The following is a 60,948-nucleotide window of genomic DNA, read 5'->3' as shown; positions in this document are numbered from 1 at the left end:
TGCTTGTTTGAGGTCCAGAGTTCTAACCCCATAAATAAACAATAATTTTTCTTTCCTCATTTCCAGAACATCCCATCTAGAGTATTTCCTGGATTATACCAGAAAACATACTAACAGGGAAGAAATGTTTTCTTTTCAGAAAATTGTGGACTAGTCAAGTAAAACAATGTGGCTCGAAGTCTGACTCCACTACATGCTAGCCTTTGTTAAGTCTACAAGCACCTACCAGAAAGATGTGATGAATGTGACACCATAGAAGTTCTGCCCCTTTCTTTCTTCCTCTACTAGATTTGTCCTTTCCAACTCCAATATATTCTGAGCATCTTTCCCCAAGTCAAAACTAAAGAGTCAGAAAAATTCAGTTGCACTCTATATATCCCTGTGTGACTGAAGGGTACTACTTGGTTATAAAATAACCCTATTGTCCCTATTGATCTTATGCTTTGTTTTATTCAGATCTATGGTCTCCCAATGTTTTGCTATTTTTTAATCAATGACTGTACTTATAGGGTCTTTTCTCTTCCATGAAGTAGAAAAGTGACCAAAAATATCTATCTATTCTATCATACAAGTATTTCTGGCTTTATCTATTTAATTATTCTTAAACCAATTCCCTGATACTTTATATTCACATAATTTAGTGCCTGGAAGTGAAGGGAATCTCTTCTACTGGACCTCTTATAAGCAAGTAAAGCTCTTTTCCAGAAGTCCTCAGAAAAAGTCTCCTACAGTCTCTTTAGCCTAAGTACCATAAACTTCCTAGTCTTAACAATCTTGCCCTGATTGATTCAAAGAGTTCCTTAAAGGAATATGGATTAGTGGTTAAGTAACCCTGGTTGAATTCCTGGTACCTTTAAAAAAAAAAAAAAATCAGGATAGATGATCTCTGTGTCACACTACCCTTATCCTTGGGGTCAGGGAATTATAACATTACTGGAAAAGTGCTCACAATTATTCACATTTCTTTCTTCATCTATTAAACACACTTGACATGTTCAAAAAAAGACTTTTTAATATTAAAACAAGAAACAATCTAAATGTCTTTCAGAAGAGTGACAAAGGCATTTTACCACTACCAGCTTTCAAAATCAAACAACAAAAGGCAATTCCAAAGCTAGAACTCTGGTATCCTTAAGAAATAGTTAATGTACTTTCCTGAACCACACTGCACAGAGTTAACATAAATCTATAGGCTTTATTTTTGAGATAGGAAAAATAAGTTTACTCATTTTAAATGCAAAGAAAAATATTCTAAATGCTGATATGAATATGAAGGCAGTAAAATTAGAGCTTTATATATTACAGAAAGCTCCTATGTTCTCCTTTTCAGACCAATAAATACAGATTAAATGTAAAGCTGCATTATCATCTTGTGGCACAGACTCTAAATGTTTAAAAACCAGAACAAAGTAGTCAAATATTCAAATAGCCCTTACATTTAGATAATTCAACTTTATACAGGAAAAAATTTCATATGTAACTCAAGAAATTGAAATGCAAAATATTCTTCAATAAACTGTTAGCTTATGTTGATCTATTTCTATTATAGCTTATTACCAGTGGGAGGGACTGGCAGTTAATATATGGAAATAACTAGGAGGGCTAAATTTTACGTCAATTTAGGAAGTAAAATAGAAAATTCTACAAAGTACCTCACTTATAGAGGACACAAACAGATTGAAAATCTGAAATAAATAAGAGAACAAATCAGAGATCAAGGTAGACCCAAAAATGTTATCAGATGTATAAATACTTAACCAAAATACCAACATAATTCTACCTCATCGCATAAATTCTTAGAGAAAGTATTCTTTTATGTCCACTAATGCATAATAAGAAACTGGCAATCAGACAAGAAAAAAGTAACAACAGGTAAGTGTCAATCTTTACCAATTTATTTTATACAAAACAGTAGCAATGTAGAATATGGGAATTATCTTCTGCTGCCACACACGCCAAGTTGTGAACATTCCAAGCCAATGTATACAGTTTAGAGGGAAAGGCTAAACAATAGCATCAATCATGCTACTGAACATAGGAATCTTTTCTTTAAAAAGATTAAAAATTAGATAGCAATGTCTTCTTAATATTGCTCTCATCATTGAAGACTAAAAAATAAAAAGTGACTTTATAAGTTTTTTAAAAAAAGAGGGGAAAGGAGAAACCAAGAGGCTGCTACAACACTGCCATATAGTCAAACCATCATACTTCAATATTTGCATACTTGATAGCAGCATTATTTTTACTGAACCATGTGCAACTACATGTAGAAACACATCAAAGCAAAATACCATGGCAGTTATCAAGATCTGAAAGAAAACAAACAAAAAATATAACTCTAGATGAATAAGCTATAAGATGAACATTTTTGGAGAATGAATCAATATCTACATTCTTGGACTGTTCCATTCTGCCCCAATAAAAGTGTCAACTTAACTGTCAACTGTGCATTTTTGGAGGATTTGAGATTTTCCAGTTCTTATTATACTGCATGCTTGAAACGAAGGGGGTAATAATAAATCCTTCTACACAATGGACTTTAAGTAGACAGCTGAAAATAAATTTACTACTTGTAAACACACACCAAAAAAACAAAACAAAAAAAAAACAACAAAAAAAAATTTTTTTTTTTTGTATCTTCAATCAGAGCTTCCAAAAGCACATTATCTTCGATATCGACCTCTCTCCCCTCGGTCTCTGTCCCGATCACATAATCGCTCTCTTTCTCTTTCTCGATCACGTCCTCTATCTCGCTCTCTGTCTCTTCTGTTATCTCTAGGGCGATCTCGTTCTCGCTCCCGGTCTCTTTCACGGGGTCTACTTCTCCGACCACTGACAACAGCTTGTGTGCGACGAAGGAAATCATCCACTCTCATATCATAATCATGCTAAAAAGGGAAGAAAAGAAAGAAATGGGATAAACATCCCAAAATGTCTGAACAACACTTATTAAGTCTGGTAGAGAGGAAGATTTCAGAAAATTATAATAATTAATTCACAGAAGATATATTTTGACTGTTCAGAGAAAAAGAATTTTGATGGTTCACTAATTAAGACATTTACCATAGATAACTCAAGCCTCATCATTCAATTTTCTTGTATTCAAGTTTAATGATTCTTCCATCTAATCCCTTTAACGAGATTTAGACCAAAGTAAACACCTGGTCATGACAATCAACCATCATATTTTCCCATTATGCTAAACACTGTCAATGTTTTTGATGCAAGACTAATACTTTTTACCTTCCTTCAACTCCACAAAATACAGCAAACTCTGCCCTCTTGAGGTGAAACTAAGAAGTCTTATGCTCCAGATTTTTGTTAAAGTCTATTGTTAATGAAAATTTACAGATAGAATTTTTAACAAATAATTTATGGAATTTAATGAACTGTTAAGAAAATAAGCACTCAGTAAGACTCAAGTCTTGTCTCACACAGAGCTAAAAATGTACTTAAGGATGAAATAAATAAGGAAGGATAAGGTGAGCAACTAAGTGAAAGGGAAAGCTGTGGTTACTTTTTAAAAGCTTAAGCCTTGCTCTAGTTTTAGCTTTCTACTTTCATTTCTCAGCTCACCTTTACTTACTGAATATTTTTTGTTTTAAAAACAGCTTAAATATATAGAACATAAGATTCAAAACACAATCCAACAGCATATGTATTCTAAGCTTACAACATCATATATTCCTTTCATACATAAGGAATATGTGATGTTATAAGCATAGAATATACACACACATAAATTAGAAAACCTACTACAATAAAATTCCATGAAACAGAACTTGTTAAAAAGGACAATTGTATTTCAGTAAAAGAACCAGAAAGACTTCTTGTTTTAAAAATTAGGCTATCACTTTAAAAAGGCACTTTTTTTAAACACCACAACCCAACTAGTAAACTAAAATTTCATCCGACACAAGCTATATTTTTTTGTGTGTGACTAACTAAAAAAAGTCTACCAGTTTCAAGTCCATTTATTAGAATTCTCAAATTGATTTATATCATTTTATATCATGTTAAAGATACTAGTTAAGACTTTATTTTGAATGATTACTATTCTTAAGAGAATAAGAAATAACAATACATGTCAAAAGATTGCCCAGGAATCTATTATCCTGGCCAACTAGAATTCTTAGTGGGAAGATAAGAGATACTTGGCCCCTGTACAAACTCCTCATCCTAACAAGACTTTTTATTGGGGGGAGGGAGATTTTGAGGAAGACACTGTTTTTGTTCTTTGTAAATATAAGTATCAAATTTACAAGTATATGAATTACACTTCTAGCAAGTACTAGAAGACAATTTCCACTTTTAAAAAAATAAAGAACTGGGATCCTAATTAGAATCAGATGTATTCCATGTCTCTATAAATATGTCAAAATGTACTCTACTGTCATATGTAACTAAAAAGAAAAAAATTTAAAAATTTTTTTTAAAAATCTAATTCTAAAAAACAGAAAAATTTAAAAATAAAATAAAGTAAGAAATATAATAAAAATAAGCCTGCTATACAATAAAAACCTGGAAACCTCAAAAGTAGAAATTATCTTTCATTTATTCTGAAGTGATTAAAAAAATACCTTTTATATATCAAGTACATTGAATACTTATATAATTATTAGAACCAATTACTAAAGGGAGTTATTCTCTATTTATTAGCATCTCATTGCTGTTTCCAAATATCATAAGAACCAGATGCAAAGGAGATTAAACATACCTGGTTATTAATCCAAATAAAATTTGTTAAAAATTTATATAACAGATAATGAGATTATCTGTTAACATAAACCATCAATACTATAAAAATTGAGACAGAACATACAAAAAACTTAGAAATACCTAGTAGTAATATTAATTACATAGTTACAGTGAACATTTTAGTACAGAAAGAAAATATCCTAGGTATTATTTATCTTTGATAGATTATCTAATTTGAGCAGTCTTTAATTTGATTAACAAAAAGAAATATCTGTCTAAATAATCCAAAGGCTTGATCAGCCATTTTTAAAGTTCATATATATATAAACACAATATGGTATCCCCATATTTAAATTACCTACAGAATTCTAAGTAGTTCCCTCACACCTTTGCATTCTCATGCACTTACTACTCGTTTATCTCTGTATCTTGCTTCATGTGGTACTGGATGATGTCCTGAGTAAGGGGGATGGGCTTGAGGAGGTGGAGCATGGTGCTGATAGTAAGGATGGTGTGGAGGCTGTTCCATTCCCGGATAGGGGGGCTAAAAAAGGAAAACCGCTTCCATAAGATTCTGCCAAGTACCCTTGAATATAAGCCATTGTTAGGATTATCCTACCCAAACCACCAACCCCAAATAATTTAATCTTCTGTACTAGCCATTAAGGTTCTTCAAAATCTCCATTTGTTGAAAACAAAGTATTTGTGATAGTCTCTCTAATCACACATTTTTAAAGATCCAACATATTTATACTTTTTAACTTATATCATTTACATTCTAATAGAAATAGCAAACATGGTATTTACTGAGAGCCAGGTAGTATCTTAAAGCACTTTAAATATCATTCATTTAATTGTCACAGAAAAACCTAGAGGCACAAATTCTTAGTTTATAAGATGGGGAAAAAAATGAGGCACCAAGTAACCTGCCTACAGTCACAGTGCTAGTAGTTAAGGGGCACAGCAGGTATACAACATCAAGCATTCTGGTACTAAAATCACTGATCATCACTTGGTAATATTGTTCATCATAGTATTTTTGGTGTCTCCAGTCCTGTTTGAGTCACTCAATTTTCAAAAGAATTTCAAATGTTAACTGTTTTTCTTTGTGAGCAGAGTAATGAGTAGACTCTCCATCTGAACACTTGCTTTCTGAGCATTCTCCAGACCATCATTAAGAGGCCCATCCATCATCACCTGCTTAAGTACTATGCACACATTTATTCTCAAGAAATAAAATAAATCCAGAAAATAATGAACCTTTGAATGCCATTACAAAATGAATAAAGTACAGAAGTTACTTTCATAGTATCAAGCTCATATATTAAATATTTTAATTTTACATTTTCATAGACCCCAAAAGGAAAGAAATCTCATAATTATCATGATCCACATATCTGTATATGTATGTAGTAAAAAATTCTGTATCTTAAGTGGAACAAAAATCTGATGAAGAGGTCACATAATATAACATTTAAAATAAAATAAGAAACAAAAGCCACTTAAACTACCAGTTTTCCTTTCTTGGAAATTAACATTTCAGTTAACCCTTATATCTTACAATAAACTCTAAGAAGAATATCCAGTTTTCCTAAAGAAGGGAAATGATTAAAAATCAGTAATTATCAGGATTTAATCAATCTTACTTTAAACAGAAAACTAAATTTATATCAGACACTATACTAAATTTTAGATATCTCTGGCAAATTTTTCTTAACAATCCTATGAGACTGATACTATTCAGTAAATGTTAAGCTATAAATGAACAGGCATAATGTCCATTTCATTCACCACTGTATACCTAAAGAAAGCTCTGCCATGTACAGAGTATTAAATGTTTGATGAGCCAAAGAATTTTTTTAATTTTAGAGATGAGAAAGAGATACATTATGAAATTTGTTCAAGGTCAGAGTTAGAGAAAAGAATATATCTGAATGTAGGCAGAATTTACACTAACCATAATACCCTATTATTATACATCTCAATTATGCTTAGACTGTTAACACAAATCAATGTACTCATTAATGCCTATAGCTTTACAAACAGCATGCAATTTACTTATTAGCAAAAATTTGTATTAAGTCTCTTAATAGATAACTATAAGCATCATGTTACAAGTAAACACTCAAAGCATTAGGAACTGTAAATTAAATTCATTGAAAAAAAAAAAAGAATACAAACCATTCCTTGCCATGGTGGTGGTGGTCCCATGTTATGAAATTCCCTCACATAATCATTGTAGGACTAAAATAAAACATGATAATGTCAATAATGAATAAAAATCATCCCAGGACTACAAAACAAACCAGACCCTGGTTTTATCTACATTAAATATATAAAAGGTAATGCTTACCCCATTTAAAAACACATCTCGGCGAACTCCTGAAAATCGTCTGTTGGGAATAAGATTTGTGAAACTAAATTCAGGTAATTCATAAGCTAGTTCCAAGAATGTAATTCAAAGCTAAGCAAGAGTGAACCCAACTTACCTGTCTACTTCCTGGTATCGTGGATCCTTTAAATACCCTGTTCAAACATCAAGCATTTTAGTAAATCAAATTTATATATTTTTATTATGGCACTATAATTAAGCCTTCCTTACCACTTGTTTTAATTCTTTCCATAAAATATGTACTTTAAGTGATACTATTATTATTTATTCCATTTTCAAAATTTCTTCTTAGATAACATGATAATCTAGGCAGTATCTAACTTAATGATATCACAGAATTGTAAACTACTGGAGGGGTTTTCATGTATATCTTCTACATTCATGGCCCAAATCCTGCTATAGAGAAAATTTCTTCATTGTGTACCACAGGAAAGGTAAAGAGAAGAGAAATTATCTTGAGAAAACTGTAACAGGATTTTTCTTAAAGCAAATGTTTATCTTTCACATTGAATACATACAGGTCTTGCTAAGTAAACCACAGATATGTTTTAAAAAATGGGAACTCAAAAGGGGAGGGAAACAAATTGCAAAAGTTGCAAAAATGTATATATTTTAAATGAAAAAACCATGGTAGTAAGAGAAAGAAACAGCCTTTTTCCCAGCTTCTTTTAGTAAGAAGCCAGCAAACTGAAGCATAAAATGTTGGAGTGGCCATGTTAATGGGAAAAAACTACTTGCACTACTGCAACACAAGACCCCATTTTAGGAAAGAATAAGGCTTGTATCAAAAGCCACTTGTTATAGAAGAGTACTATATTGCTAACACCAAGTCCCAAATTGCTAGTTTTAAAAGTGTATCACTATTTTCTAAATATGATATCCTTTGTTGAATAAAAATTCTTTTATAAAAATTCCAGTGAATAGACTAACTAAAAGCTGCATTTAGATTACAGACCAAGTATTTTCCATTATTCTGCAAAAATCGTTAAGTTTTTTTATTTAAAAAAAAATAAAGTATAACTTCAGTTTTCGATTAAAGCTATATAATACATAAAACACTAAGTATCACAGAAACAAAAAACATAATAAAGTATACAGTCACTATTTACCCTAACTACATTTAAATCTTGAACTTGTGTGCAGATATATTTCCATTTTTGCAAAATTAGCAATTTCGGATAATTAAGAGATTATGATGACTCACAATGGAATAGATTAAACCATCTTATCAGAGCAGGGGAAGAATTACTAATGAGAAATATTAATAATTTCCTAATGTTTAAGTAGTCATGTCTTAAATTTTCTTCATTTTTAAAACTACAGGATTATGACAGAAATTTTTTGTTTTGTTTTGTTTAATAATTTAAGTCAAATATCTGCAGGATTATAAAATATTAACCTGGTCTCTGGTGAAACTCAGGGGGATAGTCAATCCTTGGTTTCTTTCTGCTGTTATGAATATCATAATCTTCTGGTCGACGCCTACACAAATTAGACACATTAGAAATTAAACCAAAAACTGCTGGGAGAACAAACAGCAAAGCAAGAGTTTTTGATAGAGATAAGTACAAAGAATAGCCCATTACTTCCTTTAAATAACATTAATTTTTGGCAATCAGATTATCTTAAAAATTCTTAATTTTAATTTCAAATTATGTCCTATAAACCAAACCTTGAAAGTACCACTGGAAGTAGGCATTCTCTGCAATATCATGCTATGATGAGACAGCCACAGAGTAATCTGATCAAAACATGTAAATCATATTTTAGATGTCTAATCAAATATATCCAGAATAACAATAAAAACACTTTCCCAAATAAAGCCACCATTCACGTGAAAAAGAAAGGTGGGTGGGTGGGAGAAGCATACCATCATTATACAACAGGTAATTCTAAAATCTATATATTTAAGTTATTAATGTCACGTTAGTTTAAGTCTAAACAAAATTAAAAACTGCATAAATATTTTCCCTCTGCCTTGCACAAAATTACACTTTTCATATGATCATACAGAAAGTTTGATATTTAGAAAGAGCTACTGGTACAGGAAAGTTTTAAATAAAATTTAGTATTTTAAAAACTAATTTCTTAATATTTCTTAATAGCATTTATTCTATATTTAATAACATTAAGAAATTAAGGAAATTTTTTTCCAGAAACAATATAAATTCGCAAGTAATGCTCATGAGCTTTAACAGAATTCATAAAACTAGTTCAAAGTATATTCTTTATAAGGTGAAATTGTACTGTTTGCAGAGGGCTGCTTTTTATTGTCTTTCATAAATCTTAATGGCTAATGTAACATAATAAAATACACTGCAATTTATTTGGCATTAATAAAGAGCTAAACAAAATTTTTTAAAATCCAAAATATTTAGTAAATTTGTCTTTTTAACATTAATGTCAAATAAAAATTGTAGTAACCTAGCATCACTAGTTTTTCAGCTATTTCTCTGAACACTGACTGCTTTTATTAACGTTTGCAACACAAGTTCACTCAAACTTCAGTTAAGTGCAATAACCCCAACCCCCCCCCCAACAGAATAAAAACAGTTGAATCTACAATAAATACTATGAAAATTAAAAGCTGGTTTAAAAAATAAACATACCGCTTTCTTGTAGTTTGGGGAGTGCATTTACGACCGGTATAAAACATGATAGTAACAGTTCATATAGTAGTCCAACTACTGACTTTAAGCTGTAAGCCACATACATAAATGGAGGCCCTGGCAGGCTTGAGAGAAGGTGTAGTGGTGTAATAAGTATAGTTTGCAGTCCATTGCAAAACTGAGGTAAAAACTTCACTTGTATAAATTGTATTGCACAGGAAACCTCTTAGCTTAAACTTCAAAAGACATCTTGGTGCTCAGTCCTTTTAGGCCAAAAGTAAGGGGCTCTGCCAGGTTTCCTCCTACCTACTCGACAGTGTCCTTTTTAAGCTCAAAGAAATGGGACTCTTGTTGTATTATCTGTACCTACCGCAGGATGTTTCCACCAAAAGGAAACTTAACCAAAGGTTTCATCCCATCAACCACATATCCAATAGTCTTTAGCAGAATATTTTAGATTTAGCTGTATGCAAATCTATACAGGGGAAGGTGTTGGGTAGAAGGGCTTAAATCAGTCCTTTGCAAAGACTTCTCTCCAATTCTGTAACAAGTTAAACCCCCTTTTCCTGGAAAATGCTGTTAAGTTCATAAAGTAGTGATCAATAACCATGGCGATCCTCTAAAAAACACTTTAAGTCCACCGGTACTGCCAGCATCTGGAAAAGTTGTAAACAGACACAGCAACAGCCCTTCGTTTTGGTTTGTTGCCGGGTCTCCCAGGGCCACTTGATTCCCTTTGGAAAGAACCTATTGTTTTCAGAAGCTCAGCAAGATGTATGATTTCACTGGGTACATGTTAGAGAATATTTGGCAATGGGGTTAACACATCACGGTGACAAAATTTCAAACAGTCCCAATAATGCTCTTCTTGAATATCAAAATAACTTAAAAATATTTTATCCTCTAAATGAGGCGTCATCTTCTGAAAAAATATTAGTGATCCTTTATAAAAGTCCCATATCTGATAAGGATTATCCAGAGACACACCTGAAAGAAAAGGCTTTTTACAAAATATTAACAATTTTTGCAAATAAAGACTTCCGCCTCTTCCTCCTTTCTAGCCTGTTCTTAGCAACAAATGCCTACCTCATTTCACTGGTGTACTGTGTTATCAGAGTACTAACTAATCTAAACTGGTTATCACTCTTTAGCAAATAATTTTTTTCTGCATAAGGTAAGATCCCCATTTTCCTCTTGAAAAATGACTGAGACCAAGGTGACCATGTGAAATCCTCAATGAAGCCACAAACTAGTCCATGCAGCTTGATTTGAGGATTTTCTCTTTCTTCTTTACCGCAGGAAAAACTTTTGACGAATCATATTCCTCCATCATGTTATCCTGATACATGTGCCTATTATCAGTCCAAAGAACGTTTCTAACCTTCCCACATCCCGGACTGGTTCTCGACGGGATGGACGTCCTCTTGATCTGGGCTGAGAATGCATTCTTCTCTTGTGACGCATTTTATGAATGACCTGATACAAGTCAATACTTTCATCGGGGGGAAATAGAAGACAAAGCTGGGTTCCACATTCAAGTTCAATTTCCTGGAATAGGAAAGTAGCAATTTTTAAGACAAAAACAGGAGAACCCTTTTTAAGACTTGCATTTTCCTGATGTATAAGAACAAAACTTGACTTGGAGGATTCCTTCCCAAGGCTGATGATAATGAGATTCCAGTAAAATTTCAAAAAGTATTACACAAAAGATTCAGAAAACCTTCTCAAGGTATTTCATGAAGGGTAAATTAAAAGTATAGAATCTTCACAGTAAAATACACAAATGCTACTGCTTAACTCTAAGAATCATCCTCTAAAATTAAAGGAATATTTCTTTGTGTAAAATACAAATACATCAGGACAAAGCCATCAATCTTAATACAGTAAAGAAAAAATACATGTTAGTGTGTGTGTGTGCCAACAACTTTGATAATTATGCACTGAAATACATCAGAATAATTATAAAGGCAGACAAACTTGCAGGCTTTTAAAAAGTCAATGCTATTTTCAATTAATATACTGAAAGAGACTAACCATAAAGCAGATTTAATCATAACTTCAAAACTTTAGTCTTAGTTTCAATTACCAACATTTTCATTTCTGAGGATGAAACATTCAGTATTATCTGTGAAAGCTATGAGGATGTCAAAAGTTTGTTTAGAAATCACTATTTAAATCACTACATACTCTTTTAGACTTTAACATCTGAGTGTGTGTGTCTTTGCAGAAGCCTATTCTCCATTCAAAAAACATCAGCAAAGATGTTAAATGGCCGTTCTAAAACGTGTTATACAAGTGTGGAATTTGAAAAATGACATTATGAAAAAAATTAAAAACATGCCACAATCATTTTCCTTTTAATTTTATCAATGAAAGTACTACATAAAGCAACCTGTATTTCAACATAGATGTCTTCTTAAAAATCATCATAAACTCCAAATAAGATTTCCCCTTAATTTTTTATAGTTCATTTCTTTCAGAAATGGTTTTAAAATATCTTTCAATCAAGATTTCTAAAGCAGTTGGTTAAATTTATGTTTTTAAAGAATTAATCAAAACAAACCTGTCCATCGCGTCCTATCTTTACTGGCTTATGTTCATTCCAAGGATTGGTGAGATGAGCCGACTTAGTAAAGGGTAATTCACGCCTAAATACAAAATAATATCAATTACTTTCTTTTGTGTAATCTAGTAAGGACCTTACACTACTACAGTAGTGAATCCCTATTTTAACTGTGACTTAAATGTGACTGAAATTTTTAAAAATCACAGCAGTTCTGCATATCCCCTACAAAGAGCCCCAGGGATAGCCCCTTCTTCTACATTCTCCAGTTTCCTCAAAAAACAAAAACAAAAAAACAAATAGATGTTCCTTGCCTTTCTTTTTTTTTTTGTACTGGGGATTAAACTCAAGGTGCTTTGCCACTGAACTACAACTCCAGCACGCCCCCACTCTTTTTAAATTTTCAGAGAGGGTCTTATTAAGTTTCTAAGGCTGGTCTCAAACTCATGATCCTTCTGCTTCAGAAACCTCAGTCACTGGGATTACAAGTGTGTGCCCACTATGTCCTGCTACTCCTTTACCTAAATGAGATTAAAGCCTAGTAACCCTGGTAAACTGAAAATATCTCAAATCAAAAATACATTTAATACTCCCGGTCTACCAAATATAGCTTAGCAATGTATATGATGTAGAGTATTGGTTGTTTACCCTTACAATGGCACCACTGGCTCGAAGCTCACCAACCTATCTAACATAACAAAAGAGTACTGAATATCATTAGACTGGGAAGAGATCAAAATCAAACTTGAAGTATGGTTCCCACTGAATGATTATCATTTTACAGAACTGTATCAAAAAATTCAAACTACCATAAGTCAAGGACTATTTGTACAGTGTTTAAGAGCATGGGCTTAATTAAGAACCAAGACAATTTAGAGTTTAAATCCCAGCTCTCTTTCAACAGCCTGAGCTTCTTCGTTTTACAAATAAGAATATAACTATTTATATTATTGTTGCTTATGTAGTTTGCAAATGAAATGACATATAAAACAGTTAATATATCCCTTGTGTATTCAAACACTTGTACTTAATAACTAACATGAAATTGAACTTTAACCTGGCTTTAATATCAAATGAAATACAAATTTCCCTCTCCTTAGTTCAGGGTTGCAGGACTAAGATGTCCTCCCTCATTAATAAGGCAGTATTCACAACTCAGAGAATGGTTTTTGAGTTGTACAACAAATTATTTATGAAGTTTCATATGCTACATTTGTACTTATTATGTTGTTGACTTAAAACTAAATGGCATTACCTATTTAAACACTAATAAGTTGGGGATCTAAGCTCTCTCCATCACAGGAAGGTCCAAGGCTAAATAAAATAAGCCAATCCCAAAAAACCAAAGGATGAATGTTCTCTCTGAGATGTGAATACTGACACAAAATAAGGGGAGTGGAAGGGGGAAATAGAAGTTCACTTGGATAAGAAAAAGGGGAAGAAAGAGAAGGAAATGGTAATGGAAATGGGAAAGACAGTAGAATGAGTCAAACACAATTTTCCTATGTTAATATATGAGTACATGATCAGTGAATCGCCACATCATGTATAACCTCAAGAATGGAACCCTAATTAGAATAAGTTATAGTCCATGTATGTATTTGTTAAATTACACTCTGTCATGTATATCTAAAAGAACAAAATTTTTAAAAGTATAATTTAGTATTTTCATAGCTCTTTTTCAACCTAGCACAATGCTAAACACAAAGATGACACATAATAAGCACTTGTTATTTGCCAATTAAAAAAATCAGTTGATAAAGGTTTTACTTGTGCATAAACAAACATCAAATTAATGAACTTTTCACTCTACCTACAATACAAACAAAACTGCTCAACAAAAAAGCATACAAAGATGAATAAGATAAATAGCATATAATTCTCCCCAACCTTTATTCCAGGTAGAAAGACTATCTTTAATAACACATCAAAAGATTAAAACATCCAGAGGCAGAGCTCCATATTTATTTGTATTTTGTCCTACTATTTTTTTTTTTTAGATTTTTTCTTCTAAACTACCTACCAATTTAAAACAATTACAAGAAAAAAATAAATGAAAACCTACAGTTAACAAAATATAGGAAGGTTACAGATTACTACTCAATAAAATTCTCAATTATTAGCAACAAAATGCCCAAGATCCAAAGTAAAAGCATATGTCAACCCAGATGCACCATTTGGGGTCGAAATTCTTTGGTGGCATTGGCTCTAACTAGATTCATTTTACTCACTGTTTGGACAAATTAGTTTAAATCTCAGCCAGTTTATCAATGAAAATGGCAAAGCCTTATTTTGAGCTAAATCCAGGCAGCAACTTGAAGTCGGTCATTATTTATGCCTTTCTTATCTGGTCTGAAATTTATTCTGTGACTAGTACCTAAGCCATTAGGAATTTAATACATATCGGAGGTAGTGGTCCTCAGGACTACATTTTATAATCAGAGACTACTGATGCAAGTAGTCCCTGAACTACACCCCCAAAAAACTTGAGTTATTACTAAATCCACAAGGCACTTAAATAAAAGACTAATGATTATCATAACTGAAAAAAAAGAATATTACTAGCAATCACTGTTATTAAAGCAAAGCACTGAGCATTCATACTCATGAAAGTTTAATTCTTTTATTTCTGGGATAATCAAATGTAATTCTCATTTTATATAGAAAACTTAACTTGGAACATTCAAGGTACTTATACGAAGGAAATCAAGTGCCATCCAAAACTGTTAAGTATTCAAATTATACTTAACAGAACTTAAGATTAAAAAATTAAAATCAAAGTCTTATTTACAATGTCATTTCTTGACAAACCTATAATTTATTATTAAACAGTTAAGAACCCAAAGCTTTTCTACCCAAAATTTTACATACAATATTAATGCAATGAACTATTTGGGTCTATCTTTGTTTTTGCTGCCCTATGTGTTTCAAACTAGTAAAATAGCCAATAAGTTAAGGAAGAGGAATAAGAAAGGTTAATTATTTAATAAATGAAAAGCATCTTCAAAAATTAAGAAACAAATATTTCCTCAGCAATGAGAAAATAAAGGTTAATACAAGTAATATTCAAACAAAATCTGCTCCAAACTATCTAAAAATGAATAATCATTTTTGACTCTTTCCCCAAGAAAGTACCATCTCCAAATATTTTACAACATCACCAACGTTTCCTTTGGCTTTATAATTTCTCTCACATACATACAAAAATAATAATAATAAAATGTTTCTCTGCTAAAGAATCATCACTACCTCATTTCCCCTGAAAATTGTCACATACTTTAGGATTACAAATCTAATTTCTAACAAATTATATATATATAAAAACCCAGGGAGGCAGTAGAGTACAGGGATATTGGCAAGTCTCATTTTTTTATTTGTTTTATCTTTCTATGTTGGTAAATGAACAGTTTTTTCTATAATAATATTATATTTAAGAAACAAATCACAAACTTAACCAATTTCCTATTTATGAAAATTTAGATGACTTTAATATTTTTATATAGAAAATAAGATGGGATAAGTATTCTTTTGCATATAGCTTTTGACTATTCAACAATCACCCTCACACTATTTCTATTCTATCATTACCCATGTATCTTCATCATTCTTCACTATACAGAGCTGAGGATGGTCCATACTACTTTTCATCTCTATCTTTTGTTCTTCCTGTCTACCTCCCATACACATAAAAGGTCCCTATCCAACCTCTACATTTCCCCCACTATTGTTTCCATGCTCATGCTGCTTTCCTGATATAAATAGCAATTTTTCCTCTTATTTCTTAATCAATTATTCCACTGTTTTTAATATCCAGGACCCTAGGTCAACTTATAACAAAGAATTCATATAGTGCTTTGTAGATATTTAAAACCAATTTTACAGGTAATAAGATTTGTGCATGCCATGAAAAGTTGGATTACATAATTAGCTGTTTATACGCAAAATAATGGTAAATAACTCAGTGTTCAAATAAGCCTGACTTTTTCTCATAAATAGTTAAGCCTTACTTAATCCTGTTTCAAAAATATTTATTTTAGTTATTAAAGACTAAACAAGACATGGAAAGTTCTACTCACAAAAACCACCAACTGATCATAACTAAATCAGTCATCTCCAAAATTATTAGCTAAGTCAGAGTAATTATTTTTCCCATTCCACAATGACATGTGCATTAAATTTACAAAAACATGCCAACAAACTAAGCAACTGAAAAAACACAAAACTCTTCAATAAATAAATCTTTGCATTCGATATTAGACAATAAAGGCAGTGAGGTAGTCAAGCAAGTTGTTTTTAATTTTTTAACACTTCTAAAATTCATGGATTCTTATCAATCTAGGAAAGACACACACAAAAAAGGGATGGAAGAAGAATGAAAGATTAAATGAAATTACTATTGAATTAACATTCCCAACTGGTAACCCATTCAAAACAATGGCAACTCTAATTATGTACACATGGATAAAATTTACCTGCAAATCCAGTCAATTTTAAAGACACCTCCCAGCATCTTAGCACTCATTCCTGCTGGAAGTACCCAGTGTATAGGAGATCCTCCATGATGTGATTCTGAAGAAAGTCTTGCAAACCCTAAGGGAATTATATCACAAAATAATATGAAGATGCTAATACAATTAATGTTTCTTTATGTCCAAATTATTTTTATTCTTACCTTGAAACTTTCCACTTTCTCTGACAGAAAATATTAAAATAACACTCCTCGCAGATCTGAATGCAAGATTTAATTTTTTTTCATTTACAGGGAGCGTAGACCATACACCCTATAAAACAATGTAAAGACCACAAATTAACAGTAAATCCAGTTAGTTACAAAAGAGCAAGGTTACTGATTTCCATATGTTTTAAACTCAACACTATATTAAAAAAGAATTACTCACTAGCTGTCAAAATAATGTAGGAATAGATCATGAGAAACTCAGAAAAAATATGGATAAAACTACCAACTTTACAAAATCATTAAAGGAACTAGTAGATTTGGGGGGCAAATTTTATAGGCTGGGATTCTATATAATAAAACGTCACACAAAATTACTTTAAAATCATAACCATTTACTATAGTAAAATACATGATACTTCAAGGTTAATCACAACTTGTATGTTTGTCTTTCTGAAATTATGTACCTAAACTAAATAATTTCAAATTATTATCAATAAAACCATATGATGAAATTCTGTCAAAATTTTCTTATTTTTCAAGTTTTTCTACCTAAGTTCAAATTTTTATGTATCAAAAGACTGAAGCCTATGTCTTTACATAAACCTAAAACAAACTGAATTCTGAAATATTTTAACCAATACTTCTTCATAAAAAATAAAAAGAGATAAAGTAAGGCAAGAGCTAATTCAGCTCACACAAACTACATTTTCTAACTCACACTAAGTGCTTAATTTACTTTACCTTAATTCCACTTACACTGAATAACAGAATACATTATTGCTAGATGGAATATCTGGTGTACTCGCATGTGCTTGCTGTTTTACAGGTAACCCTGGACTTCTTTTAGAAACAGAATATTAATACTAATAGAAATTCGGTTAGAAAAATGTTTATAATGTTTTGATGATTAGCTGAACATCTTGTTACTCAATTTAAACCTTGAACTGCAAAACATTACAATAGCTGGTGTAACACAAAAATATATTTTTGATTTCTTTAAAAAGAAGATTAGGTTCACAATATCCTATAGGAACCAGGCGTATCTGTTTGTGTAAAGTCTTGGGTGGGACTTTAAAGCTAACCCTTTTCTTCTAAATGCAAGTAATTAACTTCTAAGAAATAAAACAAATCTCCATAAAGGAATGTTTTCTTTATAAAGAGCTTCTTTATAAAGCTCAAGGTATATAACAAAAACATCAACAGAAAACAAAAACTATTAACTGAAAAAACTTTTACAAGTATTAGTACAATATATTAGCAACTGGATATAGAAATAAAAATAGACCTTTAAGAGTATGAATTATACAGTCCTTCAACCTTGAACACTGTGCCTCCTCAAATCATTACCATTAGTTGCCTAACTAGCAATAAACCAGACCCCAGAGGCAAATGGGCTGTAAATCTTTAAAGTTTTAATGAAAATCACAGTATCTTATTACACTGGAGATAAGTCAAGTCTACCTTTCAATTTAAAAATTTCAAGATTAGGACAGTTTAAGCAAAACTGATGACAATACCTTAGCTTTCGCAAGAGACACATTCTCATGGTTGTTACTCTTTATGAGGAAAAATCTTGCATCCTGAAGTACATATTTGAGTTTACTGGTTTGATCTGGGGGGAGGGGAGGGAGAAAAAAGAAATCCAAATTGATTACCCATAGATGATTATCATACAAAGTGATTTAAACTACTAAAATCAGACCTCCAGAACCCAGCTAAACTTTTAAAACTCAACAATCACCCATTCAATCTGAAAAGCTCAGCCACAATACATAATACAGCAAAGCTAAGAAAAGACAACCAGCACTGTGCAAGAAGGTAAATCTAATCTAGTGATGTTCCGATATATCAGATCAGTGATTATAGTATAAAAATAGTTATTAAGTTATGATGAAGTTTTTATAAACTTTTTTTATCAAAGACTGATACTAATCCATTAAAGTTGTTAAATGTACATAGAAATAAAAAAAAAAATACACACACCCACACACACACCCCCACACCATCTCACCATGTGTGTCCAAAACTAAAATACCCTTAGTTGTTTGGTAATATGCAGGAACATGGAGCTTTCTATGGACATGAAACATGGGCCATACTAGGTAAGATACTTTTTTCCTTAACTCAATATATCGGAACATTACTACATTAAAAACAACTATTAATGGAGAACCAATAAGGCAAAATAATGACTTTATGAAGCATGCAATGAAAACAATTTCAAATTTAAATGATACCTTTTCGGACAGCACGAACGGAAGATGATAATTTCTCATGCTTCTTTTCTGAACCTGTATTTAGCCAAAGTACATTTGTTCAGATTGAGCTTTAATAGAGATAAGACAAAATTTCTACAGTCTTTGTCACATAAAATTCTCATTCAAGACAAATTATTCTTCCTGGCGCACCCACACACACAAAAAAAGTATTTCTCAATGTGTACGAGTGTTTTGTTTTTTTGGGTTGCTTGAAATTTTTTAAAAGTATATTTGAACAGTTTCCCACTCAGAAAACTAGTCACTGAATCATCATCTTCCAAGGGAAAAAAAAAAGTGAAAATTCCACTTAAGCAGTAACATAACAGGATTAAAATAAGAAAAAGCTTAATTTCCTCTAGAATTATTACACTGAACATGCCAAAAATCAATACTAATAGACATCAACAAGTTCACACTAAACTACAGCCTCCACACACTTTCTAAAGCAGATTACATTAGAATGGTCAGATATATTCACAGAAGTAAAATAATATTACCTGCATATGACTCTGATGCAGAGCTTCCACTTCTATCAAAAACAATTGGTGATATGCCTCTAGCTCTCTTTCTTTCCTTCTTTTTCTCATCTAAAAAAAAAAAAAAAAAAAAATCCAAACAATAGTTTTTAAAATGTCACAATATAAAATGAAAACTAACACAGGTATTCAAACAAGAATGTTATCCTTACATATCTGGTTTTCACAAAGGTCTTACATACTCCCTTCTGTTGCCAATGCTCATTACATTTGTTTCTTCAATGCCATTCCTTCTAACAATTTCCTCCCTGGATTCCTTATTTTCTAATTTAATTTAAAATCATGCTTAAAATCTGTGAGGTTTAGGGTAGTGGGGACAGAACTCAGAGGCATTCATTCCACCACTGAACTACATACAAGCCCCGCCCTCTTTTTTTGAGACAAAGTCTTGCTAAATTCTCCAGGATGGACTTAAACTTGAGATCCTCTTTTCTTGGCCTCCCCAAGTTGCTGGGACTACAGGATTATACCACTGCTGTTGGCTATACCTAAAAATCTTAATGGAAGTAATACAATCTATGTATTACTACAGGAAAGGCAGGAATCTTCAGAGGACAAAAAAAGTATGCATAACCCATCCTGTAAGAACAATTTCAAGCTTAATTTGGAACTTTATAAGAAGACTTAAAATAGAAAGCTCTTATGTTTCTTGCCATTTTAACTATATAATAATAAGCTCCTTCATTCTTCAGTTGGGAGATAAGGGGTATGAACAACGAAAATGTACAAACTACTTTTATAAAAACAATGGGAAGCTGAAAAATAATTGTTGATCATCCATACAATATCCTACTATATAGTACCCCACAGCTAACTACTTCAAGCTTTAAATATATATTATCTCCTTTAATCCTCAGGGCAATCTCATGAGTTTCTCTCATTTATACATGAGGAAATCTCTGCTTACTCGACCAGGGTCCAATAGTTCCTGAGCAGCTAAACATTCAGACTCATGGTCTTTTGACTTGGGATTATAAACCCTAAACTCTATTCTTACTGAGCAAAAGCAAAAGATACCTTACTACCATAGTCATAGGTTTAGCTAGCTTAGGGACTTCTTAAAACGATTATATTTTCTCCTTGAATATTTCCTTCCAAGATTCTAAGCATTAGGAATTAGTAAGTTTAAGGGTAGTATTTCTTATTGACTTTTTAAAAAGAATGCCTTGTGGTCCCAAGTAAAAGAATTTCTTATTGATAATGAAGAGCAAATATTAGAAACAGAAAATCCTGCCCAACTGTTTTTATACAATGTTAAATGTGGTAACAAATAAGAAATCTCCAAAGAACTTTCATCTTTTTTGCATCAGTAACTTAAGTTTATAGTCCTGTGCCTCAATTATTACTCTCAGATCAAAAGAACATTCATCTAACAATGCATTATCAACTACTGTGTAGTTTGTAAATTACTAATAATTCTGAGGAAATACAGATAAACTAACTGGTGTCTAGAAATGTTACAGTAATTACAAGTAAACTATGATCCCTTGTATTTCATTAAAATCTGACATCTCCTAATCAAGGAGTTCCAAATCTATCCTTTTTTTTGTTATAAAGAAAAACTATAAGAAAAATAACGGCCTGCATATTTATGTAGTATCTAAAACAGGTTCAGCATAAGGGATTTTCTAATTAGAATTTTCTAATAATAAGGAAAACAAGAATTCCAGGGTTGCTAGGAATTGAGTACGGGGAGCTTTATGAGTGAGGTACATTTCCAGTCCTTTTTATTTTGAGACAGGGTCTCACTAAGTTACTGAAGATCTTGCTATGTTCTTGAGGCCAGCCTCAAAATTGTAAGCCTACTGCCTCAGCCACTCAAATTGCTAAGTAACAGGTATACCATGTTCAAGCCAGGTATCTTTTTTAACCAAATTTTAATAGCAATTCATTATAAAAATTATAGACTACCATTCAATTTGAAAAGTATTATCAAACACCTGATATACAACTGGCTTATCTTGAAACTTATTTAAAATTCAAATTATTTCAGATCCTACCCATTTAAATAAGTTCACATTATTTGACTTAACCAGAATTCAAGACTAAGAAATAAATATTCCTAACAGAGATGGCAAAAAGAAATTTAGAAAATATTCTCAGCTATGCGAAGTGGTGCATGTCAATGACTCCAAAAACTAAGGAAGTAGGATCCAAAGTTAGAGGCCACCCTTAGTAACTTAGGCAGAATCTGTCTCAAAATAAAAATAAAAATGGCTGGTGATATATTTCAGTGGGAGATCCCCTAGGTTCAATCACTAGTACAAGTATATGAGCAAGCAACAAGCAAGAAAAGGAAGAAAGAAAAATATTCTCTACTTCTGTGGGTGATGGAGAACACACACTTGCCACAATAATAGGCCATTCATTTATATTACTGATATATTATTTTATTCCCTATCCATTATAAAATATAAAATATGCATATTCCATTAGTTTGCAAATGAATAATAGGAAGAAAAGAGTCTGGAAATTTTTACATCAAATCCAATTATTCATCTATTTGGTTAAACTAATTTTTAACCCTTTAAAAATTAAGTCTAAACTCTAAAACCTAAAACTCAAATGAATAAAAGCTGAAAACACTTTTAGCTGTCTATCAGCTCTAATATTTGTACATATCAAGAGCATAACTTACTTACAATGTACTATCAATGGCAAAATTCTACTATAATGAAACTAAATACATTTCAAAAAAGAATTTCTATTATATTCTAATTGTTAGTACGTTTTGCTTATGTAGCAAATCTGATTACACCTGGCATAAGACAACCATTAGGCCAAAACTATACAGTGCCCAGGGGTCTACAAGTACTCTGACCTTTCTTTCTAACTGTGCCCTCTAAATTTCCCTCAAAGAAAGGGTCCCCTCAGCTTAGTGACTGCAACTACCAACCAGACAACATTTCTGTCTCATGGATCAATTAGAAGTAGAGGAAGGATGATACAAAACAGCTTACCCAATCTTTACACAAAAATTTTATATTCTTTTTTTTCCTCCATCATAAACCTTGACACCTCAGCCCTCTATAAACCTGTCTCTGTCAACTCAGAGGTACAGAAATGGAAGATGAAGTTTGTGATCCCAAGGAAAAAAGAGGAAGAAATTGTTTGGTTTTGCTGCCGAATAATGGAAATCTAGGATCAATCTACCATGCAAATGTTGTAACACCTTGTGGGAGGCTTTCATGTAAATATACCTCAAGTACATCAATATTAAAACAAGTTGTTGTCAACTGTATTATTAATCCTAAGAACACTATATTGAAAGCTGAAATAATTCTTCCACATAAACAACTGGATTTGTGCTAATTTATAATAAAACCAGTTTGTAGCTGAGAAATACCTTTACTGATGATTCAAATCTTATTCAAAATTATTCGCAGATATTGCTAATACCCAATAATATACAATTAGCAACAATACAACAAAATCACAAAGCTATCCTATTCATGTTCCCTATAACCTCAAAAACGCATACTTTAATTTCAACACATTCAAGAACAAAACCAATCAGTTCCTTAAATTTTTTTTTTTTAATTTTACATATAAAACAGTGTACCTGATCCATCTGTGCCTGAGCCAGATCTGACAGAACCATCTGTAAAGGAAACAGATTCAGAACCAGAGTCACTGGCCTCACTTCGAGTATCGTAATCATTTCCCTCTTCCTTCTGGTCTCTCTCATCCTGTTCATATTCTTCCTCTTCCTCCTCTTCTTCCTCCTCTTCCTCTTCTTCTTCTTCCTCCTCCTCCTCCTCTCCATCTTCATCCACCTCCTCATCTTCCTCCGCATCTTCTTCTACCTCTTCATCTTCCTCTACATCTTCCTCCACTCCTTCCTCTTCATTTTCAGTGTTATTGCCTTGCCCATCAGAAGAACCACTGCTGCCGGTCTCATGGTCAGAGCCATATTCTTCAGAGTTCACTTCTTCCTTAGAAGATTGGCTGGATCGGCTTGGACGTCTATCAACTTCAAGCCCAATTCTCTGATGTTTAAAGAAAAAGGGAATCAGCAGTCACATAACAGACAAAGTCAAGATGAATAAACAGTTCTAAAGCCTCAAAAAGAACTGCTTTCTGTCTTATAATTGCAATAATATTTACTACCTCAGAACCATCCGGTGTAGGAGATTTGCCTCTCCTTTCAGGATCTCTTTTCCGTAGACAAGTTTTTTCAGGTTGACTCTTATAAGGTTCTCTGGAGGTACTGCTTGATAGACGAATTTTCCGGTCAGCATCTAGACGCTTGTTTCTTTCAGATCTTTGATATTCCTCATTTTTATACTCTGTGACTGACTTTCCTTTAGTACTAACTATTCTTTTGTTATTGCTAACAGATGAGCTTAGGGGTTTAGAAACCAATTGTCTTGAATGGACAGAAGGCTTTTGTCGTTTTGTGTCAGTAGATTCCATCCGGTCACTTTTTCTTTTTGATCCTTTAAAATACAATTTTAAAAGACATATAAAAGCATTCCATTAATTTCACCAAAGATTTACAGACTCAAAATGTCTTCTGAAATATTTTTACTCTAGAAATAATCTAAAAGAAAACTAATTATTGAACTAAATTTGTACACTTAAAAAATATAAATTACTTATATGGAATAGGTTCTGTTATGTGGGACATACTTTATGTGCTTTTATGAACTGCAAAAAGTTATAAAAGCATCTTCAGCACCTTCATTTTCTTAAGAAGTTTTATTTCCTCTACTTACACTGTTGCTTTGACAATAATAATAGAAATATCACATACCCTTTTTTTCATTTTTATCTTGTTCACTCTCTGGATTATAAAGTTCATCATCCTGTTCTGGTACTTCAGTTAAAATATCATCTAGAACATTAAGTTCTCCATCTGCAAATAAATTTTAAAATTAGGGAAAAATAACATTATCATTAAGCATTTGAGTACTTAAGAACATAACCCTTAAAAGGAAATTTTATTTCAGATCAAGACACAAAATAAATTTCTATAGAAAGCAAAGTATATGTACTTAGTACAGAGCTCTAGTCTACAAAGTTAGGAATATACATATCTCATAAGGCATGAAAAAATGGTAAATACCAACTTGTTTAAGTAATCAAACTTGGCACTACTAGTAATGGGACAAATCAACATCATAAACCTTCTGGTATAATGCACTAAGAATAAGAAAAACTTCTATGACATTCCTATACAAAATACAATATCTTAACTATGGGAGGAAGCATCAAAATAAAAGGGCATCTAGGGTTGGGGGTGTAGCTCAGTGGTACAGTACTTGCCTAGCACACGTAAGGCACTGGGTTTGATACTCAGTACCACATAATAAATAAATAAAGGTATAGTGACCATCTACAACTAAAAATTTTTTTTAAAAGGACATTCAAATACATTTACAGAGATTAAGAGACATATTGAACACAGTCCATAATCTGAAAGTAACTGGAAAATCTCATGAAATCTAAACAGTTTGTAGATTAGATAATCAATGTTAATTTTGTAATTTTGATAATACTATAATTAATTAATTAAGAAAATCCTTTATTTCAGGAAATATACTCAAGGAAAAAATTGTGCCTGTGTGCATATATTCACAAATATACACAGAGAAAATGAGAGAGATGGAGGAAGACAGAAAGAATGAGATAAACACAAATAAGATAAAATGCTGACCTTTACAGAATGTGATTGAAGCTTAAAAAAATTTCTTTGTCATATTCTTATAGCTATTCTATTTATCTGAAATTATATCCAATTAAAAAGTTAAAAAAAAAAAACTTACCAATACACTAAGCAATCAAATAAGTTTAGATCCTGCTGGTATAGACTATAAAAGTACCATTTGTTCAGAAAAAGCAACTGTAACTACATTGACACAGTCAATGATCACAAAAACTTGGAACTCAGTTGTCTCCCTACCCCATAATGCAGGACTAAAATCAATATTAAAAATACATATAAGTGCCACCTTCAATTGATTTTTTAAATATAATGCACTAAAGATAATGGTAAATGTTTTAACATTAAGCAGTGGCAAAAGGATGTATAAAGTTATGAAACTCATAAGACAAAATAAGTATATTTATGGCTATAGCCAAAAAGCAAAGCCCATTCAAAGTCAAGTTTATTAGCTTGGACTCTATAGTCAAGTTAAATGGTTTTCAAATTTCCCCAAAGGGGAAATAAACAGTGACTGAAGATACCTCAAAAAGTTAACACAGGCAATAAGAAGAGAAACAAGGTTACACAGAAAATGCAAATGGTAAGTTTCTATTTAAGAAAGATATTTGAAAATTACTATGTTTAGAATGGCATAATACATAATTTTGGGGGAGGTATAAATATTGATCTGTACTTCACCGTTTTCTTAAAATGTATATTTTATGAGTTGTATTTCTGTTCAATTATTTTTTAAATTCAATTGAAAATCAAGATAAGCCCAACAAAAAGGCTTTTCTCATCTAGATTTGTATTATACTAAAGAAAAATTCAAGATCTGAATGGTAGCAAGTACCATTTTTAAGCTTTATCTGGTAAAAATAAAATAAAAACACATTAAATAGTTTGATAGCAGCAAAACAAATTTTGCAAATGTTTAATAATTATTGGTTCACAGTTCTCCTATCAGTAAAGAAAGTGGAATCAACAAGTCTTGACAGAATCAAATACATTTATAAAAGACAAAAAGAAAAACTAAAAAACTATCAAAAACAAATAATACAGTGATACACACATCTTTTCATGGAGTCATTGATTTCAATTAGAAATATCAACCCAAAAGCCTGAACATTCACATGAAATTATATATTATGTGCTAAATAAAGAAAAATTATGTCAAATTTCAGCAGCATGCCTAAATCATTGTTATCCTTTAAAAAAGAGTATATTGCTCAAAAAAGTTTAAACATTCAAATTCAGATACTGGTTATAGCTGTAGAAAGCAACTACAGACTTTTTCAATGTAACGAATATAAACCAATGTTTACTTAATAAAATATCTTGTCACTTGAACATTTTAGCACTTTCACACATATCACATAGACATCATATGAAGCAATTAAGAACTGTTTATCATTCATTACTTTGCAGATAAAGAAAGAGCTCAGAGGTTCAAGTTGACCAAATACAGTTGTTTAATACAGATGGATGCAAGTTCAGGCTTCCAAAACCTATAGTCATTTATGAAGGAACATTAAAAACACTTTTAAGCAACATATAAAAGGCACCACACAAATGCAAACATCAAAAGGTAGTATGCACTAAATTAATTTCAAATTAGAACATCAGAATGTTCTAACATCAGTATTTCCTACATTGTAACAGTTATGTTTTAATTTACTTAATACTAAAAAATCATCAGTAGCATCCACACTCAATGGTGTACATAGTTTTATCCATGTTATTCTTAGATTAATAAACCTGTGTGGTTTTATCACAAATTAGCAAACTAAATCTTGAACAAATTTGGTCCATGACTTGTGTTTATGTATGTCCTGCAAGTAGAAAGCGTGTATTTAAGGTGTCTTTTTTAATTTCCTGAGCCATTTTTTCAACCAGATTCTAACAAACCCTGTCCCTCTTGATTATATAATGATCAGGCTACATGATACATAAATCCTGGTCCAGAAGGCAAAACCAAATCCTCTTTCTTTGATAAAAATAAGTGCATGCATGCCCTAATTATCTACGGCTGCATAAGATATCACCCCAAAACTTGGTGGGTGAAAACAATAACAATCACTTTTCATTACTTGTGGTTTTGGGGATTAACTAGGGTTTTCGCATGTGGTTATGTCAGATGACTGGGGATAGAAGACTTGCTCATTCACATGTCTGGCTAGGGTCTAGGCTGGCATGACTAAAAATAGATAGAGCATCTTAGACGTTTCTCTCCAATGACAACTCTCTATTATGGCAGTTTTAGGGTAGGGGTATTTCTTACATGGTGATTTAGGGATCTAAATATCTATGTTCTAACACAGAAAAGACCAGGCAGATCCCAACACTCAGAATAGTATTTTATTCACAGAGGTAATTATAAAAAAGCCTATTAGGTTCAAAGATAGGGGGTTTACACATGCTTTATTGTTGGCAGGAGTGTCCATCTTCATAGACTAAGGTACAACATCACTGATAGAATATTATGGAACCATCATCACATATGTGGTCCACTGTTATTTTAGGGCCAATGACTGTACTTTGTAAAAGTGGAAGAAGGCTAAAGCAGACAATTCTATTCCAGTGGATTTGCTGCACTAACAGAATGCAAACACTATTGTCACATTTCCAAATTTTTCAGTTGAAGCACCCAGTTCAGATTTTATTTGGAATTACCTGACTTTTAAATATTGCCTCAGCCAGGTGAGGTGGTATAGGCCACCTCATAGTCTCAGCAACTTAGGAAGCTGAAACAGAGCACCTAAAGTTTGAGAGCAGTCTAAGCCCTACCTTGAAAATAAGACTGGGGTTGTAGCTCAGAGGTAAAGTTCCTTTTGGGTCAATCCCCAGTAGCGCAATAAATAAAGTAACTAAATTAAAATGTTGTTTCAATTTTTTTAAAAAGTAGACTGCTAGCTTTAGTCTTTACTTTCACAGTATTTTATGCTTATGAGCTGCATTATGTTTACTGATAACAAGTTAGCAGAATCTTGGTTAATTTCACCAACTATTGGCAAACAGTTTGAGATGAAGATACTGATTTCCAAGTATAGGAGGTAAAACGAGGAAATAAAAAGAACAAAATCCATTATTTTTAGAGTTTATTAAGACTAAAAAGATGCTAAAAGGCTTTTCTGTTGCTTAATTGTGGGGTTTTTGTTTTAGGTAAACATGTGAACTGCTTTTCAAAGTAGTGTAGCCTTTAAGGCTACAAAATCTCGTTAACTTTGAATTCATATTTAATTCATTCTCCATTATACCAGAAATTTAGTTTAATTTTGAAATTCCTGGCCCAAGAAAGTCACAAATCTTAACTTCAAGTGTAGAAAATTAACCTTTATCTGGAACAAAGTCATTTTTCTAATCACTGAAGCTTGTGGGTCTCACAAGATACGGGGGGGGGGGGGGGGGGGGGACTATTTCAAGGTCTAGCATTAGACCAAGATTTAATACTCAAAGAAATAAAAGAGGTTAAACATATTACACAAACCAAAGTACATTTTTTTTTTTTTTTAATTTCAATTCACTTACTTAGTTGCAGGGTCTGGCAATGGGGCAAGATTTCCTGGAACATTCCCTTGTATTATCTTGCAAAGTACACTTTACATTGGTTTCTCAGCTACGTTTTTTGGGGTACTAGGGATTGAACTCAGGGGGTACTTGACCATTGAGCCACATCCCCAGCCCTATTTTGTATTTTATTTAGAGAGAGGGTCTCAGTAGAGTTGCTTAGCACCTCATAAGTGCTGAGGCTTGCTTTGAACTCAAGATCCTCCTGTCTCAGCCTCCCAAGCGGCTGGAATTACAGGCACGGCTGAGAATGAAGTCCAAACTTGGATCTCCATCCCAATTCAAATTTCTAACTTCCAAAAAGGGTCAACTGAAGTTACTGGATAGACAATTGTATTTTAAGGATTTAAACAGTGAGGGCCAGGTATGTATATATGTGTGTGTAACAACATACTTTCATGTGCTTTCCTGTTTTTGTCTGTAACAAACCTCAACTTCGGGCTTTATATTTCATACATCATGTAACTAGTCATTTCTTTTTCCTTTGTGATACTGAGGATTGAACCCATGGGTGCTCTAACACTCACCCACATCCTTAGCCCTCCCCATTTTTTTTTTTAAGTTTTAGTTTGAGATTGGGTCTGCCTCTAAGTTGCCCAGGCTGGCCTTGAACTTGAAATCCTCCTGCCTCAGCTTCAAGGCACAATTACTGCATCAAAGATTCAGGGTAAACATGAGAAACATACTTCACGCCCTCATGAAGCTTCCACTCTAGTAATGTGGAATGCAAGTTACTTTAGAAACTGGACGGACATATACATTTTGGATTAATTTTTTTAAAATGTTCTCTATAGAGAACTCTAAAAGTATATGCAATAAAATTTATACAGATGTTTATGGTGACAGAAAAGATGTGTATTTCCTCATTAAAGAAAAATATATTTACTGTTAATTAACACCAACATGGCAACATCTTTCAAATCCACTTTTTTTTTTTTTAAAGAGAGAGAGAGAGAGAGAGAGAGAGAAAGAGAATTTTTTAATATTTTTTTTTTTTAGTTTTTGGCGGACACACATCTTTGTTGGTATGTGGTGCTGAGGATTGAACCCGGGCCGCACGCATGCCAGGCAAGCGCGCTATCGCTTGAGCCCTCAAATCCACTTTTTTAACAAATAATCACCACAGGAATCACAGGGAGCTGACAATTTGTCCGGTTATATAGGATTCAGCTTCTAGGTATGAGTATCATAGAAGCACTATAGAAATTAATGTGTTTATTACATAGCTCATACACAAAGCTCAATAATTCAAGAACTCCATGACAGTCTAACTGTTCTGTAAATAAAATATAGTTACTGCAAATTTCTGCAACTTACACTCATTTTTTTTTAATCAAATTTTAAACCATTTGAGGAATCATTTAAGAAGGGACTTAAGGTTTGCAATGTTACTACGAATCTTAGGGAGTTAATCTTTTACAAATTTTCTAATGTTTTGTATAACTCATGACACTAAAGTACTTATGTTCCCACTTTTCATTGTTTAGGAGACAGATAAGTCAAATACTGATCCTTTATCTATAATCATGGGTGTGACAATGATCAAGTGATGCATGTTGTAGATCAGAACTCTTTAGAAATTAAATAAATGTCACTTCCAGTAGGTATGTGCTATTTTCTGTGTTGCCCAGAAATAATATTTGTTATAAACTAAAAAATATAAGCACTTATATCAGAATTTTAAAGAATTCAGTTATGGAAATTAAGTTAAAAAAAAAAAAAAGAAACTTGATAACTAAGACAAGGCAAAACCCTTTCCAAAAGGTGTAAAGTCATCATAGGTAGCACTGATAGGTTTCATTACTCTCTCTCAGTAATAAACTTCATGTATTTACACTGCACCATCATCACTAAATCTATTTGTAAAATAAATCCTTTAAGCCAGTATCATTTTTCTTCTTCAATGTGCATTATTGTTTGCACTATGACTTTAAGCATCTTCATTTACTCATTTTTGTGTTTGGTTAATCTGGTCTACCACAACCACCAAACCTTCCATACATATAGTTCATAAATTCCACCTAGTCATCCAATGTTGAATCAATTCTTGTTGCTTAAGATCTTCTCACTTTACTATTAAAAAGAGGTTTCCTTTACTCAGTAACACCCCATACCCTCCCCCCCATGTTTACATTACTCTGAATTTCTCAAGAAAGTGGGAACTTTGGAAAGTTTCAAGGTGGGGAGGGGGGTCAAAACTGCTATAATCTAATCAATGAAATTATTTAGGACAAGGGCATTATCTTAAACACAATCCATTCCCCAAGCTTACTCTTCTTATCCAAGAACAATTCACTGAAAACAAAGACTCTCCTGAGCCAGCAACCAGAAACTTTTAGGATCATAGGCTTAATGCAAACTGATTCTAGAATCCACTTAAAAAATACCCAGCCCAAATGAGCTAGCCATATAGAAAAGACCTGAGAGATACAGTGCAGATACTCTGCAGTGTTTTCATCAACTAGAACTATTGCAAGGCTATCATGATAATCTATGGGTTGAAAATGATCTTCAGGCAGTATCCAATCCAGACCACTCTGAAGACGACACTCACTGGTTCTTCCCTCCAACTCTCCATAACTTGCAAATAATTTGTTCCCGGTTGTACCCTCCCTGTGGGAGCTACGCACGTTTCTAGCAGAATGGTTGCCAGGGTGCCTTTTTTTGGGGGGGAGGGGAGGGGAGGGAAGGCTTACGAAGTCGCATAGTTATATTTTCAAGCACCATGCTTTCAAAAATAATAACTCTAGGAACAAAATGGGATTATCCTTGCCACTTCTCCTATTTAACAGTAACGGTCTGAAGTTATTTGTAGCTATTTCTCGAGAATAATACACCTGTACACCTTAAACACATTCATTTAACTAGCCTACCAGCGTTGATTGTGGCATTAAGGGTTTTTGAAATTTGGCCTAACAAAAAGGTTGTTCGGCAAATACGCATTACATCCGCATAACCCTACCAGGAAATAAGCCCAGGGGCCTGCAACTCTGAACAAGCCCTTGCTCAGCCACTCCCAACACAGCTAAAAGGAAAGTCAGGAGTGGAATCTGGATCAAAGAAAAATCCTGTGCGAAAAGAAGTGTTAGGCCATATGGAAACGGAGGACGAAAGGACAGGCCTGGTTCTCCGCCAATGAGTCCAAGTGTCTCGGTGGGGGGAGCCGGGGTGACCAGCTCTGCGCCAGACAGGCTAAACTCCCCACCCCCGCCAGGCAACCACGACCACCGCTCCAGCACCGCACTCCCGACCCCGCCTCCGCCCGTCACCTTTCCCGCACTAACCTTTCTCCTCCCGGCTGTCGGCCGCCATTGCTCCCCTCCGGCTTCCGCTGCTGCCGCCGCCGCTACCGCCACCGCCGCCGGGACGCGACTCACGCGGGCGCCGCAGCCGCGGCAGCAGTCGCACGCGCCCGTCCGTCAGTCCGTCCAACGAGCTGCGTGCTTCGCACTTGGCCGCTACCACTCACCCTCCTCGACTCACCCTTTCTTCCCCTTCTTTCCGTTCTCCCTTATCCCCTTCCCTTTTTCCAGCCTCCGACGGCCTAGGCCCAGCTTTCCCGTTGAGGCTCAGATACGGGCGGGGTAAGGGGGAGGGAAGAGAAACAGATGGCGACGGCGGGCGGCGCTAAAATGGAGCCTGCTTCCTGCGTGAAACAATCCCGCTCCCGAAATGCCCTGCGCTGTTTACGCTCCGTTCCTCTTTGGAAACGTCACAGTGCGGACGGGGCGAAGAGGCAGGACGGTAAGGGAGCGTGGCGTAGCGTCAGCACGTCGCCCCGCCCACCACAGCCCGGATGTCCCCGAATCAGTCTTATTTCTAGTAATTTTAGACGCAGATTTTATACGAGCAGGGTTTTGTGCTGTGTACCCCGTAGTGTTGCAGATTTCCCACCCGAAACTCTTAGTGGAGGCCCTGGTAGGCTTTGAAAGATTAGGTGAGAAGAGACTGAATCAAAAACAATGTATGATGCTCTCATTCAGTTAACTATTTAGTTTTTATTTACTCCCAAATATTGATCTCACGCGGGTGCCGTGAGAATATATATATACTTCGTTTTTGTTTCAATAATCTGTTCCTTGCCCTTAAGGAAACCTAGTTTACAATCTAGTTAGAGACAAGGTATAAGTAAACAAATTTAAAATCGTGAATTCTATGACAGAAACAGATTAATATAGTAAGAGTAGAACCATATTTCAGGGTTATCGAGCAAGTCCTTGATGAAGAGAAGTGTCTATTGAAGCATTACAACTAATACACGGTCAGAGCAATGCATTAACAACTAGGACATCACCATTTACAAACATTAATGAAATAAACTGATTAATGCGTTTTGGGGGAGGTACTAGGAATTTATCACTGGGGCACTCTAATACTGAGTTTCATCCCTACTCCTTTTTATTTTTTTTTATTTTGGGCAGGGTCTCTCACTAAGATGCTGAGACTGGTCTACTACCTGGGATTCACCTGCCTCAAACTCCTGAGTCCCTGGGATTAAAGACATATTCACTGTGCCAGCTGCTAATTAATAGAACAAAATCAGTCAGATGCTATGTTCCTCCTGATAGAAGTACATATACTATCTACAAAGTAATCTTTCCAAAAAAGTAAACTTGGATGTCATAAAGTCTGTGGATTCAGTTTGACATGATTGCAGCCATCATGAGCCGTAACAACTGTATTTTCAACCACTGAGTAACCCTAGTTGGTTTCCTCTGTTTAGTTTCCCAGCACACTATAAATAGACAAAACCATTGAAGTAGAATGTAGAGCTTTTGTGACCATACCCTAGCCCCAGGAATGTACCTGATACTAGCTTGAGACAAACTGATTATATTCTGGCTTGAATGAATTCACTTTTGTCCTGAACACTTCATAAGCCCCAAGTATACTGATTCAAATCATGAGAATCTGGTCTTGCTATTGCCCACAAGCATGATTCTGTCAGTGAGTTCCTAATAACGCTCTACAATTTTGAATCTATCTGCCTCTTTTCTTTGGTCTCATTACACTTTGGGGCCAGTTCTCAGATACTGGGACCGGGTTGTTCAGAACAAAGACTTTAGGTTAGTGGGTCTAGAAGTTGTAGGATAGTGTGAGTGTGAGAAGAGATGGAGGTTATCCTACCCCCAGGGGATATTTTACAATGTTTGGAGAAATTTGTGGTTGCCATAACAGGGGAGTGCTACTGGCATATGGATGGTAGGAACCAAGGATGCTGTTATACATCCTATAATACATCAGAAAAATCCCCATAAGCAATAATTATTTCACCACAAAATGACAAGTACCAGTGTATATGTTAAGCAATTCCACAGAAACACCATTAGCAAAATCCAGACAACAGAAAACTCTGTGGGACAAATGAACAAGTGTCTTCAAAAATAAAATGCCACATAAAAAGATGGAAGAAGATGGGTGCTGTGGCACACACTGTAATCACAGCTATTTGGGAGGCTGAGGTAGAAGAATTGCATATTTGAGGTCAGCCTGGGCAACACAGTAAGACCCTGTCTCAAAAAGGGCTAGGAAGGCCAGGTACAGTGTGCATGCCCGTAACCCAGTATTTTGGGAGGCTGAGACAGGAGGATCTCAAGTTCAAAGCTAGTCTTTCAGCAACTGTGAGGCGCTGAGCAACTCAGCGAGACCCTATCTCTAAATAAAATACAGAACAAGGCTGGGGATGTGGCTCAGTGGATAAAAAGAGCAAGGAAGAAGGTAAAGCACCCATGAGTTCAATCCCCAGTATTGAAAAGAATGTAAGGATAACCTATAGATTAAAATTAATTTACTAGAAGATAAAAGTTATACACCAGTTGTAGTGCATGGATGTCATGTGTTGCCTTGTTCTCCCAAAATAATATGTTGAAGTACTGACCTGCACTACCTCAAAATTAAACCTTATTTTGAAATAGGTTTTTTTCAGATATACTTACTTCAGATGAAGTCATACGAAATAGGGTGGACTCTTACTCTAACAAGACTGGAATCCTTACAGGAGAAGAGACAGGCACAGAGGGAGAAGACTGCCATGTGACAACAGCATTAGATATTGGAGTGATACATCAAAGAAACACCAAAGGTTGTAAGCAAAAACCGGAAACTGAAAGAGGCAAGTAATGATTCTCTTCCTTAGTAGATTCTGAGGGAACATAACACTGTGGACAACTTGATTTCAAACTTCTGGCCTATAGAAATATCAGACAATACATTCTTGTTGTTTTAAGGCACCCTGTTTCTGGTACTGTTACATCAGGAAACTAGGGCATTGTTTGGATACTGATTGGAATATACGACCGCACATTAATAAAAACATATATATTAAATGCTGAGTAAATACCTGATGGTTTTGAGGAATTATTTTTAGATATTTTTAATAGTAACATTAGTTTTTTGAAAGTTCTTATAATTTCAAGATACACACTGAAATATTTGCAGATGAAATTATATGATAACTGAGATTTGTTATAAAAAAAATTGGTAGAAGTCAGAAGGCTTTGGCTGGAACAGTGGCATATTCCTGTAATACCAATTACTCTGGAGGCTGAGGCAGGATTGCAAGCTCACAGCCTCAGCAACTTAGCCAGACTTTGTCTCAAAATAAAAAATTGAAAGAAAAACAGAGGCTGGTGATGTAGCTCAGTGGTAGAGTGCCCTTGGGTTCAATCTCCAAGTCCCAAGGCAAAATAAAAACTAAAAAAGGAAAGAAGAAAGAAAGGGAGAGCATTCCTTTCCATACTTTTAAGGAAGGCACCTTATCATGTCCACAAAACAGGTTAGAAGACTAAGTCTTGTGTGTTTGACCCAGAGACCATAAGCCAGCCACATCAGCTTCAGTTTCTAGAGTACTTGAACTAAAAAACCTGGTTAGAGCTGTTGAAAGAAATATCAACAGTACTTAGGGGTTTTTGTTTTTGTTATTGTTTTTATTAATAGAGAATGAAAATAGTAAATATCTATAGACAGGTCTCTGATTGTCCTGAAACTATGGTACCCTTCAATTAAAAATCAAAGTCTATAGATGGAAATCACCTTAATATTGACAGGTTTTAAAGTCTTTCCAAACCAGAGTTATCTGGTACTCTTGTTAATCCATCTTTTTTTTTCTCTGAAATAGAATCAATTGCTAGGTCTTTATTTGCCCTTTTTATTTCCATTGTTACCACTCAAGTTGATTGCCTAACTGGTTGTTCTGCTTCCTGTTTGCCCCATACTATCATGCCTAAGACCACCAGACCAATCTTTTTGAAATATTGCAATCATGCTACTTTTCTATTCAATATATAGATAGCTCTTTTCTTCCAAATAAATTATTAAACCATAAACAGACTTTCCACCTAATCTTTTACTCTTGTCTCTTACTCAAGTCTAATCAAGTGATGTAGTCAAAGTAACTTTTCTCTGTGCTGTCTTTTAAGTACACCACATCATTATTTTGCACATGTACAAAATTTCTCATTGACTTCTACCTAGACCCTCATGTCTCCTATTTTTTTTTTTTTTGCCTGGGGTAGTTCCTGGGGATTGAACAAACTCAAGGGTACAAGGTGCTTTACCACTGAGCTACATCCCCGATCTTTTTTATTTAGAGGTAGGGTCTTGCTAAGTTGTTGAGTCTCACTAAATTGCTAAGTGTGTCCTCCATCTTGTGATCCTCCAGTCTCAGCCCCCCAAGGAGCTGGGATTACCAGCCTGCACCATAGCGTCTGGTTTGGGAGGTATTTTCTAGGATTGATATGAAGTCAGCAAAACTCTTGTGAGATAATCAAAAAATTCTGTATTGTAAATTATCCTCCTGTTTATTTTTTTGTGGCACTTGGCTAAAAGGCTATGAAGTAGGTATCTCACTTTTCCTTGTAAAGGAGCCCAATCTGCTTCCTGATATTTAATTTTAATCAATTTTCTATAATAAATATGTATACCTCGCACAAAACTTTTTTTGAAGATGTCATTCAGACCCGTAAGTGAACAGTGCCTCCTCTATATTCTCAAGACATTTGCTTTCTGGTCCTCTCAGACTGTTCTTATGGCTGCTTGTATACTGGATATCCAGACTGATATCTGTCTTGACAAACTTGAGTTTATCTTCTGGTGGACAGTATCCTCTCCTAAAACTGCCATTCTGCTTTCTGACCAAAATTGGGATACACGTAATCTGAGTCTCAAATGGTACAATTTCTACAAAGTATTTATAAGAAAAAATGGTCAATAATTTTGAAAGTCTTTAGGAAAATAACAAATATGTGAGCCTTATACTAATGTTGTTTTATTCTTTTCAGTGCTAAACAAGGCAATAGCTGCTCAATAAATATTTGTAGAATGCAAACATGAGAACTCCATTAAAGTGCATTTTTTGGTAAATAAATGCATGAGATTCTAACCCTGAAATCTTAATTAGAGTACTGGCCTATTAAATTGAGGCTATAGGTTAAGTGAAGGGTATACATTTATATACATACCCACAAACACATGTGTGGGGAGAATTAAGTAAACTAGAGATGAAAGAAACACACAGAGACAATTACATGTTAAAGTAACTAGTTAATATTTACTGAGTCTTCCATATTACTTTTTTGGGGGGTGGGGGGATCCCAGGTATTGAACTCTCGGGCAATCAACCACTGAATCACATGCCCAGCCCTATTTTGTATTTTACTTAGAGACAGGGTCTCACTGAGTTGCTTTGTGCCTCACAGTTGCTAGACTGGGGTTTGGGGTTTGGTGTTTTTGTTTGTTGTTTTTTTGTTTTGTTTTGTTTTGTTTTGATACTAAGTTTCACTATGTTTTCCAGGCTGAGCTCAGTGATTCTCCCACCTCAGTCTCCAAAGTAGCTGGGATTAGGGTGTTTTGGTCCACTTTTTTGTGGCTGTGACTAAAAGACCTAACAGGAACAATTTTAGAGGAGGAAAGTTTATTCAGGAGCTCACAGTTTTGGTGGCCTTAACCCATAGACCACTAACTCCATTCTTCGGGACTTGAGGCGAGGCAGGACAACTTGCAGAGCAAAGTGGCTTCTGATAGGGCCATCATGAAGCACAGAGAGAGAGACTAAGCTCCTCAATGACCCATTTCCTCCAGGCACACTCTACCTGCCTTTAGTTACCACTCTGTTAATCCCTATCAGGGGATAAATTCACAGATTGGGTTAAGGTTCTCAACTCAATCATTCACCTCTAAATCTTCTTACATTGTCTTATACATGAACTTTTGTGGAATAATTCACATCAAACCATAATATTCCACCTCTGGTCCCCAAGTTTCATGACCTTTCTCACAATGCAAAACACACAGTCCATTTCTAAGAGTCTCCATAGTCTCAGCAATCTAAGAGTGTTCAAAAGTTCAAGTCCAAATTCTCCTCTGAGACTCAAGGCAAACTCACATTGTGAGCTCCTGTAAAAATCAAAAGCAATTTACAAGTACCTATATAAAGGTACAGAGCAAATATTTCTATTAAGAAAAATAGGGGCATAGAAAGAAGGGATGGGACCAAAGCAAGACCAAAATCCAGCTGGGCAAACAATTCCTGTAGTTCCAGGTTCTCTGCAAAGGGCTTATGTGCTGTGTACCTCCTGGGTTTGCTGGTTGCAGTCCACAAGAACTCTCTCTTGGCTTGTCTGTGCTCAATTCCTGCAGCTTTCCTCCAGAGACATTCCATGGTACTGCATTTCTTAATCTTGGGAGTTTCTACTACAACTTTGGCTTCCTCCTCACATCTTCACACATTTCGTGCTCAGGGGAAGCCAGCAGGGACTTAGACCTTGCTGCACTTTACCTGGCCTCCCAGTTCTTCCTTTTTACCTCCTAACTCAAGCACCCTGCATTCCTGCAGAACCAGCACCACTTGGTTCACGTGGTTTACGCCAAAGTCTGTCACTAATTCCAGCTGCAGCCAATCCTCCAGAACCCTGGCTGTAGAAGCCTTTGAGTGCCTAGGTGGCTGAGAATGTTTAGAAAACTTCTGAGGCTCTCTTCTAGGCAAGCAGGGTTCCTCACTCATCTCTTCTCAAAGGAAGTTTTACTTTTACTTCCTTGAGCCTGAGATAAGTGTGATCTCACCAAATTCCTTAGATGCCTTGGAGCCATTATTCTTGCTGTCTCTGAGCAAAGTCTTTAGCATTTCTTTAGTGTTGTGAATGTCTTTTTTAACAACTGCAACTTTCTTAGCCTCAATTTTACTCCCACTTTCTTGCATTGTTTCATACATGAGATTTTAGAGGATACCTCACATCAACCATAATAAATGGGTATGAACCGTGATGCTGTATTGAGTCTTTATTAACTACTAAACCCTATGAAAAGTGTTTTCTCTATTGTCTCATTTAACTTTTGTTTTATTTTATTTTGTTTTATTATGTTTTAAATTTATTTAATACTAGGGCATGAACTCAGGAACAAGTAACCACTGAGCCATATTCCTAGCCCTTTTTTTTTATTTTGAGACGGGATTGCTAAATTGCTTGGGGCCTTGCTAAATTACTGAGGCTACGGTGCCGGACTTAAACTCCCAACTTTAAAGTAAATGAACTATTCTAGATTTACCCATGTTTTCACCAAAAATAAATAAATAAATAAATTACTGAGGCTAGCTTTGAACCTGTCTGTGATCCTCCTGCCTCAGCTTCCTGAGCCACTGGGATTGCAGGCATGCACTACCACACCTGGCTAACCTTCATTTTAAAGATAGATCCATTGAATGTCTCATGAGCCATTTCAAGAAGGAATGCTACCGTAAGAAATACATTTGTATGTGAGTGTATCTTAGTTTTTTCAGACTGCTAAAACAACATACCATTGACTACATAACTTATAAACAATAGACACTTATTTCTATCAGTCTTGGAGATTGGGAAGTTCAAAATGAAGATACTACCATATTTTATCTGATAAAGGCCCACTTTCTCATAGAAAAAATCTTCCAGCTATATGTTAACATGTCGGAAGGGGCAAACAAGCTGCCTAGAGCCTCTTTTATAAGTCACTAATTATATTCTTGGGGTCTCTACCCTATCATCTAATCACCTCTGAAAGGCCCTACCTTTTAATATCATTGTCTTGAGGGTTGGAATTTCTACATATGAATATTGGAAGAATATAAGCATTCAAATTATAGCAGAATTTCAAGAATGATATAATTAAATATCATGAAGAAATAAATTTTCATGAATAATTCAATTCTACTTAGGTCAGCCTGGGAAACTTAGCGAAACCCAGTCTCAAAATAAAAACTAAAAGGGCTGTGAATTGTCATGAGCGAGCTATGTCATTAACATATACCAAAACATGTTTGTGTCTTTCCACAGTGTCAGAATTTATTGAATAACAATAAATTCACAGACTACACCACTTTAATCAGTGGCAGTTCACTGATGAAAGTCAAAAGCCAGGCAAACACATATCCTTTTATTAATTACTAACATCTATAATACTCAAGTAACACATCACACTTCACACAATTCTATATATATAAGTTAAAGAAAGGCTAAGAAAAGGTTTAGGCAGCCATAGGGGTTCAGGAGGCTGAACTGAGAGCAAAGGCAAAAAACAGATAAAAATGCAAAGAATCACTGTAGGTAATCAAGTAAGATTATGAACCAGCCCAAGAACTTGTTTGGCATACAAAATTGTCAAAGCACAGGAACTTATTCTAGGCCAAAGTCCAGAAGGATAACAGTTTCACACTCTCAGCTTGAGATGTCAACTTAGAGAAGGCTGTATGTGTTCCTCACAGGCAGGAGAAATAGCACTCTGCTAAGACCCAAGGACAGCGATTTGGAGGTTAGTCACTGTTGCAATATTCCTGGGCAAGGTTCATGATGAGGGACCAGGTGATGCAGTCAGGGCACCACCATGAACAGTCTGGTGTGTGTGTGGGGGGGTCCTTCTTTTATGGGCTCTGAGTCAAGGGTTTGCTTCATTCAGTAGTCTGGTGTGTTGGATAAGCTCATGGGCCTAGCTTTTCTGAACATGAGTTTAATATGCCCATACATCCATGTATTTCTGATTAATTTGATAACTTCACAGGTGGTCATTTTTGTTTGGTTTGGTTTTATTCATTTATTTATTCTAATTATGTATATATGACAGCAGAGTGCATTTTAATTCATTGTATATAATTACAGCACAACTTTTTTTATTCTGTTGTGTCATAGCTTTCCTTTTATTGCATATGTTCAAGGGGTACAGTATTATGTACGCATATCTTTCCTTTTTTCTTCGTTTTAATTAGTTATACGTGACAGTAGAATGCATTTATATACTTTGATATATGTGATGTAATTTCTCATTTTTCTGAGTGCACTTATTGCAGAATCATATTGGTCATGCAGTCACATATATACATAGAGTAATAATGTTCGTTTTATTCTACTATCTTTCCTATCCCCACATCCCATCCCTTTCCCCCTTCCCATCACTTCCCTCTACCCTAGTGCCCCTGGCCTTATTGTGAATTAGCATCTGCATATTAGAGAAAACATTCAGTCTTTGGTGTTATGGGATTGGATTATTTCGTTTAGCATGATATTCTCCAATTCCAACCATTTGCTGGCAAATGCCATAATTTTACTCTTCTTTAAAGCTGAGTAATATTCCATTGAGTATATATACCACATTTTCTTTATCCATTCATCTATTGAGGGATACCTAGGTTGGTTCCATAGTCTAGCTATTGTGAATTGAGCTTCTATAAACATTGATGTGGCTGCATCACTATAGTATGATGATTTTAAGTCCTTTGGGTAGAAACCAAGGAGTGGGATAGCTGGGATAAAAGAAAAAGGGAGAGAAGAAGAAGGAGGGAGAAGGGGAGGAGAAGGAGAAGGAGGGAAGAGAAGGGAAGGGAAGGGAAGGGAAGGGAAGGGAAGCAAAGGGAAGGGAAGGGAAGGGAAGGGAAGAAAACACACACACACACACACACACACACACACAGAGACACATATATTTGTACCTGTGACTCTACATGCCTCTAAAGGACTTCACTGCAAGTGTGTTCCTGCAAGTTAACGCTCCTATCTAAACTGACTCATTTGACCAGAACAACCAGTTCACATGCCAGTGCAAGTGAAGAAAGAGGCAATAAAAAGAGGGAAAGAGGAAAAGGCATTTAAAAGCTGACTAGTTACATTTACATTTAGTTAATGATTGCTTTTGTTTTCCAAGGGCTACCTAACTTTTTGGAGAAAGAAAAACAGAGTCGACTGAAGTATGAAATTAATATTTCTGTAGAAGATCTAGTCTGCCCTCCTTGCCTTCTTCTTAAGACTTAATTTCATCCGCAATTTTAGTAGCATAACTAACCATCTTCACTTCCTTCCCTTCCTGCCCCCTCATTTTTCCCCCACTAGGAGCATTTGTTGAACATTTGTTACATGGCAGGCACTGAACAAGGCCTTGTTGTTTTTATGCCAAAATAAGTTAGTTTATAATTGATCCTCTTGATCAAAAGTTCTCAAACTATAATGTTTAAAGATTCATGAAGAAACTGTTTTGAAAATGCCCATTCCTGGAGATCGGATTCAGATGTTCTGGGTCTGGGAATCAGTCATTTTAACAAGCATCTTAAATGATTCAAGGGAATAACTTAATTGGATTTGCATTTTGAGTGATACTTCTATCAATCTCTGTAAAATTATTAGAACAACTTGTTATTAGGTTTGTGGACAGCTCAACTCTGAAAGATTTTTCTCTCCTTAAGAACTTTGAAATTAGGCTTTCTGTTCAAAGACTCTGCCACTTAAAAGCTGTTTAGTTGGCTGAATCAATGAGTTAACCTCTTTCTACCTGTGTCCTCATCTGTAAGGGTGCGTGGGAATCAGAGCCTCTTCCTTGGGATTACTATGCAGATTTAGCAAATAAAGCATATGTGTTATCAAGACAGAGCAGTAAGTTCTCAAAAAATGATAGCTGTATTAATACTAATTATTATTTTTACACTTAGCATTATAATATAGCTCCATTTATTATTATTTTATTATTATTATTGTTATTATTATTATTATCATTGTATTGGAGATCGGATGTAGAGGCACTTTACCACTGAGCTTCAATCCCAATCCCTTTTATTTTATATTTCAAGACAGGACTTCACTATTTTGCTGAGGCTGGCCACAAACTTGTGATCCTCCTGCCTCAGCCTCCTGAAACTGTCCCATTTTTAGATCGAAAATGGGGGGAATAAAAAGTGATCAGATTCTTGAAACATGACGAACTGCTTCAAAACGAAGAAGCATTCTGAATGCTAAATTATCTTCTTTGAGGCCAAAATTTTTATTTTATCATTAATATTTTATTTTATTTTTTATTCCATTAAAATTTTATTATATAATTAATAATTAATTATATCATTAATAATCATTTCATTTTTTAATTTCCATAGGTCTACTTATTGAATTCCTGAATAGTAAGTACTACTATTAATGCTGTTCTGAAATTTTCTCCTCATTGCTTATTTTAAAAGAACCAAGTTTATCTAGTCCAGAGAAAGGAAATAATTTCTGCTCTCATCAAGAATCTAAAAGATGTCATTAACAGAGATAAGGAATATAGAAGGAAAGTCAGGATTAGAAGGAGGTTCAATTTCTTCACCACCTACATACAGCTAGGGTCTTATACTTTTATATACCAGAATTTAAATGTATTATTTCTACTGCATCTTCATAATCACCCAGGAGAAAGTACAATTATAATTCCCATTTTTAAAGAAGTCTTCATCTTTAAAAATGAAAGTTTTCAGTCAGGAACCCAGAACTATTTGATCTCAAATCCCACCTTAGTTTCCATACCAAACTGCCCCCCAGACACTTCAAAGGACTCAAGTAAAGGTGGTTTCCTGAGAGGACTAAAAAGGACTTCAGATTAGCATTTCCACTTCTCCTGAGCACAAAACACACTTATCTAATATTCCAAAATCTTGAAGAAAAAAAAAAATTAGAAAATGTTTTCCAATCCTTCCTCTGAATGACTGACCTTACCTTTGATACACATTCCATATTCTTTACACCAAAGGTTCCACAAATACACGAAGAAAATACTGAAATATTCTCTGGCTTACAAAAGTGTTTTCAAATGAAAAGTGGCAGTTTTGGGTAATGGAAAACTGAAATCATTTGCAACTGAAATCAATCAATTGTGCTGCTTCTACCTGCTAAGGAAAGTGGTATATTTTGGAGCAGAGGGGAAAGAAACCTCTACTCTTCCTTTTCTCTTTTGTAAAGTATAAGGACAGCAAGCAGATGACTCAGATTAATGATCTACTCACATGTGTTTGTTTGCTCTAAAAGATGCAGAGGTCCTTTAAGAAAATAGTGATTGACAAATTTTAAGTTCGTAAATAAATCTGAGTCAGTAAAAAGTTGCAGAATTTACTCCTGTACCATTTAGTGTTATTTGATAGTGTGATTTTCAAATGGATGTGCCATATTCTATCATATAGATACTCTATTGGATATGATTCTTTTGCATACCACCCTAGAGGAGACATAAACAGGAATCTGTTACTGGGTATTAGATGTCTTACAAACTCTATGAAATTGTACTTAAGTGAGCTTTTGGGAAGAATTTCCACAGCCAGAATCACACTGCCAGTTTTTTGATTCCAAGTCATCAAACTTGAAAGACAGTGGCAAGCAGAACAAAGCAGCAGATTGCCACCTTGAGTTTGCTGCATTGAAAAGGTTCACTGTTGAAGGTCCCGTGAACACAGATCCCCTGTGTCTGATTAGTGGAAACCCAAACCATCTGCAACCCTGTGAAGGCACCTGGGAAATGTAATTTTTTACTTCTCCAACATCCAAGACACAGAAACAATAAGTCGATTGTAATTAAAACAGCATAATGTATTATAATTTATTTAGATATACTTTGAATTTTAGATTTTTAGGTTCCTTGTACATTTTTTCTCTACCCTAAATAAGTACAATAAATTCCTTAGTCAAATAATATGAATACTTTTCAAGTTCTTGATGATTGCATAATTTTCCTCTTGAAAACTTAATATGATTTTATGCTCCTCCCAGTCAATCTTGTTCCATATGGTCAGTCATGATTAATATATTTGTTAGTACTTTTAAACTATAAACTGATGCATTTTGCTAGTAAGTTTGAAATTGTAATTGTCACAACAGGTGAATTATAATTAAGTCTTTAGCCTACTGTTTTTCCTAATATTTCTCAGCAATACTGTTCTAGTCAGCTTTTTCACTGCTGTGAATAAAAGTCCTGACCAGAACAATCGTAGAGGAGGAAAGTTTATTTGAGAGCTCACAGTTTCAGAGGTCTCAGTCCATGGAAGACCAGCTCCATTCCTCAGGGTGTGAGGTGACACAGAATGTTATAGCAGAAGAGCAGTGGTAGAGAAAAGCGGTAGAGAGAGACTCCACCGTCCAGATAGAAAATATATACCCCAAAGGTAAGCCCACAGTGACTTGTCTTCTCCAGCCACACCCTACCAGCCTTCAATTGCCACTCAGTTAATCCCATCAGGACATTAATTCACTGATTGGGTTAAGTCTCTAATAACCTAATCACTTCTCCTCTAAATCTTATTGTGTTGTCTCACACTTCAGCTTTTGGGGGACGCCTCACATTCAAACCATAACAAATACATTTATAAATAATCTCATAGGGTGGGAAATTAACATAGTTGTTTTGTTGGGACATGTGTAATTGTTACAAGTGAAATAGATAACTCTAAGATCTAGTGACACCGGTGTTTGTAGCCCTGAAACAATCCTCTTTAGCTCTTTCATGTACATATCAAGGAAGTTTTCTTCTCTTTATGGATTCCATAATTAAACTTGGTTGAATTCTGTAGGTCTTAATTTAAAAGCAAGATTATATAACGCAATTATGATACAGTCAGTTAGATTTAGATGGAAATTGTAGACTTGCAAATAAGTATTTGAATATCTATCAGTATAATTTATGCATTTGGATTTACTTGTGCTGAGACCCAGGCTATAAATGTCTAGATATTCATAGAAAGACGGTAGGAAGAAGGAAGTTCTGTAAGGAAGAGCTCTATGACTCCGGGAAGTCCAAAAGGTCTAAACATTCAGAGTTACCATGGATTAACTATTCTTCCCTGATTTAATGAGACCAGATGAACTCTCTGGAAAACTTCACACTGTGAGTATAACACCTCCAAGATCCATTTCTTCTAGCAGGTACAATATACAGCACCCTGTCAGAAATGGTGAGATGACGATGATAATTTCTGGGATTAATCATCTTGCATCTCCTTCCCAAAAAAGTATAGGGAGATTTAGAAGAGATACATAAGAAAAGCCTTGTTTCACTCCTATTTAGTGATTTAGAAAAAAAGGAACTTGTTCTAAAATCACTTTTGAAACTAGAATACCTTTTACCAGATTAAGACAAAAATCCTGAACATACATATTATACTTGAACAGGTGTTTTGAAAGACTAGGTTAGCCAGAAACCTGCAAATTGTCGTCATTCTCCATCTAGTGGCAAGACAAGCTAACTGAAGCAAGCCACTAAAAAATATTCTTACTCTTAGATGTTGGACCCAGTATTTTAAAAGATTGATTTTATAGGACATATTATAAAACCTCACCACTATTTTGTTAAAATGTGATATAAATAAACTCTATGTAAAATAATACATTATTATAATTAGGTTCTATGATTTTTCTTTTAAAAGATTGATTAAATTTCTGATAAAACTGGTCAGGAAAAGGAAAGAAGGTGCCATGAAGTTTTTATTCTATTGCTGAAATTAAAAACAGAAACACACAAACAGCTGCTATGCAAATGAAGAGTTACACACTTTTGCTATTAGAGTATTAATGAAAATTAAAAAAACAATTAGAAAGCTTAATCGTATTAAGTAGGAGTAAGGAAGTTAAGACATAAGAAACCTGTATAACTTAAGGGAAAATAAGCTAGTGCAACCATTCTAGGGAACAACCTGGAAAACTTGATAAATTAACTATACCTATACTTTGTATATGATGTAGCAATTTGATTTCTTGTGCTTGTTTGTAAGAGTATTTTCACAGCAATGTCTGAAAGGCTACATGTTCATCAGAAGAGGAAAGGGAATAAAATGAGAGATAGACACAAAAGTTATATGCAGCACTCAGAAATAATTTTCCAGATTAATGTATATCTGGATGACTCTTAAAATATCATGATAATGATATGAAATGTATAAAAGAATACCTATCAGTGTGATAAAATGTACACACATAGAATACAACTTTACATTTAAAAAATATTTTCAGTTGTAGATGGACACAATACCTTTATTTTTACTTATTTATTTTTATGTTGGGCTGAGGATCAAGCCCAGTACCTCACAAGAGCCAGGTAAGCACTCTATCACTAAGCTATAACCCTGGCCCACAACTCTACAGTTTTTTTTTTTTTTTCCAGAAACTGGTGCTTATTTCTGTAACTTTATTGCCATTTTGCTTAAGTGTTTCCAGAAAAACAGCCCAAGATCATTCTGTGGTTGTTCCTACCCGCTCAGTGGCTTGAGCAGTGGGAGCTGCAGACCAATCTTCGGTGCTTGACTAGTTACTCCAGTTTCAGTAGGGAACTGCTGGTTAGGCACAGAGGGCACCTTGAAAGCCTTTAGAGCTGTCTCTGACTTCAGATTGAGTATCAGTGAACACTGGAGCTAGAATATTTTATATACCCAGAAATCCCTCCTTGGTCACAGCTTTTTTAGTGGCTGCCTGCTTTTCCCGTTTGATCTTTCAGAATCTCTGTGAAAGTAGAGATCAGGCATAGTCAACCACGGGTATTTGCGGGAAATGATGCCAGGCATGCACAGAACTTCTTAGGCCAGCATCCACCACATCAGACCCACAGAGTGAACTATTTTGTTGTTGCATGGAATGGCAATGTCCTCATAGCACAAAGGAGAATCTGTGTTACCCAGAGCAGTCATAGGCAGGTTTACAAAAGCCACTTCTGTGAGAGGCTGGTGGTCAGAAGACATGGCTCCCAGGAGGCTGCCTGGATCTGCTTAGTGAAGGTTTCAAGACCGAAGCCGCCAGAGATAGGAGTGTCTCTGTGGCAGCAGCAAACTTCATCACAGCCTGTCGGTCAGTGTTCCTGGAGGACATGACACTGATATCAGCAGAATTTTCACTGGCAACACTGGCATCAGAAGCTTCTCCCAGGTCCTCTTTAGATCTGTGATGTAGATGCCATTTCCTTCCCTTTTGTAGATATATTGCTCCATCTGCAAATCAGGGTTGCTGCCACTTAAGTGGGTTCCTGGTGCAGAAATTTGAGGACATCCTCTTCCTTCATTTGCAGGACATCAAGGGCTCTGGACATTGTGACACTTTGCCTTTAATTTATGATAGGAATCAAGAACAACAACAGCCGGAGCAGTGGTGTAGGCCTGTAAGCCCAGTGGCTTGTGAGACTGACGTAGGAGGATTGTGAGTTCAAAGCCAGCCTCAGCAACTTAGTGAGACCCTAAGCAACTTAACAAGACCCTGTCTCTAAATAAAATACAAAAAAATAGGGCTGGGGATGTGGATCAGTGGTTGAGTGCCCTGAGTTCAATCCCTAGTATCAAAGGGGAAAAACAACAACAATACCATATAGACCCCTCCCTAGGTAGCACATCAAGACTATACATTTTTTAGGATATATGTGGTCTAAATAAACATAAAAATGATAGACTGCAAAGACATGAATACACAAATGTTGGAGCTAGGCTTAGTGGCACATACTTTGAATCCCAGAGACTTGGGAGGCTGAAGCAAAAAGACCAAAAGTTCAAGGTCAGCCTGAGAAACTTACTGAGACCCTCTCTCAGAGTAAAAAATATAAAGGGCTGAGCTAGAGCTAGAGCTCAGTGGTAGAGCACCCCTGGGTTCAATCTCCAGTAGGTTGGAAGGAAGGATAAAGAAAGCAGCAACTATTGCAAGGGTGCTGATAGTGTGAAATGAAATGGAAAGCAATTAATTCAATTTTGTGTTCTTAGTCTATAAATTAAAAATACAAAGTAGAATCTGAATACAAACAGCATGTCTGAAGAACTTATTAATCTTATTTTCTTGATATTGCATTATTACAATCAGCAATAATCTCAATTTTGAGATCTTTTTTTTTTTTCTTTTTAAAGGGGGGGAGAGAGAGAGATAGAGAGAGAAAGAATTTTAATATTTATCTTTTTAGTTCTTGTCGAACACAACATCTTTGTTTGTATGTGGTGCTGAGGATCGAAACCAGGCCGCACGCACGCCAGGTGAGCGCGCTACCGCTTGAGCCACATCCCCAGCCGGAGATCTTTATAATTTATAAAATGTTATCATAGACAGCTTTGTAGAGGCAGGAACCCCCATAGTGTTTTTCAATAGAATACTATTCATTCACAGAAGAGTATGAAATCCTGTGTTAGTGACAACATGATGGACCTGGAGGGCATTGTGTTAAGTGAAATAAATCAGGCACAGAAAGGCACATACTGCATGATCTTATTTATGAGAAATCTAAAAAAGTTGATCTCATTGAAGTTTACAGTAGAAGAGTGATTGCTAGAGACTGGGGAAGGATGGGGAAAAGTTGATCAAAAGGCATAGGTATGGGGCAGGTGGTACACACCTGTAATCCCAGTGGCTCAGGAGGCTGAGGCAGGAGGATGATGAGTTCAGAGCAACTTAGTGAAGTCCTAAGCAATTCAGCAAGACCCTGTCTCTAAATAAAATAATTAAAAAGGGCTGGGGATGTGGCTTAGCAGTAAAGCGCCCCTGAGTTCAGTCCCCAGTACCAAAAAAATAAAAAGGTTACAGTTAGGGGAAATAGGTTCTTGTATTCTATGGCACAGCAGGGTGAATATAATTAACAATCTTGTATTATATAGCCCAGAATATTTTTAAAAGAGGATTTTGAATGTATTTTTTATAAAAAAATTATAAAAGTTTAAGGTGATGAATATGCTAATTACCTGAGTTCATATCACCCAATACGCATGAATCAAAACATCTTATTATATCTTATAAATATGTACAAATATTATGTATCAAGCTGGGTGAAAAACCAGCCTCTATCTCAGAGCAAAGCCTGTCCAAGGAAGGGACATGACCTTTGTCCTTGGAAAAACCCACAGAGCACTCCTAGGCACATTCCCACCCAGCTAAGTTGTTTATCTACAGGAGAGATCTGCTGCGCCAGGTGTCCCTGACTCAGTCAGGCTAGGTGGGGACCCATAGCAGCCCCCTAGCAGCCACCAATCAGCATGAGACAGGGAAATACCTGGGATGCCAGATGACCCTCCCAGTAGTTTATGGTGTTGGGAAACCATGTAGTTCAGCACGTACACCCCTCTTGGGTTAAACCAATCAGTTCAAACGAATACCCCCTTTGTACTGATCAATCACCCCTAGACAACTTGTTCCCGCCAGTGAATGTGCTAATCATGTTTTAGAGTTGTTATTTGATTTTCCCACGGTGTGTGATGATTTGCTAAAAGAGACTATGATGTATGTGAAGTCCCTGTCCTCTCCAAAGAATGTATAAAAATGCTGCAAACCCTGGGTTCTGGGCCTCTCAGCGTCACCAGTTGCTGTGTGTGTGCACGGATGACCAAGCTAGCTCGCAATAAACACCTCTTTGCTGCTTACATCAATCTTGAGTCTCTGGTGGTCTTTGGGGATCCCGAATTTGAGCATAACACTGGGCACTGTGGTGCACTCCTGGATTTCCAAGGACTTAAGAGGCTGAGGATCACATATTGGAGGCCAGCCTGGGCAACTTAGTGAGACCCTGTCTCAAAATGAAAAATAAACAAAAATTCTGGGGATGGAGCTTAGTGTTAGGGTGACCAGGCGCAATCTTCAATAAGAAAAAAAGTCCAAAAAACTATATTATGTATTGATAACAATTTAATTTAATATAATTTTTAAAAGCCCACTACAACTTAATGATTAAATAAAGGTACTCACAGAAAAGATCAGTTTATGGTGTGTTCTCTATATATCATTTTTCTACTGAAAGACCCAAGATAACAACCATTAAGTAAAAAAAGGAACCATGATCCAGGCATGGTGGCTCATGCCTATAATTACAGCAGCTCCAGAGGCTGAGGCAGGAGGATCACAAGTTCAAAGCCTGCCTCAGAAACTTAGCAAGACCTAAACAACTTAGTGAGATCCTGTCTCTTTTTAAAATATAAAAAAGGGCTGGGGATGTGGCTCGTTGTTAAGCACCCCCTGGGTTCAATCCCCTTAACAACAACAACAACATAAAGAGGAACCATGGAGTGAAGAAGCAACACAAACCTCATTGGAATCATTTCAAGTGGGGAAAAAAATCTATATGTGTAGTTACAGGCACATGAATCTGATTGGAAATAAATAGAACTGCACATTGATTAACAACAGGGATATGTTCTGAGAAATGCATCATTTGGAAATTTCATCTTTGTGTGAACATCACAGAGGGTGTATACACAAACTCAGATGGTATAAGGTCAATCACTCAACATGGATGATTCATTATGTTATTAGCAAGAGACACAAGCTGCGGCTGCTGCCAGGGTATCACAGCATGCTGTCTCATAGTAAATTTTTTATGTAAGTTGAAGGAGTACACTAAAGTATAATATAGTAAATATGTAAACTAGAAATAATAGTTGTTTATTTTAATTATCAAATATTGCATATTGTGTATAACAGTATGTGTTGTACTTTTATACCACCACAATGTAGGAGGTTTTTTTTACACCAGCAACAACACAAACATGTAAGTAATGTATTGTACTATGATGTTATAATAGTTACAATGCCACTAGGTGGCATTTCTGCCAGTTCCATTAAAATCTTTTAGGATAACCATCATATGCAGGACTGATTAAAATGTCCTTATGCAGTGCATGACTATAGATTGAAAATTGCCAAATTTTTGAAGAAATTATTTTGGAAAAGAGAACTATGAAGCTGCAACAAAAACCACTAAGAATATTAAGATTTTAAACAACCTGCATGTGCCCAATCTTCAAGCTGGCTGCAGGCTTTTAGATATATAGAGCCATTAAAAGGGGCACGTTCCTCAGTGTCCACACCAGATGTGGACAAGGAGAATAATGGGTGAGTGGGAACCTTCCAGGTTAGAACATTGAACAAAAGAGTTCAACTCAAAAAACACAATCAGGATGTAATCAAGAAATTTCTTCTGTTCCCAAGGCCATCCCAGCAGGATTTCAAAGTTGTCCCCAAACAGTTTTCCAATGACAGTATTGATTGTGATTATCTTATCCCAGGTCCATCATTATAATGAGATATGTGTTTGGGAACAATTCACTTACTTGTCTTTTTATTTCTTGGGTCTGCAGAACCTGAGGCATCACATCTTAATCAAATGGAGAGGACCATATAACAATTGGAGAGACTGGATTTGGAGCTAATGTAGTCAGTGATTGGGGTTTGGTGTTAGTGATGGGATGAATGTGGCCCATGTGTGGGAGTATGAATAAAAGGGATAATGAGTGGCCAAAAAAGAGGACTGTGGCAGAGACTACCTAGATGCTCACCAATCTTATTTCCACTTCTCTTTTTTTTCACTAATCAAATATATTTAATATACTGATTTGAGAAGCAATGTTTATACAACTTACAATAAACGTTGATCATGAATTATAAAATTTTTCATAACAGTTAAGTTGTAATCCCACTATTATTAGTTAATCCTGCATTTGTTTGAGTCCCAAACCCCCACAAGTGGAGCTAATATTTAATTAGTTCATTCTATAAAATACCCTTTCTAGTGATATTTATTTTCTTCTTTCTTTTATGATCTCACTCAAGTGGCAAACATCACAGGGGAAGTAAAACTACTCCTAATGTAGAAATTTAGCACCAAGAAATTAGCAGAAGTCTATGTTCCATTGATAGAGGAGAAAATTATTTAACCTTGCCTTCTACATAGTTGATTTTTTTTTCTTACCAAGACAAATTTGTTTTTTTATTTGTTCTTTTTAGCTAACAGTAGAATGTATTTTGACATAGAGTACAACTTCCCATTCTTGTGGTTGTACATGATGTGGAATTACACTGCTGGTGTATTCATACATGAACATAGGAAAGTCACATCTGATTCATTCTACTGTCTTTCCCATTCCCAGCCTCTCTCTTCCCCACATCACTCCCTGTCCAATCCAGTAAATTTCCACCCCATCTCCTGCCTATCGTGAATCAGCATCCACATATCAGAGAGAACATTTGGCCTTTGTTTTTTTGGGGATTGGCTTATTTTACTTTGCAAGATATCCTCCAATTCCATCCATTTACTGGTAAATGCCATAATTTCATTCTTCTTTATGGCTGAGTAATATTCCATTGTATAAATGTACCATTTATTTCCACTTCTTGAGCATATAGGAATGCTATAGTTCAAAGCTCCTCAATTAGATCAAACAGATTGCAGCTATATGACTGAGAAATAAAATGTCAGCATAAATAATTTTTGTGTCAATTGAAGAACTGGACTCTCTCTACTGTCCTAAGGCTACAATCAAAAGATTTCAAGACAGTAGAAATTCACCAACTCAACATTTGGAAGCTTCAGAACACAGCTGCCAGAACAACTTGGGTCTGTGATTTTAAGTCACTGAAGTTTGGGAATAGTTGTTCATAGCAGCTAGCAAGTTTTACCATGACAAATACAATAATTTCCGTATTCAAAGATATTATACAGAATCAATTATGTGACCAAATTTAATATATCTGTATGTGTGATTAAGAAATAATAATTGTACCAGGCATGGTGTAACACAATGTAATCCTAGTGGCTCGGGAGACCAAAGCAGAAGGATCACAAGTTCAAAAACAGCCTGGGCAATTTAACATGATCCTGTCTCCAAGTTAAAAAAAAAAAAAATGGGTTTGGGGATGCAGCTCAATTTTACAATGCCCTTGGGTTCAATCCCCAGTGCCATAAAAAATAAAAAACTGGTACAGTCTGAATTTTATCTTTTGGAATATTGGAAAATAAAGGAGATCATATAAAAATGAATTATTGGAATGCAGAGCATATTCCATGCATAAATAGGATCACTAGTGAAGAAACAGATTGAAAATGGAAATGAATAGTTCTTCAAAAAAAGAACAAAATCTCATAGTAAACAAGGAGGAAGTGGTTTTAGGCAGTGATTCCCAACCCTGGGAATGGGAGTGCAGGATTCTCACCTAGGGGATTTTAGGAAGGAGAGAGGAAACCATAGGAGTGACATGAAAAAGTTTGAGGAGGAGAAGGGTAAAGTTTTGGAAGTCCTACAGATGAAAATTATGTGTTACCTGGTATTACCTGAGCAGAACCTTTTTGGAGAGGAGGGGGAAAACATCAAAATTGCTCATCTAAATTCTGAGTGATTAATGACTCCCAAAGAAAAATTTATTCTGTTAGTGCATAAGATGATAGAAAATTGGTTTAAGAGAAGTGAATCACTGGGGAACTTGTAAAGGAGAAATAAGAATAAAAATTTTTAAGCGGAGTCAGATTTGATGAATTTTTTTTTTAGAATTTTTGATATTTATTTTTTAGTTATTATTTAGTTTTTATTAGTTATTATTTTATTAGTTATTATTTAGTTTTTGTTTGTATGTGGTGCTGAGAATCGAACCCGGGCCGCACGCATGCCAGGCCAGTGCGCTACCACTTGAGCCACATCCCCAGCCCTTGATGATTTTTTAACTTTTACATTTCCTACTTAAAAAATCCATTTACATTTTTCAGAATTGGCTACCCTTCCCTTAGATAAGATTTCTCCACTTCATAAGCGTCACAGCCATTCCTTCATGTATATTTACAGATTATGCTCAGTGTGCAAAGCACTCAAAGTACACTGTATGCAGTGCATGTTAAAAGAATAAAGATCCTAGCTATTGAAGAACTTGTAATTTACTTCAACAAAACCTATGGACTTCCTAACTCTACTCAAGATATAAAGATAAGCAAGTTACAACCTCTACTCTCAAGGAGTAAACAGTCAGTACATAAAGAGGATTTACCAAGCCTGTAATCCCAGTGACTGCAGAGTTTGAGGCAGGAGGAACTCAAGTCTAAGGCCAACCTCAGAAAATTAGGAAAACCCTGTCTCAAAATAAAAAACAAAAAAGGGTGGGGACGTAGCTCAGTGGTAAAACATCCCTAGGTTCAAGTCCCCAGTACTAAACACACAATGAAAGAAGACTTAGACATGTAAAGGTTCTGTTACAATCAACATGGTCATAAACAGGGACCCAAATCCAGATTGCTTTGCTTCTAATATCATTTATCTGATTTACTGAGTGTGTTACCTTTAAAAAGTTGTTCAATATTTGTGTACCCCAATAGAGATAGAAATGAATTCCTCATGGGGTTTTTGAAGTTTAAATGAATTAATTTATCTAAAGAAACTATGTCTAGCACAAAATTAGCACTATATGCATTAACTATGATTATTTATTTAGAGGTACTTGGGATTGAACCCAGAGGCACTCTACCATTGAGCTACATCTCTAGCTCTTTTTATTTTTTATTTGGAGACAAGGTCTTGCTAAGTTGCCCAAGTTGGCTTCAAAGTTGCAATCTGCCTGCCTCAGCCTCCCCAGTTGCTGCCTGCCTCAGTGCTCCCCACTGCACCTGACTAGCTATGTTTATAATAGAAGATTCTATCAGACCGAGCAAAGAGAAGGAAGTGGCTAATTTAGTCTGTGAGCACAGAGATGGACTCAGAAGAGTTGGACTTTACAGACTGAGGGAGACACATGTATATTAAATCACATTTGAGGGGCTTTAGAAAGTCTGTCAGCCTTTAAAAGATGTGGTTTGGATGAATTCTTTAGTGTGAACTCTTCATCCACAGGATGACTTCATCCCAACTGAGTTTTTGTGCCTGTGAGAGTCTTAAAAACAGCTCTATTATACCTGCCTTAATGGCCACAATTTGGTCTACAAAGCAATTCTCTCCCTCTCTCCTTCCCTCCCTTCTTATAGATAACACCTTATGAATATAATAATTCTTATCAGGGAGATTGCAAGTTCAAGGACACTATTCACACACACACACACACACACACACACACACACATACACACATCAGTGTGCTTTCATAGGTCAAAATAAATGGAAGGATTTAGGATTTACCAATCAACTAAAAAATGATTGCTTCTTCCCTGTATAAATGAGATTCTTTGTTTTCTGAGAATGAGAAACTTCTAGTTTCTCAATTTCATTCTCAAGGACATTCAACTTTTCAGACATTATCTTTAATGAGTCTGCTAGCATTTAGGGAGGAAAGCCAAAGAACACAAGTTTTCAGCATTTGCCCCAGGGCTTTTGCAACCAAAGCATCACCTGTGCTAGTGGCTAATGCTTCTTTAACTTTTTATTTTATTTTGTTTTGATTGACACATAATTGTGCATGAGTATAGGGTGAAATGTGGTATTCCAATTCATGTATGTATTGGTAATATTATTTAGAAGGAAGAAGTTCTGGCGATCTATTAAAGAGCAGGATGACTATAGTTAATAATAATGTACCAAATATTTTAAAATAGTCACAAGAGAGGATTTGGAATGTTCTCACCACAAAGAAATGTAAATGTTTAAGTTGATGGATATGCTAATTGCTTTGCTTCCTTTTTAAGTGACTGTGTTCTCTCTTCACTATGCATTTGAATGCCTGTGAAAGCATTTGTCTTAGCAGTTTCTTTGTCAGAGAGTTTCTAGATAGGGATCTCTGAGCTAAAAATCCCAAATTATATGCATCCACCCACTCCTATATTATAATCACTATCTATCTTTAGGCTTTTTAAAATTAAATATGGACATCAAATTCAACAATTTCACAACTGCTTCTGTGAGTGTTGAGTATAGTAGGCAAACTCCTAGAAGATTATACAGGTGACTACAGGTACTAATGTACACATAGTTAGAAATGTTTGAATATTGTTATAATGTGATCAAGGGACTAGGCTCAAAGATTCCAGCAATAATGCTGTGTGTCAAGTCTGCACTTCAAAACTAATTCAAAAGCATCTGTGAGGGTTATTATCTGTTTGCTGTTTGCTTTGGGGGTTTTCCCTCATAAGACCATCATATAGTAGTATGGAGAAACATTAAGGTATTTTCATTTTAACAACTTCAAGTAAAATTGAAATCTGATAACAGCTTTCTTATGCCCTTATTTGATTACTAGACATCAAGAAACTTTTCCTCTATTAATTTCACTTTGGTCAAATATTTTCCAGAATGAAATTAGAAAATGTGAATTTCCTGTATTTATGTAAACTTGTTTATTTTGAAACAACACACAACATTATAGAATATGAGAATTGAGGAAGACTATAGAAATGTTGATTTTATAAGTTTCAAATTTTCTTGAAAAATGTTGATTTTAGTAACAAATAGACTATTTGGCCCAGGAAATTAAGGGTTTGTTTTTTTGTTGTTTTTTTTTTTTGAAATTTTGGTTATATGGGGTGTGCAATTTTCTTTCAGTTAATTCTGGGCCCTTCCCTCAATTTCCAATTTGAATTAACACCGAGAACAGCTCATTGAATACTACTTGATCCTATGATTAATCAGCACATGCTTTCTCTGTTCCAAACCATTTTAGCTAACTAGGTGGAGAATTGGGTGTATGCAGCCCACTTACAGTGCTGCCATGGTGAATTTGCCTTCCAGCTGGGCACAGAACATCCTTCTTTACTGTTGCCATAACATTTTTGTATTTGTTGATTCATTATTTTTATAGTGTACTTAAGCCTTTTTATTGTGCTTTCCTAAATTCCATATTTAATGTGCTACTCAGCATCAAGGCTATAAAAATTAACAGTTTCATAGCTAAGGTCTTTTTAAAAATAAAATAATGATGAATTTATCTTCTTATAATATCTGTTAACATTTGGAAAAAATTCAAATATATTAAAAAACATTTCTTTTCAGGATAATCATATTTTGTTTGGAGGAAAAAATAAACTTGATTTAGTCTTAACCTAAAAATTGTGAATGTCCACTACAAAAATTTCAGTTGATACTGATAATCTGAAAAATTAGACATAGACAGATATGTGAGGAACTGATTGAGCTGGAATATGAATGATGGTCTTTGGATTGGATCACAATGAGGACAATTACCCTTTTGGAAAATGATTAATTATAATTTTGGTACTATAGCCTCTAATATTTCTACCTCTGAAAACAACCTTTAAGCTGCTATCAGCATACTTAAGTCACAGTGTTCCTACAGTGCCAAAGACTGGATTATAAACCAGGTTTGTAAGGACTGAGGGTTCAGTGGTTGCTTAGCATGCATGATGCTGTGGGTTTGCTCCCCAGCACCAACAAACAAACAACCCCCTTCTCAGGGTTTTTATGAGTACAGTGCAGATTACAGGACTGTTTTTCATTCCTATACTTCTTCAGTATGCTTTTAAATGCCTGCTTAATTTTGTAATCAGTTGATGTTTTATAAACTAAGGATGATTGAGTTTATTTTTTTCAGCTGCACAGATGAAGACACAGAGGAACAGAGAAGATAAGTGTCTTGTCCACGATTATCCATCTAGTAAAATTAACAGAGGTAAAAATGAGAAGGTCAAAGATAGTCATATCTCTCAATCCTCCAGATTTGTGTTTTTTTTTTCTTTGCTTTATATGCTTAGAAATACCTCCTCTTCCTAGAGATAAGAGAGATATTTAATCATGGGTTCTTCCAGTTGTTTCTGGTGTTTATTTGTATATTGACATTTAAGACAATCTGGAATACATTTTGGTGAAAGAATTGAATGAGATGATTTTTTTCTTCTAAGGGAAATTTTTTTTTCTTTTTTTTTAGTACCAGTGATTCAATCCAGAACTGCACATACTAGGCAAATGCTCTATCACTAAACTACAGGCTCAGCTCTTTTCTATTTTTTTTTTTTTTTTAATTTTGAAACAGGGACTCCTTAAGTTGCTCAGAGCCTTGCTAAGTTGATGAAGCTGGCCTTAAACTTGAGATCCTTCTGCCTCAGCCTCCAAGTCTTGGGGATTCCAGACATGCAATATTGAGTTGGCCTAGTGGAAGAACCTGATGAAATTATTAAACTACTTATCTGGAAAATCAAATATGATTGCAGGTGAGAAATATTTAAAAAGAAGAAAGGCATAACAACAGGGGCATTGTATTATTAGAAATTTAAAAATGATAATTACATAATAATTACACCAGTAATCACTATTTTAAGGGAAAAATTCTGTCCCGTAGAAAGGAAACATTAAACTAATGTAGAAATCTTGATGATTCCTCAGAGGCTAAAATAATTGATGATAAAATAGTTAATAATAATAAAAAATGAAAACTCACAAAACAAAAATCTAAGCCAACATTTTTGTGAGAGTGAAATAAACTTTTTAACATGGTTTAATTTCTATTTCCAACACCTGTGTCATCATAGATCTTGTCTGCAGAAGCTCTTATGCTGACAAACACGTACTAATGGGCTTCGTTTTCATGGTGAAGCTCTTCATGCTCCACCTGGTCTCCTTTAATGTGCATCCAGAGGACAGATGCTCTCTTCCTTCTCACCCCTCCTATCTACTTTTGAATTGCTAGAGGTCTGGTCACCTAGTTTTTTACCTTCACATTTGAGTAACTAGAAACTTCTTCCTAGAATCAGAAATGTGTAAAAAAAAAAAAAAAAATGCTTTTCTCAAGGTGGAAAGCATTTGGTCTTGACATATAGGGGAAAAAATAGGTGGGGATAGTTGGATAATAATAATTCTAGAACTGAAAAATTGTTAAAAGTGTTCCTTAAGGATTTTCTTTCAATCTTCTATTATTCAACAAAAACCATGAACATATATATGATTTCCAGGATGAGGATGTTAATACGACATGGAAAAGAAAGATTGGCTATGAGCTCCAAGGTTTAGGGACTTATTTTCCAAACATTTGTTCCTAAATGACATTTACAGAAATAGGAGTAATATCCCCCTCAGGCAGACATTTAAAGTTATTGAAACAGCATCAGGACAAAAACAAACAAACAAACAAACAAAAACTTGGCAAAATACCAACTTTTTAAAATAGAAATCAATCAGTTCTGGTTTTTTGTTCTATTTTCCCAAGATTCTTAACATCTGATTTCTAAACTCTGCCAGGTGTAGTCAGGATTGAGCATGTTTCATTGTCTCTGTTGAAAACTGAGTATTACTTACATGGAGAATCATACCTGATTTGTAGTGCTTACTGGTTTAAGCTAACACTTTTTTTTTCCTAGATGAGGGTGTTAATATAGAAAAGTCAGTCTCACTGGTTTTCAAAATTTATAGAAACTTAAACTTTTAAAGAGCTAGTACATGAAGAAAGACATCTGTTTGCATTTTGTCTTTCTATATTCTGTGATACCTTTCAACGTAGTTTACACATAAAATTTTTCAACAGTAAAAATATAAACACATATTGAAATAAAGAGTCTAAGAGGAAACCTGAATTAATTTTGAGACTAGTAAGCCAAACAAGATACATATTAATAAAACTTAGTTTATTTTTTCCTTACTTTGACCACTGTTTGTGTTTTATTTGAAGCATATACATTTATTTGTCTTCAGTCTTGTGTTAAAGAAGACTATAGAAAGATTCCCTCATCAAATGTTTTAGTATTCTCTTCCAGGAAGGGTGTATACAAGCTTTATAGAAATCAGACATTCCTTTTTACCTTGTAATATATGTCCTTTTGCAATGTGATCATAGGCTGACCTAAGAAAAAGCATGATTTATTATTTCAGTATTTCTGATGCATAATTTACTGTGATGTACTTCTCTGGCTACAAGTTTCTGTTGCATAATATAAAGCAAATTTTTTTGTTTTTTTGGCAGTAGTGGGAATCAAACCCAAAACATCACATATGTCAGACAAGTGCTCTACCACTGAGCTATATCCCCAGACCTTAAAGCAAACTATTTTAAAATAACTTTTCAGGTGGAATAGCAACATGTATATACCTATAGTACAATTGCTACAACCAAATCTCTAGTTTATTGTCAG

General features: G+C 34.8%; 1 protein-coding gene and 1 pseudogene across 4 annotated transcripts; both read right to left on the bottom strand.

The window, feature by feature from the left end:
- Window positions 1-1,873: 1,873 nt before the first annotated feature.
- Ythdc1 (YTH N6-methyladenosine RNA binding protein C1) lies at window positions 1,874-32,638 on the bottom strand. 4 transcript variants are annotated; one of them, XM_076865298.2, is made up of 17 exons: window positions 32,233-32,638; window positions 24,491-24,592; window positions 23,845-24,173; window positions 23,297-23,723; window positions 19,696-19,785; window positions 19,178-19,231; window positions 18,458-18,552; window positions 16,935-17,043; window positions 16,735-16,852; window positions 12,263-12,347; window positions 11,081-11,247; window positions 8,490-8,572; window positions 7,188-7,224; window positions 7,052-7,115; window positions 6,880-6,942; window positions 5,108-5,242; window positions 1,874-2,888 (listed from the first exon to the last, which is right to left on the bottom strand). In XM_076865298.2, the coding sequence occupies exons 1-17, from the start codon at window positions 32,258-32,260 to the stop codon at window positions 2,664-2,666; spliced, it is 2,211 nt and encodes a 736-aa protein (XP_076721413.1). In that variant the 5' UTR covers window positions 32,261-32,638; the 3' UTR covers window positions 1,874-2,663. The 4 variants fall into 4 exon arrangements, with proteins under 4 accessions (XP_076721413.1, XP_076721414.1, XP_076721415.1 ...); XM_076865299.2 differs by having other exon boundaries at window positions 7,052-7,091; XM_076865300.2 differs by lacking the exon at window positions 19,178-19,231.
- Window positions 32,639-47,415: 14,777 nt separating this feature from the next.
- Window positions 47,416-48,262, bottom strand: LOC143406236 (small ribosomal subunit protein uS2 pseudogene; annotated as a pseudogene).
- Between the last annotated feature and the right edge of the window lie 12,686 nt (window positions 48,263-60,948).

This window comes from Callospermophilus lateralis, chromosome 8 (genome assembly GCF_048772815.1).
Source record: "Callospermophilus lateralis isolate mCalLat2 chromosome 8, mCalLat2.hap1, whole genome shotgun sequence".
Lineage (NCBI taxonomy): Eukaryota > Metazoa > Chordata > Mammalia > Rodentia > Sciuridae > Callospermophilus > Callospermophilus lateralis.
This window is presented reverse-complemented; position numbering and strand designations above follow the sequence as displayed.

Coding starts and splice junctions, on each gene's coding strand:
- Ythdc1 (XM_076865298.2), bottom strand. CDS start 32,260: ATGGCGGCCGACAGCCGGGAGGAGAAAG. Junction 19,232..19,695: donor TGCATCAGAGTCATATGCAG/GTAATATTATTT, acceptor GGCTAAATACAG/GTTCAGAAAAGAAGCATGAG. Junction 2,889..5,107: donor GATACAGAGATAAACGAGTA/GTAAGTGCATGA, acceptor TTCCCTTTTTAG/CATGATTATGATATGAGAGT.